This window comes from Toxorhynchites rutilus, chromosome 2, assembly GCF_029784135.1.
Source record: "Toxorhynchites rutilus septentrionalis strain SRP chromosome 2, ASM2978413v1, whole genome shotgun sequence".
Lineage (NCBI taxonomy): Eukaryota > Metazoa > Arthropoda > Insecta > Diptera > Culicidae > Toxorhynchites > Toxorhynchites rutilus.
Window position 1 is genome coordinate 54,568,238 of NC_073745.1, and position 54,664 is coordinate 54,622,901.

Consider the following 54,664-nt stretch of genomic DNA (forward strand, 5'->3'; position numbering starts at 1 on the left):
AGTCTCTATAGTATAAAAAGTAGAAGTTGGAGTTGAAGATTCGCGCAAGCCGGAGGTATTTCTGCATGTTTTTTTGCACTCCGCGGTTCGAGAAGTACGTAAATTTGATAGATGCAACCTCCAGAAGGAAATGTAAAATAAAATAATTGTTTGAAAACTCTTCCGTTCACATATTTTGTCCTAGGCATCATCTTCTTCTTCTTCTTCAATGGCACTAACGTTCCTAGTGGAACTTCGCCGTCTCAACGTAGTATTACTTGCGTCATTTTTATCAGTACTTAGTTGAGATTTCTATGCCAAATAACACGCCTTGAATGCATTCTGAGTGGCAAGCTCTAGAATACGCGTGATCACAGTGCAAGTTGGAGGAAATTACTTTGACGAAAAATTCCCCCGACCAGAACGGGAATCGAACCCGAACACCCGGCATATTAGTTATGACGCTAGCCACTCGGCCAAGGGAGCACAAAGCATCATACCAAACGTAAAAGGACTGTCATTAAATTTACTTGAAACGAAGAACATAATCTATCACAATGCATGAACTGAGACTCCATCACATTTCTTCAATCTTTTTACTCACAAAGCAAATATAATGAATTCAATTGAATCCGGAAATTGTTCCATTCAATCAAAAATTCAATCAATACAAACAAATGATTGCTAAGCTAAGGCAGTCCCATGTCAACTTCGCGGTTATATCATGGATATAACCCTCCCATTTTTTGCCAAATCCATATAATATGGCTTTGGCATAAGTTAATGTTGTCAATTTTTCAAAAAGCTGCAGACATAGCATATCGAAAGCAAATAGTATATTTTTCCGTGTCTAAGGTATTTTTATTTGGTCTTTTTTGGCAATTTGGTTGAAATTGCACATTTTTAGTATTTTTTTTTAATTACCGATATTCAATTATCCTAAAAAAAAAGAAAGGTTCTAAATGGCCTTCGTCAAGGCTAGAGGCGAATGCACTCAAAGCTATGTTACGCAACGCTACGTCAACCCTTGAAACTTAACTTCGAGTCAGACCAATCCTGGAAACTTCAAGAACCACAATTCAAGATTCGTTCCATTATTTACTATAAGTTCAAATGGAATCCGCATGATTACTCGCGGAGAAAATTGTTTAACCCGTTTACGGGCACTGGCAACTATATTGTCACTAACAAAAAATATTCTTCTCGCTACACTTGGAATATTATTTCAATATTTTACATAGCCAAAACCTTCTAAAGGTATTTGGCCATACCTCATTTTTTTGGGCTGCTGCAAAATGTACGATATTAATTTGAGGGTCATTTTTACGAAACAAAGCCACGATTTTAGAACAAAACAATATTTTTAGTGCAGCGTTACCGATTGTTTCAGTGATTCACAATATTTACAGTGTAGCGAAAAACCCTTTTTTTATATAGAGTTTCAAAGGACAAATTAAAAATTTGAATTTTCCATTAAATACAACATTTATTTTATTGGAAAAAACTGCATGATCTTACACAGTAGATCCTAAATACAGGTAAACTTCGATATAACGTACATTTCACTTTCAAAATTGTACGTTGTATCGAATTGTACGTTATATCGAAGCATAATAAAGTACTTACAAACGTAGTCTGTAATACATTATTGTGTTGCTGTTTTAGTCAAGTTAATGAATAATTTCAATTAGAAGACGAAGCCAGCCTTTCTAATGATGTTTCCCTTCGTACTGTTGATTAAAGCTTGATTCATTTAGAATCCGGAATCACAAAACCAGCTGTATTTCGAGATTGATTGTAGGTACAAAACTTGTTTTAGCATCACAATACAGATAATTCATTGTTCTATCAGAAAAAAAATATTGAAAAAAAATCCTTTACACTTTAGAAATGTGTACGTTATATCGAGCGACGTTATAACGAGGGTACGTTATATCGAAGTTTCCCTGTAGTACGTTTACAGTGAAAAACTTTTCAACTTGTTGCAACGAATTTAAACAGAAATTTCTGCCGACGCTTTCGTGGTTTTGTAACATAAAAATGAATCCCAAGCTGAATACATTTTAAGCAGCCCAAAAAAAAAATGGAGTTTCGCCAGATACTTTTAGAAGGTTTTGAATAAGTAAATCTAGAAATTGAAATTCCAAGTGCATCGAAAAGAATAGTTTTTATTGGTGGCAATATAGTTGCCAGTACCCATAAAAGGTTTAATTTTATCAATGAAAATTGTATTCCTCCGGAAAACATCTGATCTATTTTATCCTCTCTCTAGCACAAAACACTCGCTCGCTCGATCTCTCTCTCACAAACGCGCGCGCCCCCAAACAGTCTTCTTCGCATCTTACTTCAGTAACCCCCGCTAACCACCCAAAAACAGCCTCAAGATGTGTGATGATGATGCAGGAGCACTGGTCGTTGACAACGGATCGGGCATGTGCAAGGCCGGCTTCGCTGGTGATGATGCCCCGCGTGCCGTATTCCCGTCGATCGTCGGTCGACCCCGCCACCAGGGTGTGATGGTCGGTATGGGTCAAAAGGATGCTTACGTGGGTGACGAGGCCCAATCGAAGCGAGGTATACTGACGCTCAAGTATCCCATCGAGCACGGTATCATCACAAACTGGGACGACATGGAGAAGATCTGGCATCATACGTTCTACAATGAGTTGCGTGTGGCGCCAGAGGAACATCCGGTGCTGCTGACCGAGGCCCCCCTCAATCCGAAGTCAAATCGCGAGAAGATGACACAGATCATGTTCGAAACGTTCGCTGCCCCGGCGGCTTACGTGGCCATTCAAGCCGTACTGTCACTGTACGCCTCTGGTCGTACCACCGGAATTGTGCTTGACTCCGGAGATGGTGTCTCGCATACCGTTCCGATTTACGAAGGTTATGCCCTGCCACACGCCATTCTTCGTATGGATTTGGCCGGTCGTGATTTGACCGACTATCTGATGAAGATTCTGACGGAGCGCGGCTACTCATTCACCACCACTGCCGAGCGGGAAATTGTGCGCGATATCAAGGAGAAGCTGTGCTATGTTGCACTGGACTTTGAGCAGGAAATGCAAGCCGCTTCGGCTTCATCCTCATCGGAGAAGTCTTACGAACTGCCCGATGGACAGGTCATTACCATTGGTAACGAGCGCTTCCGCGCTCCGGAGGCTCTATTCCAGCCATCCTTTTTGGGCATGGAATCAACCGGTATCCACGAGACCGTGTACAACTCAATCATGCGATGCGATGTCGACATCCGAAAGGATTTGTACGCTAACAGTGTCCTGTCTGGTGGAACCACCATGTATCCAGGTATTCTACCCATGGAACACCAAAATCGATCTCACGTATTAAACCATTCACCCCCCATAAATTAGGTATCGCCGATCGCATGCAGAAGGAAATCACCTCACTGGCTCCGTCCACCATCAAGATCAAGATCATCGCACCGCCCGAGCGTAAGTACTCGGTCTGGATCGGTGGCTCCATCCTGGCCTCGCTGTCCACCTTCCAAACGATGTGGATCTCGAAGCACGAGTACGACGAGGGCGGCCCGGCAATCGTCCACCGCAAGTGCTTCTAAGCTTCCGAGCCCTGAGCACACCATCACACTGCCAGACTGTTGTGTCATCGTGTATCCATTTTTAATTATCACTTTATCTCATGTTCTTTTTTTGGAAATATATTTTGTATGCATCTATCGTTAGGGAGGAGGCGTTCTTTTTTTCTCTTGTGCTGATAGAAAATGGAAGAAAATTCGTTTGTGCCGCTTGTGTAGGAAAGGTTTTCATTTTATTGACATTTGGTTCTGTAAAAGTTTCATGAATTGCAGGCGATTAGAAGTAGATTCATTGCTTTGTAATTGACAGTGTATTTGTATCAGTGCGCAAACGTGGATATCGATCGAAGAGCTAACATTGGTACATAGTTGTGAAGATGTGAATGATAATCATTATGTTGAATATCCTTTTGAACGTTTCCAAATCATTTATTCGTTCAATTTTGATTTGGTTTAATTGATTTTGGGAACTACTTGTGCAGCATAATTAACTGATCCTCAAATGCGAGCAAAATTAAGGCTTATTTTTAACCAACATTTCGTGTTTGCACAATCTACTTTCGTTTTTTTTTTGTTAACGGATATCATGTGATTTTTGCATATTCTTAAACGTTTTAAATAGGATTAAGAATTTAATACAAGGATTCAGTCTGTGGAATTATATACAACTAGCTGACCCGGCAAACTTCGTCCCGCCCACAATAGCTTTTCTGGTTTATATATTTTCGAACACTCACGTTCCCCTAAAATTGTTTCTCTGTGCGCGATCTATATTCGCAGTAGGGTAACACGGGGTGATTTGGTCATATGGGGCGAGTTGGACCACCCCTTTATCTTAAAAATTACGGCTCAACTTGGATTTTTATAATGTCATTTCCTTCTATTGTTGTACCGTATGTATCTAACGTAAAAAAACTTTGGTAAAACTTCACAAGTAGAGGGAAACGGTAGCATGAACACAGCAAGCACTTTGATCGTCAAAAAATGTGAGTTTTCCGAAAGTAGTTTTAAGGTTTTTCCCGCTAATTAAATGAATTTTTCGTGTTTTGTGCAGTAAAGTTCTGTTCGCCACAGAAGAGGAACAATTTGATGTAGCGAAATTGTAAGTTTGATAACAATAAATGAAATTAATTGCATTTTAATTTTTGCGTGTTGTGTGGGGTGACATGGACACGTTTCTGTGGGGTGAATTGGTCCTACAGGCTTGAGACTTTTCTTTGGTCTAATTGATTCCAGATGCCGCTGAATTACAAAAAGAGGATGGACAGACAACGTTGGAAGAAGAAGGAGCTTATGAGCAACGCAGGCCATCGAGAACGGATTTTCTTTGACCAAGCATCAAAAGTGTTTGAAAATGCTCGATAAACAGTGAAAAGATTCATGCAGAATTCGAGATGATGTCAATCCAACATTTCTGGTCTGGAATCTGGCCAAGACACCTGCTATCGATCCCAAAACATTGTTACTGATTGTAACATTATCCCAAAATACTTTACATAAACATAAGTATGTTTTTTTTCGATGAAACACACACTGGACCAAATCACCCGCATCAAATGTTAATGTCCAAAAATCATCTCTTTTATTTTATGATATATTTGGTAGATTGGAGCTTTATATAATGATTAAACATTATTTATTGGGAGAAAACAAGTGTAGCTCAGTATACAATGTGACATTTTACGGTTTTTACTTTCTAAATGTATTGGTTTTGAAATATTAGGCGATTTGCCTAGGTGGTCCAAATTCCCCCTCTTTTCCCCTATATAATTTCTATTTTGACATCTGTCTGACGCAAGCTAAGACAAATCAATCCTGATACTGACTGTTCAAATCCGTTGCTACGTTCTTGAGTAAAATCGTGAGGAACGGACACCAAATAATTTTTTTATATAGATTCATGACGGTGATAAATAAATAAATAAATAAATAAATAAATAAATAAATAAATAAATAAATAAATAAATAAATAAATAAATAAATAAATAAATAAATAAATGTGTTACACAGGTGACCCTACTACTCATATTTTTTTTCTAAATACACTCAAAAATGAAACATCAAAATTTTTATGTGACTCTTGATTCGCTATAGCTTCGTAATAAATCAAGAGAAACAAAACTCCTCAAATAAGACGGCGCCAGTGGTTGTGTGGTTAGCGTAACAGTCGGCGTCGTTGGGATTTTCTGAGGCGAAAAATCTCTGGTTACGTCTTCCTTCGGAAGGGAAGTAAACCTGTTGTGAGTTGTTGCTCATGAGTTGTTGAGTCTGATTGTTTGGAAATAGGTGGTGGAGTCGTCTCCCTGATCTCAGTGACTGGCACTAAGCTATAGCGAGGAAAATAAGTAAAGATAAAAAAAAATCGAGATGTTGTATCCGAGACACAACTGCATAGGACGTAGGACTACTCTTTTTTTTTAAAATTTGTTTGTTTATCATTTCGGATATTATTTGCGAATACGTCGAAATTTCATAAATGACTCTTTAGTAGAAAGTTCCGGGGACCCTGAAAAGGTTTAATGGCTTCAGATACACTTGAAGTACACTTCAAGTGAAATATTCGATAGCGTTCACAGCTCGTGGGGAAACATAAAACACAAAACGAGCAGAATAAGTTACCTTTGTTGTTTCGGGCACAGAATGATTTTGAGAATTTTCCTCAGAGGAGATGCAATACTTATACGCTAGCGACAGCTCACTATGCAAGGGTGGAGTTTACTTCGCAAATATCCTCTCAAATATTCTCTTTCGCCTTCGTTGTTTCTATTCTAGCGGATGCATAAGTTGCGCGTTATTGATAGCTCTGTTCGGGAAAGCACACAAATGGACAGAAAAATGTATGGGGAAATAGGAATGCTTCCAATTTTATCAATTTAAACCATATACAAACTATGAAATTGTAATGTATAGCATATCAAACTAATCATATAAAATTTTCGATTTGATTGGTATGCAAATCGTTAAAATCCGTTCGCCGCAAAAATAGTTATTAACGTTAACTTTATTTCATAAGTTACCTGTTTTCTGATTTGGCACCCTTAATGTAAAACGTAGTCTTACGTCAAAAAATTTCTAAAAACTTATCAAAACTTTGATCGGGAAGAAAACTTCAGAACATATCCGCAATGATCCACAATGAAAACTCACCACTCTTCGCCTCCAAAATGGCTTGTATTATTTTGTATAAAAGGGCAAACAATATTTAGTTGAAACCCTCATACTTATGATTTCACAAATCGCAAACTACACAAAGATTATCAGAAAAATAAATAAAAACGGCATGGATGACGGTATGCTTGCGGTATCCGTTGATCAGAAATAGAAACTTCTCCACACCAAAGATTTAAGGGGGTATTCTTATGTAGAGATACGAACTTTGTAGGTTTCGAGCTCGGAAAAAATAAAACAAAGAATATTTTTACCATCTATTATATTATTATTTGTTTATGTATATTTTAACAGCAAAACAAAAATTGAACGGAACTAAAAAAAAATATTCATAATTGGAATAGATACAAGATTTCACTATTTAAAAAAAAGTGAAATTAAAAAAAAAATATGATTTTTTCTTGGTCATGCGATGGAGAGATGCATGTAGATTGTGTTCATAAAAATTCGACATAAATCGATACAGTAGAACTTCGGATATCGTGTACACTAGTTTAAAAAAAACTAGTTTCGAGAAAAAACGCGTTAGAATATTTATTTTGATTTGTTTGAAGAATACCATCATAAATATCATAGTCATGCTTAGCTCCCTTATTTTTATCGAATTCAGTATAACTTATCTATTCCTCAGATTTTTAACACCATAAATAAATAAAGGTGCAAAGTATGGCATTGATATTCTTAAGTGATGATATTTGTTTCACTGAAACTAGTATCGCTTGTAAATTAACTTTCAGATTATCAATTACATTCGACAGTCAATTTAAGATTCAAGCAATACAGAAATCATATACAATGCCATACTTGTACCACACTGGAAATTTATTGAATGACTAGCTGACCCGGCAAACGTTGTTCTGCCATATAAATTATTTCTAGTGAATATTTTGGATGTTCAATAAAAAATAAATGATGTATTATGACATGACATACAAAGAAATGGAGTGCTTAAGACGATAATCGCTGACAAAAAATTAAAATAAAAACACAAAAAAATCGTGTCGTTGATGAACTCTTTCTGGAAAACGCTTTGTACATTTTCCATTTGCTATGCCAGATGTTAAAAAATTTAGATCACCACGTGGGCAATGAACAATAACAATATCGAACAGTCACTCATATTCCGGAATCCGATTGCTTTGAACCTCGATCGGATCTCACGATTCGTCTTTTGCATTCTGAAATCCGATTGACCTCAATTCATTCGTGCTATGAAATGTGGTAATCTTGGCTTGGCGCAAAATAAACATCGAACTAATTAATCCGTTTTCGTGGAGCAATTTACTCTCTATCAGATTGGCAAACACGAAAGCAATTTTAAATGATCAATATTTGAATGAAAATGAGTACTAAATGTGTTTAAATACTTAGAAGACAGCTGTAACTTAACGTCTTTTTTTTTTCTATAATTCTCTTTGCATTTCCGCCAAAACTTTATCCAGAAATTGAAATCATTATCGGAGGCAATTTTCGTTCAAAATTTTTCCCCACTTGCAGAGAATGAGTTATCGTGTTACACAGAACACATACTAATGACTGTTTTCTTTTTTTTCCGCAGAGCTTTTTTTTCATTTATAATTTTCGTTTTTAAACCGTGTTCATTTCATCAGAAAATTCATTGCCATTTTCGTTTCACAGAAATAGCTCAATGTCGAATTGAATGGTAAGGCTGCCACATTTGCACAACTCGATTCAACTTGAGTTGCGATTCGTTCGGGTAGTTCGGATTCGATCGGATTTCAGAATACAGGAGAATAGCTGATCAGGAAATTACTCTATTTTTTTTTGCTGAGAGCGTATTTCGTTGACTAACCAAACTAAAAATGTACGTATAAGGTAATCCTCGCTTTTGTCATACAACCGAATACATCCAACATGTTGGACGGAATACATGTAATTTTCTAATGGAGCTCTTTCAGGGCTTCATTTTTTTATTCGTATACACGGGCTGTCGAACAAAGGCTGAGTCGGTGTTGTTCATGATAGTGTCTCGCAAGGGAATGTATTCTTCCTCAAACCGCTTCTGTTAATTGTGTCATAGGAATCTTGATTTTTAAGGTACACGCAAACTTGGTTTTGTGCGAGGGATAGGGGCCGCACAAAAAAAAACGTATAAAAAGTAATACTAAACTTCAACAGTAGCTATAGTTTTTGCTACAAAATTTGAAAAAAAAACTTTCACTAAGTAAATAATCCGAATCTTAATAACTCCATTCATGATCAATGTACGATTTCCTTTTGTTTTCATTCTGTCTGTTGAGACATGTAGCCTCTTCGTTATTTTGTGCAAAATAAAATGGTAAAAAACGCACATAAAAAAGCACACAAAACAAGTTTTACTGTACTTTGATTTCCAGAAATTTATCAATTTATGGTTTGACAATATCGTATCTTTAGGAGGTCCTCCTTTAGGAGGTTGTCCGTATCAACTCAGTGTTTAATGTGTATGAAAAACTTTGTTTTTTCATGTGGTGTCTCTTGCCTTTGTCTCTTACGAAAATTGTATATGAAGATAATTTTATATTATAAAACTTATTTGATATAAGTTTTAGTGAAAAATTAATTTCGTATCCAGATGTCGACACCGTACCGTTGTTCACGTCATTTCGTTTTCACCGTGAAGTGTACACGGGAATAAGGCCCATTGACTATACATCATAAAGGTTTCGGTAGCCATCCAGCTAGCAATCAGAAGGCGACGAGGAAGTCCAATGTTTTTTTTTTTCGAGGCCGTGAGTTTTGAATAGTTTTCCTAAAATGGCATTTCTGAGGGCTGGATACGAATGAATGGCAAAAGTTTAAAGAACACTCACTCACTCGCCAAAACATCATTCACCATTTAACATCTAGCAACCAATCGCAGGTAACGAGGACGTCTAAATGGCCTTTCTCAAGGCCGGAAGATGAAGGGTATATTACATATATCTAGAAAACCGCGTTAATTTGAAAATTCGCGTAAAAAAACAAGGTCACCTGAAAATTGTGATGGGTGCGATACAAATTTCCGTCATAAACAGTAAATTTTATTCAAAATGTTTAAATGTTTCAGAAGCTTCAGCTGAGGGAGAGATGTGATATTGCCCAGGTTTTTTACGCGATTCCCCGTATAGAAAAAAACGCGTCAATCTGAAAATCCACGTGAAAAAGTCTCGTAAAAACCGCACAAAAAACCGTTAATCCGAGAATCATCATTGTCACTTTATCATTTATTGTTTTTAAATAGAATTGTTTTTTTCTGAAGTTGAAAAGCAGGACATCTCTGAAGAATACCTAAAATTCCGCATGAGATAAGAAAAGAAAACTTGGCATTATGGATTAGGATTAGATTAAAACATTTTAGTTTGAACGGTGATTTAAATCTTCCATTTTCTCGATCATCAGAAGGTTAAGAAAAACACCAAAATCATTTTGAATGTAGCATATTTGTTATCATTTTTATCGTCGACATTACTATAGTACTAACTGATTTTTTATAAACACATTCACAATCACCGATCTTTCATCCTAAAATCATATGTCGAAAACCAGATTAAAATAAGATATTCGATGATTTCGGAAAGATGTGAAAATAAGAAAAACTTTTTTGTTTTTTTATTTCGACCTCGAAACTTTATATTGTTCATATTTTTTGAATAGAATTGATTTTAATTTTCAGAAAATTTTTGGCGTGATACATGGTTTCACGAAAACGTAGATATTCATTACAACAAATGGATAAAATTCCATTACACACGAGTATAACACTTCCATTCGCAACCTGATAAAATTTCCTTTCGAGCAGAGCCCTCACATTTCCAGTTAGTAAAATAATGTGAGATTTCAGATTTCCATCTATTATTATGCTCAAAATCCATTACTGAAACCTGATTTTTTAATTGTTTCACTTGTTCGTTTCCATTCCATTCCATTGAAACAGAGAGGAGACACTTCGGTTTCAGATTTCCATCCGAACTTCCATGCTTCAATTACTGTACTAGAATAAATATTCTAAATGTCTGAATGTGCTGTAAGAAACCTGTATTTTACTGGGGTTATACTTTAGTATTTATGTATTAAAAGTTTATAGCAAATAGCTTAGTTTTACTAAAACAAATCAATTTCAAAAATTCGACCAGTTGTTCATTCGAACACATGCAAAAAAACAGTTGAAAACGCTGATGAAATGAGAAGTAGAAACATTGTGTAGAAGTGATTACGAAAATGAGAGGAATTTATACACCTTCAACATCTGGAGAAAACCTAGCAATCATGGAAAATGATGAGTAATTCTAAATGAAATCGACAAATGACAAAACATGAGTATTTTTGATTCGAATGAAAGTGTGTATTCCGTTTGGGTTAGAGGAAATATGAGTTTTCAACAGCAATTGGGAAATTTTTGACTCAAGCGTAACTTTTGAAAAGGGCGTATCGATTTGAGTAAGAAAAATCCTTGATAATTTATATCTCAAAAACTATGAGTCGTACTGAAATAGTGTCTTAGAAAGAGTTATAGAGTATTGTTGGCTTAATTTGAAAAAAAAATATATACTGAGAAAAAAATTAGTACTCTTTTTTTATTTACAAAATAAAAATTCAATTTGCAATAACCAAACACATATTTTTTCATACAAAATAGAAGTCATGCAGAAAATTTTAAAAATGGGCCCAAGATGTTAAAACTATTTGTGACGAACTTTGTGGAACACTCGAAACTTCGAGTTTTTGTATGTTAGCAGTCATTTTTAATCACAAATTATGAATCCTGATGTTATTTAAAACAAAAAAGGTTATTATCAATCTCCTTCTAAATTTAGCCATTCTCGAGGTATTTAAAAAAATATTTGTTATTTATTTTCTGTTTAATAGTAAATAGCCTCTTTAAATATGTTTGTCGTGTTATACCATCATGTTCATGAGATTTTATGAATTCGCTTATAATTTCCACCAACTTTTCCAAAAAAAAAAAAAATTTAAAAATGTATATCGCAAATTAAAATTTTATTTTGTAAATAAAAAAAAGAGTACTAATTTTTCTTCTCAGTGTATATTTTTTTCAAATTAAGCCAACAATACTCTATAACTCTTTCTAACACTTTATTTCGGTACGACTCATATTTTTTTAGATATAAATTATCAAAGATTTCTCTTACTCAAATCGGTACGCCCTTTATAAAAGTTATGCTTGAGTCAAAAAATGAACCATGATGATGTATTTGGAAAAGTTGTTGGAAATTATAAGCAAATTCATAAAATTTAATGAACATGACGGTATAACACGACAAACATATCAAAAGGGATTATTTACTATAAAAAAGACAATAAATTAGAAATATTTTTTCAAATATTTCGAGAATGGCTACATTTATAAGGAGATTGATAATAACCTTTTTTGTTTTAAATCACATCAGGACTCATAATTTGTGGCTAAAAATGATTGTTAACATACAAAAATTCGATGTTTCGAAAATTACTAAAAATTGATGCTCCACAAAGTTCGTCAAAAATAGTTTTACCATCTGGGCTCATTTTCAAAATTTTCTGCATGTTTTCTATTTTGTATGAAAAAATACAAAAAAAAAAAAATATGTATTTTGGATATTACAAATTGAATTTGCAATTAATTTTTTTATTTTGTAAATAAAAAAAAGAGTACTATTTTTTTCTCAGTGTATATTTTTTTCATATTCAACCATCAATACTCTATAACTCTTTCTAAGACACTATTTCGGTACGACTCATAGAGATATAACTTATCAAAGATGTTTCTTACTATAATCGATACGCCCTTTTCAAAAGTTACGCTTGAGTCAAAAAATTCCCAATTGCTGTGAAAAACTCATATTTCTTCCATCCCAAACGGAATACATGCTTTCATTGGAATCAAAAATACAAGTTTTTAAAATCTGCATTTTTAGGACGATTTCATTTGGAATTGCTGTAATGAGAACCTTGCTTAATACTAAAATTAAAAATCGTTAAATGTAAATTATATTCTAAAAATACTCAAATTAATAATAATGGAAAATTCAACAACTATTTCATCAACAGCTGAAAGTATCCAATTAGTCAGTGAGCATCATGGAATAATTCAGACTATGAGTAACAGAAGCAGACTGGAAGGTTTCCTACCAGTATTAATGATACTTATTCCGTTTCAAAAATTAGCTGGTGTAAAGTCTGCTTCATTTAATATTGGAACACAAACAATTGCGTGTAGTTCAGTCATTTATTCACGAATTCATAATTTGTTTTTCATACAAATGTAGCATTTTCTTTACTCTTTCATAAAAAAAAAATTTAAAAAATTATTCATTGCTGTTTCGAAGAAATTCTCGTACTTTTCCCGTAATACGGCACATTAGGTGGCGCACACCCTTTTCGTCCACCGTTTTGGCGATTTGATTCCACCAGTTCTTCATTTGAGTCATGTTCCTAACAAGTTTTCCCTTTGCCTTAAGCCTCCGCTTCATGATTGCCCAGTATTTCTCTATCGGCCGGAACTGGGGGCAGTTTGGGAGGTTGAGGTCCTTCGGTATTACGCTGACCCCGTTCGTTGCGTACCATTCCATAACCGTTTTGCTGTAATGGCAGCTTGCGAGGTCCGGCCAAAACATTACTGGACGGTCGTGGGCACGAATAAACGGCAGAATCCGTTTCTGTAGGCACTCGTTTTTGTAGACTTCTGATGTCATTGTCTTGTCAGTGAGAAAGACTTTGGTTTTCTGTCCACAACTGCATATCCCCTGCCAAATCATGTACTTGCGGGCGAATTTATCCGCAAACACGAACTTAAATTTTGCAGATACATCCCCCCGAGCCGTCGTCAAATAAAATTTTTGACCTGGGATTTGCCCAAAGTCCGCCTTCACGTAGGTCTCATCGTCCATCAGAATACATCCGTCGAACTGGGTCAGCACTTGGTCGTACAGCTTTCGAGCACGGATTCTGGCCACATTGTTCTGCTTCAGCGTCCGATTTGGCTGTTTGCTGGCTCGAAATGACCTTATTCCTTCCCGGAGACGAATTCGTCGCACCGTACTGTGAGCGGCCTGGAACTTATTGGCCAAATCGCGGTCTGAAAAATTGGGATTCCTCTTGACGGCCTTGATGACTTTCCCACGCAGTTTCCGGTCGACAGTTCCACTCCGACGCTTCGAATACGGCTTCCGAGCCGTCGTCAATGTTTCCTTGTACTGCTCGATAACACGCCATACGGTATTTCTGGGCATTTTAAGCTGTTTAGCTAGCTTAGATGCCGACAACAATGGATTTTCAAGAAAACTGTGCACAATTTTATCTCTCCGTTCGGCTTCCATGGCGGTTGTTTACAAAATGCTATCGTTTGGTGTTATGACATAAATACATGGTGAAAGGTAATGAATTTCCCGACACGTGGGTGAAAAAAGTTTCCAAATCCGTCCACTAGGAGCGCCACAATGAGCAAAAGAATTTGTTCCAATATTAAATGAAGCAGACTTTATATTGTCGACACCATAAACATAAAAGTGATACAGTTCATGGTTTCAGTTAGCTGTAGCATACCCAATGATTCTAAATTATTATAAAGTGACTTCCCAAGGAAGTTTTTTTTGTGTCGGTTTTACTTACTTTATACATTCTAATAGCAATCTTATACTTTTTTTGTGACGTTGATTTGTTCCTGGATGACACGCTCGATCGTTGAATTCAAACAACTAAATCCAAATACTGTCAAGACTTAGAACAAACTTTTCAAACCGATGGCGAGACTATTGAACATGTTCAAAAATATCGAATAGTAGAATATTATCTTCAAACTCAGCACATTCAAATGTAATACAGTGACATGAATCTAGTCTGGTAGATCATCTCCAGTAACGTTATAGAATTTTAAATGAATTTATGACCCCGGACTTGTTCGTAGAGCGTGAAGGCTACCGATTCGGTATCTGCTAAAAGTAAATGCCTACCGTAACTTCAATATAAATATAAGAAATGGCATAAAATAGTATTATTGTAATATGACTACTAGACCACCCGCGCGATAATAAACAAAATTCTAAATTGTTCAATGCCCCTAAGGCAATAAATCCCCCACGAAGACGCCGAGCAACGCAAGCATAAGTATTATTCGACTACAAGCCTCTTTACTGGGCCAAGGGTCTGTTTATTATTTATGGTTGCGTAACTCGATGCGAACCAAGCGTGATTGTACATTTGCTTTCTTTCCGCTTTGCCGCTAGCCTCGGCAAGGCCACGAATAGTAAACACATGTGCAAGAACCCCGCTGGGTGCCGGTCTTCCTTGTTATTAATTATGGCATACGGAAGAGATGTTCCGCACATGGTTTTCTTTAGAATGCGTCTGACCACGCCTAGAAATTATTATATGTAAAATAGCTAGGTACATAGAAAATAAGACAATTGAATAAAACCAAATGTGCGGCACTTGGGCCGCACAGTCGAGAAAGCTACACCAAACGTAGCAGTTAATTATCTCCATCCGAAAGACTGATGCAGTGACTTGTTTACATGGCGACCTGTGACATCGGACCGCAGTGAGGTCGTGAACGAGTGTGAAAGTGAATTCTAAAATGCATTTTTTAGACCCTAGCGGTTACATTCCGAAGAACGTAACGGTGAAACAGTTAAACTGTTGAAACAATCGAGTGTAGTGTAGCACGAACAAGCAAGCTGCAGAAACAGAGTGAACGTTGAGTGAAAAAAAAATTATCGGTTTTTGTGCCTACACGGAAACACTCCCCCGTCCGAAGCACCTGAGTTGGTGTGGATATGCAACAATTGCTAATTGAGAAGAAATAGAAGAAAAGTTATAGTGAAAAAAAAAACAAGATGGATAACATGACTCCAGCAAATATGACAAATTAGTTATCAAGTGTTACGAAGGATTAATTTTCCAACATCGTGGATTGCACGAGGAATTAGATGCTGGATTATATGTGAGACACATTACATCTAGAAAGCTAAACATGGAGAAACACACAGTTGATGGAAAAATCAATTTGATCACCGTGAAATAGACCCGCCTGTGATTTCGTGGTCATCGTCCATAACACACACATCATACACTACCAACACCGTGTGAAACAATATCACAACGGTAGAACGTTTGTTCGCACATCAGCCTACAAAACCAGGCGCACTACATCTCGTACAATTTGGATGCTGGATTCACCTGCCAGACACCCCCCCCCCCCCCCACGGAGTCGAATGCGAAATCAGCAGCGAAATCAGCAGCGAAATCAGCAGCGAGGACAGCAACGAGGACAGCAACGAGGACAGCAGCGAGGACAGCAGCGAGGACGGCAGTGAAATAAAGTGGAGTAAGTCAGATTCGATTAAATGAAAACAAAACCATGAAAAGCGAAAACTAAATGTAAAGCGAAACAAAGAAAAATAGTCCATATAACCTTTCTTGCAAAAGAAAAGTATTATATAAATATACAAATTCTTTTTTCCTGACATAATTGGATCATTATGGGACTATTTAGTACAAAACCAGTTACAAACACGGGCGATGCCCAAGTTCAGATACTCAACCATCTTGACAACCACAGCACCGTTCACGAGGCTCAAGGAACCATTATTTGTATTATCTTAGCCATAGCTATACTATTATTAGTAGCCAAGGCATACAAAGCCTACAAAGGATGCATGAATGCGCATGCCATGAAAGCCATGAAGGCGGCAAAAACGTTAGCGACAGTAACTGACTCTGTCTAAATTGTTAATTAAAAAAAAAACAAACAAACAGTAACAATTATACATATGTACGAATAACTTTTCACCATTATTTTTTTTCGTTTCCTTAAATAAACCGATTTTGAATGGATGAGGTCCTTCAACAGATATACACAAACCTGCAACAATTAAAAGCAATTCACGATACAATCCAAAAAGAAGTCGTGATGAAGTTAAGAAAGTCCACCTTGTTAATACGTATCAGGGAAGCGGAAGCTCTTGTGAAAAATATAAAAAGATTGTCTTCATTCAAGTTAAATGACAAACCAAAACCAGAACTCTTAATATGCATTGAAAAAGCAAATTCTTTATTAAACGCGATCAAATTAACAATCGAAAAAGGATAACCAAGATCGTTAAAAGAAATAGTTTTAGCAATTATATTCACGTTAAAATTATCAAGACGTTCTAAAATGGCGAATTTACTTGAAATTATTAAAACCACATCCTCAATTGTGCCACAATTCGATGGAAACGTGGATAAAATTAAGGCATTTACAGACGCCGTAAATTTAGTCAAGACAATAGAAACGGCAGAAAACAGAGCAACCATAATTCAAGTAATCTTAACAAAATTGGAGGGTAAGGCGAGAAACGTTTTTGCCGAAGTTCCAGAATCGATTAACGATATATTGAAAACATTGCAAGCAAAAATTTCTGCGTGCCCTCCGGAGCAAGTCATTGCTAAAATGGCAAATCTAAAGCAAATCGGCCCTATAGAACCGTTCTGCCTAGAGCTCGAAAAGCTGGTTTTCAGTCTGGAAACCGCTTATATAGCAATGGGTATTTCGCCTCAGATTGCCAGGTCAATGGCTACCAAAGAAGGCATAAAGTACTTAGCCAGAGGTTTGAAATGCGAGAGAACTTCTTTTGTGGTGAGAGCTGGAACTTTCGGTTCATACTCCGATGCAGTGACAAAAGCATTGGAGGAGAATTTAAATAATCCGAATACGTCCATATTTACGTACTCGCGGGTAAATCAAAGTCGAAACTTCAAAATAATAATCAGGGGTCGAAATCAAAATAATAATCACCAACCATCCAATTTTCGTCAAAACTATGGGCAGAATAGGCCAAATTTCAATCAACCAACACCAAACCACCAATACACCCAACCAAACTATCAGAGAACCCAAAACTTCAGAGGCCAGCGTGGAAATAACAATTCCAACCGAACGACACGATTTGTACGGATTGCGGGAAACGCAGGGACGCCGGCGGACAACCTCCAGTCCGTCCCGGAGCAAGAACAGGAGGAAAGGACATTAAGGGAAAGGCCGTTCCAAAGCGAACAATAAATATATATAACATAAACATAACATGTTCTATGTTTGTTACAATAGGTTTTTTTTAATACAGAATCGAATGAAAACTTATGAACAACCATTTGCGGATCTGATGACATGCCTTTCCGACCCTCAACCCTCGTAATAATATATTCTTCGCCATCAAACCAATCTCGGTTTTTTTACCACCGACCGCTGTAGCACAAAAGAAAACAGAAAATTGAGACTATCATACCATAATCCGCTGTCACAATTAGCAGAAGGTTCCCTTTGTTGGACACCATCATCCAAATACACATACACGTACCCGTAGATATCACACTCGATTCAGCATCCTCCAGCATCCGACGTCATCCGGCTCAGGAGCAAAATTTCAGCTTCTTTGTTGGAAAACAATCAATTGGAAAAATCACTGCATTTTATGGTGTGTCGCCTTCCCCCGCATATAATCGACTTTCTATCTAGTCAAACACACCGATCACCGTTTCGAACACACAAAACACACATACACATTCTTCCTCTCCCTCTCTATATCTCTGCTTTTCACCGATTTATGAATAATGAACAGTGTAAAACTGTGGGCCACTTTTCTTTCTTCCACCCACCAAATCCTCACTTCAACACTTTTTCAACACACGTACATAGCTAAGTCAGTCGTCACAGTCGAGCGATGGTTTCAGCTACAGGTGTACTATTTTCCAGCAGACCGCCGGGCGGCACTTCCTCATCCCCCCTTGGATCAGACTCAGCATATGCTGGGGATGGGGACATGTGTGTGTCTGTCTGCGATACGAACGCGAATGGAATGAGTCCACACTTCTTCCGCTTCTCACAATTCGAACGATACAATAGTTGATTAACTTTAGACTTTTGGTGGATTAACTTTTTTTTGTAATCCTTCCACCATACACACACACACACGTACTTAGGTATTTTCTCCCGTTTAGAGAAGTATATTGCTTTAGAGATACACACACTGAATGGGGTTCGGTTGCTAAGAGTTCACATTGAAACACTGAAAAAACACCACTATCAAACCGTTCAGCATCCGGTCTGACGAGAAACTTTAACCGTAATCTCTCATCACACCAAGAATTCACACATCGAGCAAAGCAAACAAATAAACAAACAAGTGGTACATTGTACGTCAGTATTCCATCCCTTTCGGTCACTACCGTAGACTTTGCTGAGTGAGGTGGGGAAAATCGGAAAACTGTAAACTGTCAATAACGATTCACCACTTTTCACTACCCACCGTCACACTTTCACCGTCGCGAGCCTACTTGCGATGACGGCACAGGTTAATGTTATATGTATGATTGTGATTTTGTTTTTTTTTTGTTTATTTGTTATCAAGCCCAGGGAGCACTGAGAAGGGCACTGCGCTGCGCTGCCGTCCAGCCGATGATGGCTAATTTGACCGCGGGGTCCCCACTCGGGACTGGGATAATGACCACATGCTCGTGTGGTGAAAGTCTGCGACCAACTGTTGACGAGCGAGCGAGCGATCCCGAGCCGTGGAATCCCTGGCAGCGCCAAGCGCGCTGGAATAGGAGGCACTCAGGAGTGCGCTCCGTGTCCATCATGGTAAACAAGACAGTTCGGCAGGCGCATGCGTTTCCTTCGAACCGCCTTCCAGTGACTGGAAAGCGGGGAGAAGGAAAAGTCTTCCACCGAACCAGGGGGCTCTCATCGTTCCAGCGGGAAAATTCGCCGAACGGAGCGGTACCCTGTTGCTTCTGTGTTTTTGTTTTCGTTTTGGTGGGAATGTGCGGAGACGATTCATGACAGGGGAAAGGGTTAGAAAAAAGTTTTATTTTAATAAATCCATATATGAAATTATCACTTGATAATGACATGGATAAACTGTATGTAGACGGGATTAAAATTTTTGTGACTATTTCTTGAAGATGAATTCATATTTTTTAAGGTGGATATCGTTTCCACGATTTTAATATCATACGCTTGGACCGTGATGACAGATACGGAGGGGTGCTATTGGGTATCAATAAGTGCCACTCATTTTTTCGAATTGACCTTCCACCTATTGGAGGGATCGAAGCTGTTGCTTGTCATGCAAACATCAGAGACAAAGACCTCTGTATTGTCAGCTTGTATTGGCCTCCGAGAGCTGCGGTTAGCCGCAAGCAACTTGTTGACATGTGCTCACTCCTTCCCGAGCCACGATTGATCTTGGGAGACTTCAACTCTCACGGAACTGCCTGGGGGGAACAGTACGACGACAATCGTTCATTGTTGATATATGATCTTTGTAACAGCTTCAATATGACCGTTTTGAATACTGGGGAAACAACACGTGTACCTAAACCTCCTGCTAACCCAAGTGCTCTTGACCTCTCGCTTTGCTCGAATTCACTATCGTTAGATTGCAAGTGGAATGTAATCCAGGACCCCAACGGTAGTGATCACTTGCCAATCAAAATTTCCATCACCATTGGGTCGAATTCTTCTGAATTTATAAACATGGCACATGACCTCACAAGACACATTGACTGGAAAAAATATGCGGACGCGATTGCTCTAGCCATCAATTCCAGAGACGGTTTACCTCCATTGGAGGAGTATAACTTCCTTTCTCGTTTGATCTATGACAGCGCGGTTCGCGCTCAAACGAAACCCATCCCAGGCTCCACAATTCGTCGAAGGCCTCCCAATCCATGGTGGGATAGCCAATGTTCCAAGCTTTATCAGGATAAATCGAACGCATTCAAAGCTTTTCGGAAACGTGGAACCATTGAAAATTTTCAATCGTATTTGGACCTTGAAAATCAATTTAAAAACTTGATCAAAGGGAAAAAACGTGCTTATTGGCGAAATTTCGTGGGAGGTTTGTCACGAGAAACGTCAATGAAAAAATTATGGAAAGTGGCTCGAAACATGAGAAATCGCTCTTCAACGAATGAAAGCGAAGAATATTCACATCGATGGATTTTTAATTTTGCACGGAAGGTTTGTCCTGATTCCGCTCCTGTGCAAAAAATAGTTCGAGATATTCCGCAAGATAGGTGCGATTTTGATTCTGAGTTTTCGATGGTAGAATTCTCTCTTGCTCTCCTTTCATGTAACAATTCTGCTCCGGGATCGGATCGAATTAAGTTCAACTTGCTGAAAAACCTCCCTGGTGTGGCGAAACATCGCTTGTTGAATTTATTCAATCGGTTTCTGGAACATAATATTGTTCCAGATGATTGGAGACAAGTACGAGTTATAGCTATTCAAAAACCCGGAAAACCCGCGTCCGACTTCAATTCGTACCGCCCAATAGCAATGCTGTCTTGTATACGGAAATTGTTGGAGAAAATGATCTTGTTTCGCCTTGATCGATGGGTTGAAACGAATGGCCTACTCTCAGATACACAATATGGGTTCCGCAGGGGCAAGGGGACGAATGATTGTCTTGCGTTGCTTTCTTCAGAAATTCAAATGGCTTACGCCGAAAAAAAACAAATGGCTTCAGTATTCTTGGACATAAAGGGGGCCTTTGATTCTGTTTCAATAGAGGTTTTGTCAGACAAATTACACTCTCGGGGTCTGCCGCCTCTGTTGAATAATATGTTATATAACTTGCTTTATGAGAAACAGTTGAATTTTTCTCACGGGGATTCGACAGTAAATCGGGTCTCCTACATGGCCCTCCCCCAGGGCTTATGTTTAAGCCCCGTGTTGTACAACTTCTATGTAAGCGACATCGACAATTGCCTTACACAAAATTGCAGCCTAAAACAACTTGCAGATGATGGAGTAGTGTCTGTCGTAGGATCAAACGAATCCGACCTGCAAGGACCCTTACAAGATACTTTGAACAATTTTTCAACCTGGGCCATTGGGCTAGGGATCGAATTCTCCACGGAGAAAACAGAGATGGTGGTTTTTTCTAGGAAGCATAGACCAGCAAAACCAAAGCTTCAACTTTTGGGTAAACCGATCACTCATGCTATGTCATTCAAGTATTTTGGGGTCTGGTTCGACTCCAAATGTACTTGGGGGTCCTTATTAGGTATCTGAGTAAAAAATGTCAACAAAGAATAAACTTTCTCCGTACAATTACCGATACCTGGTGGGGAGCCCATCCCGACGATCTTATAATGTTGTATCGAACAACTATTCTCTCAGTGATGGAGTATGGCAGTTTCTGTTTTCAATCAGCTGCCAAAACACATCTCATTAAACTCGAGCGAATTCAGTATCTTTGTCTCCGTATTGCATTGGGATGTATGCCCTCAACGCATACCATGAGTCTCGAGGTTTTGGCAGGCCTACTCCCACTAAAAGATCGCTTCAATTTATTATCTCTTCGGTTCCTCATCCGGTGTAAGGTTATGAACCCATTGGTGATCGGAAATTTTGAGCAGCTTATCGAGCTAAATTTTCATTCAGGATTCATGAGCTCATATCATGAATTCATCTCCATGCAGGTTGATCCTTCTTCGTATACTCCCAACCGTGTTTGTTTTCCTGACTACATCAATTCCTCTGTACATTTCGATCTGTTCATGAAGGAGAAAATCCATGAAAATCCAGATTATCTTAGATTGGGGTTCGTTCCTACGATCTTCAATGCAAAGTATGGGCGTATCAATTGTGATAATATATACTTTACTGATGGGTCCTCTATGAATGAGTCCACAGGATTTGGAGTGTTCAACGTATTTTTTAGCACCTCACACAGTCTTCAGAATCCTTGCTCGGTATATATTGCTGAATTGGCAGCGATATACTGGGCGCTGGACAGCGTCGCCTCACGACCTGTTGAACACTATTACATTGTAACGGATAGTCTTAGCTCTGTCGAAGCTATCCGTTCAGTGAGGCCGGAAAAGCACTCGCCGTACTTCCTTGAGAGAATACGAGAAATTTGGAATGCTTTAACCAGACGCTGTTATGTCATTACCTTTGTCTGGGTCCCTTCACATTGCTCAATTCCGGGTAACGAGAGGGCTGACTCATTGGCAAAGGTAGGTGCAATTGAAGGCGATATTTATCAGCGTCAAATTGCTTTCAATGAATTTTATTCTTTAGTCCGTAAAAATACCATCGCTAACTGGCAACGTAAGTGGAACGAAGATGAATTGGGTCGGTGGCTTCACTCGATTATCCCTAAGGTTAGCCTCAAACCATGGTTCAAAAGTCTGGACTTATGTCGGGACTTTATTCGCACCTTCTCTCGACTCATGTCCAATCACTGTTCGTTAGACGCGCTACTCTTTCGTTTTAATCTTGCCGATGGCAATATCTGTGCTTGTGGCCAAGGTTACCACGACATCGAACACGTTGTTTGGTCGTGCGAGGAGTATCTTGTTGCCAGATCGAATTTAGAAAACTCTCTTCGGGCTAGAGGAAGGCAGCCCAATGTGCCGGTGAGAGATGTGTTGTCTCGGTTAGACCTTGATTACATGTCCCAAATATATGTCTTCCTAAAAGCTATCGATCTTCGTGTGTGATTGTCCTTATATCCTTATATTCTCCTTTCCCTTTTCCTTCGCGAGAAATCAAATCCCTTCTTACTAACAATAGAATAAGGTGAAATGTAAATACATGTTAGATATAAGATAGGCTTAAGAATTGAGTATGATGAATGTGAGTGCGAATGTGAGTGTGAACATTGTCAACATATCCTTATATCCCATCCTTTTCCTGAAACAAAATGTCACCCTTCTAAACTCGAGCAAGCCGCGAGTAATCGGTTCTCTACTTCATTAACATTAGAATTAATAAAAAATGTTTATATATATACTTGTATTTATGCAGATAGGAGTTTGGCTCCTTTAAACTTATGTAACTGAGCCTGTAAAAATAAACGATTTAATAAAAAAAAGGTGGATATCGCTTATTAGATGAAATTCAAACGGTAATACTTTCAGGAAACAACAATCCAACAAATTGGCAACTATGAAACTAATCTTGAAGAAATGCGACGAAACAACTGAAACGGTAATGATTTGGAGAAGTGGTGAAATAATATAGCAGATACGGTTGACAGTATTACTGCACAAGAAAGTTCGAAAAATCATCAAAAAAAGCTGATGGTGGCTCTGACCATTGACGGTAAATTGATAGCTGAAGAAATTAGTAATAGTATTATTAATCACAACTGGAGATATATTTTCACGATGCTTAACGTTCAAAAAATGGATTTGGAATGAGAGCTTAGAGTGATGCTTCTGAATCCGGACGCTTTTAAATCCGGACACTTTATCATTGCATTCAATATCATGCCAAAACCATGACATTTTTTGCATGTTGAATTAATGTGACTGATAGTTACTATTGTGTCAATTTAGTTTAGTGTCAAACATAGTACCTAGCTGTTAACAAAACAAAAATCGATGTGAATTTCACAAACCCATGTCCGGAATAAGAAGCATGTTCAGAAAATGATTTTAAATCCGGACGGCTAAAAGTTGACGATTAAATTTCTCATTGAAGGAGTTACATCAGGGTATGTTAGAAGCCTTAGTATGGGGTATGGAGTGTGGAGTAAAGATTTTCGATTCGGGAAACTGCGAAACTCTTCGGTATACAGTACGGGGTCGATTATATGACCCGTTTGTATTTACGTGGATTACTTTGTAGCGCTGCCCCACAATCATTGAAATTTAACCCCCTTCCTGTTGATCGATTGATCTGAAATTTGGAACACACCTTTATCTCTGCAGTCATTATAAAACTGCGTATATCATGATCTTGAAAATCCAAAATGGCTGCCGCTATAAAATGGCGGATTTCATATTTTCTCAAATATTTTCTGTCACATCAAATTGCATCACGGAAAAAACGCTGTAGAAATTTAATTTTTAGGAATTATATCTTCAGCTTTCGCTTATAATCAGATAAGAGTGTATAGATCACGTTGGCCATGCTTCACTGTCAATTTTTCGTAAATTTGGGAAAATGTCGTCGAATGAAAAAGACCGTCGTGAATTAATCCTGTGCACTCATTTCGAGAATCCGGAGTTGTCACATCGGGACATCGGTAAGATGCTGGGAATCGTCCAATCCACGGTCAGCAGAGTACTAAAACGATACTTCGAGAACCTAACCATCGACCGGAAGGTGAAGAACGGCAAAAATGGATGCTCCGTCAGTGAAAAAGATCACAAGCGCGTAGTTAAGCAGTTTAGACGTGATCCGAGAAGTTCGGTCCGGGATGTCGCCAATAAGCTGAATTTGTCAAGTTCATTCGTTCAGCGAACCAAGCAGCGGGAGGGCCTGCGTACATACAAGGTTCAGAAGGCTCCTAACCGCGACGAAAGGCAAAACATGGTGGGGAAGACGCGAGCCCGGAAGCTGTACACCGAAATGCTGACGAAGCCGCATTGCCTGGTAATGGACGACGAAACCTACGTCAAAGCGGACTTTCGTCAGCTGCCGGGCCTGTTGTTCTTCTCCGCATAGGACAAATTCAGCGTTCCGGAGGAGATTCGCAAGCAGAAACTATCCAAGTTTGCCAAAAAGTACATGGTGTGGCAAGCGATCTGCTCTTGCGGAAAGCGGAGCGCCCCCTTCGTGATGACCGGCACGGTAAACGGGCAGGTTTACCTTAAGGAGTGCCTACAGAAGCGCTTACTACCACTATTGAAGCAGCACGAGGGCCCGACCATCTTCTGGCCGGATCTCGCTTCGTGCCACTATTCAAAGGACGTGTTGAAGTGGTACGAAGCCAACGGGGTCACCTTCGTGCCAAAGGAAATGAACCCGCCCAACGCGCCGGAGCTTCGCCCAATAGAGAAATATTGGGCGATTATGAAGCAGGCCCTCCGGAAGAACCCAAAAGTCAAATCGGAGGCGGACTTCAAGAGAAAATGGATTTTTGTTAAAAAAAAAAAACTACAACCTGACGTTGTACAGAACCTTATGGACGGGGTAAAGAGGAAGGTGCGAGCATACGGGCTTGGGCTCGAAGTATGAATAAAAAGAAAATGCCAAAAGTTGTTTAATAGTTTTTATTTTACTGTCTAAAATTTTCAAAAGGATCGGTCTACTGGGCGAATTTCTACAGCGTTTTTTCCGTGATGCAATTTGATGTGACACACCCTTTATTAAACGAAAGGGCTAGTAGAACACAGTTATCCATGAAATAATCATATCTAAAATGGCCGCCAGCACAAAATGGCACCATATATATTTGTTTTTTCCAAACCTTATCAATATGGATATCAAATAAAAGGGCTTGACTAGTAGAATACAATTATTGATGAAAAATATACATTCAAGATAACGGCCGCTAAAAAAACGTGGATCACATATTTTCTCAGAACTCCATCAAAATGAGTATCAAATGAAAGGGGCCGCTACAAAATGGCAGATTTCATATTTTCTCTAAGCCCCATCAATATGGGTATCAAACGAACGGACTTGACTAGTAGAACACAGTTGTTTATGTAGAATGCAAATCCAAAATGGTCGCCACTACAAAATGTCATATTTTTTTCCAAAACTGCATCAATAAAAAATCAAATGAAATGAAAGGGCTTGACTATTAGAACACAGAACACATTAGAATCATCTACAGTTAGTTGTTTCATTACATGCCCCACGATTTTATTTTAGTCTCATCAATGCCCTAGATTAATGAAGAAAGGGGTGTGATCACTACTAACTGCTACTTGCCTAATGATTTTCTAGCTTTTAGTACATCATCTGTATTGTTATTATGTTTAATCATAATGAAACCGTTGAACTTCAAAAGTGTTTTTTACTTATTTTATTTTTTAGTTTTTAGTACATTATCTGTATCATTATTATATTTTTCTACAATAAAACCATTCAGCAATTTCTACTAGTCAATCTCTTTCGTTTGATACCCATACCGATAGTATGGGTATATATATATATATATATATATATATATATATATATATATATATATATATATAATATATAAATATAAACAAATATATAAAAAAAAAAACACAATTCCGTTAGCATTCTGATTACAGTTTATTTAATACCGATTAGGGTGATCCTATGCAAAAAAAAGCTGAATATTTTTTAATTCTAAAAAAAATCTGAATTTTTTGAGCAAAAAGATAGTGTACATTAAACTTCGCGTTAAATTTCTGTGAAGCAAAAATGGTAATGAATTTTGGGTGAATTGCACACGCTTTTCAATTCAAAATTATAAATGAAAAAAGTACTCTATCGAAAAAAGATTAAAATAGTCTCTAATTGGTTTCGTGTAACAGGATAACACATTCTCACAAATGATGAAAATGTTGAACGAAAATTGCCTCTGATAATTATTCATCTGATTTTAATATTTTTGTGTACAGTGTCTGCTGACGGATACAATGGTAAATGGTAAAATTTGCGATATTATCAACAAATTTGCAATGTTTCATAAATCCATTATGACTTCCAACCATCCAAAGAACTCCATCGGTCCTATTCGATACCAATTTTTTTAATGGAAATCCTGTTTCAGGGAGCAAGGACTTGAACGAGTTCACTCTAAAGGGTGTGTCACATCAAATTGCATCACGAAAAAAACGCTGTAGAAATTCGCCTAGTAGACCGATCCTTTTGAAAATTTTAGACAGTAAAATAAAAACTATTAAACAACTTTTGGCATTTTCTTTTTATTCATACTTCGAGCCCAAGGCCGTATGCTCACACCTTCCTCTTTACCCCGTCCATAAGGTTCTGTACAACGTCAGGTTGTAGTTTTTTTTGTACAGAAATCCATTTTCTCTTGAAGTCCGCCTCCGATTTGACAACTTTTGGGTTCTTCCGGAGGGCCTGCTTCATAATCGCCCAATATTTCTCTATTGGGCGAAGCTCCGGCGCGTTGGGCGGGTTCATTTCCTTTGGCACGAAGGTGACCCCGTTGGCTTCGTACCACTTCAACACGTCCTTTGAATAGTGGCACGAAGCGAGATCCGGCCAGAAGATGGTCGGGCCCTCGTGCTGCTTCAATAGTGGTAGTAAGCGCTTCTGTAGGCACTCCTTAAGGTAAACCTGACCGTTTACCGTGCCGGTCATCACGAAGGGGGCGCTCCGCTTTCCGCAAGAGCAGATCGCTTGCCACACCATGTACTTTTTGGCAAACTTGGATAGTTTCTGCTTGCGAATCTCCTCCGGAACGCTGAATTAGTCCTCTGCGGAGAAGAACAACAGGTCCGGCAGCTGACGAAAGTCCGCTTTGACGTAGGTTTCGTTACCAGGCAATGCGGCTTCGTCAGCATTTCGGTGTACAGCTTCCGGGCTCGCGTCTTCCCCACCATGTTTTGCCTTTCGTCGCGGTTAGGAGCCTTCTGAACCTTGTATGTACGCAGGCCCTCCCGCTGCTTGGTCCGCTGGACGAATGAACTTGACAAATTCAGCTTATTGGCGACATCCCGGACCGAACTTCTCGGATCACGTCTAAACTGCTTAACTACGCGCTTGTGATCTTTTTCACTGACTGAGCATCCATTTTTGCCGTTCTTCATCTCCGGTCGATGGTTAGGTTCTCGAAGTATCGTTTTAGTACTCTGCTGAACGTGGATTGGACGATTCCCAGCATCTTACCGATGTCCCGATGTCACAACTCCGGATTCTCGAAATGAGTGCACAGGATTAATTCACGACGCTCTTTTTCGTTCGACGACATTTTTCCAAATTTACGAAAAATTGACAGTGAAGCATGGTCAACGTGATCTATACACTCTTATCTGATTATAAGCGAAAGCTGAAGATATAATTCCTAAAAATTAAATTTCTACAGCGTTTTTTCCGTGATGCAATTTGATGTGACACACCCTTTACATAGATGAAAATTTGTTAATGATTCATCCTTATTAGTCATATACTGCAAACACATCCCTATGGATTCATATAACTGTGCGGTATCAGTTGATTCGTCGAGTTGCTATTCTTACAACTCGACGAATCAACTGATACCGCACAGTTATGTGAATGCATAGGGATGTGTTTGCAGTATATGACTAATAAGGAAGAATTATTAACATTTTTTTATCAATGAAGGGTGTTGTTTCACCAAGCAGTGGACTGTATTTTACTGCGATCATGTTTGTGCGTGTTCGAATCAAACTTTTCCACAGCCGCCCATGCGACTGACACGCAAGGTCAACGAATATGGCAATCTCAACCAAAGTAGCAGTTATGCTACTTAGGAGAGAATGCGTTTCCACGGAATGATTCCGAGCGGCCCAGTGCCGCGTGCGATGCGAAGCAAATGGAAAATTCCATTCGCTTCTTTGGTCCTGTTAAGAACCAATCCAAAACCAAAAACTATACCACGGACCGAATGAGGGATTAATCGGTAGCAAATAAGCCACTTAATCCTTTGTACACATTTTATTTACACCAAATATACAATATTTAACAAGTTCAAACATTCTTTTTAGTTTCTTGCTTCAAATAACTTTAGCACGTGAAATAAACTTCTTTGCTTAGCGGCGGTTGAAACTCAAGTCTTCTCTCTGCACTCAGAGCAGGTTGCTTGCGCTCGCAATACACTCTTCTTTCGCTGTGTGCCGCTCCCACGCGCCCACGGGTGGGACTCATGTTGGTGGTTGAATTTTATTTCCTTTGGTTGTATTCTTGCGCTCGTTGTCCTCTCGTTGCTTTACTTCCTCCGCCGTCCTGTCGATCGTACATTCAGTGCGCTGCGCTGAGCGGTGGACTGAACAAAGGGAGAACCGGGAATCCGCAATACTTTCTATCAGCATTTCTTCCAAGTTTTTACTTTTAGCTTCTGTTCTACGTATAATTGTGTGTCTTGACAGTGCCTTTTAGATTGAAGCAATTATTTCAAATTTATTGTTAAAATTTTCTGACAATACTTCTCCTGATGCAATATTCGAATTCTTATCCGTATAAGAAAGATCATCGTTTGAACCATCATATGAACACATCGTCATTAGTCGTCAAAGTTTAGGAAAACAATTATTCAGTATTGCAGGTGCCCCGTCAAATATTTTGACTTAAACAAGTGCTCCGCAGATAAGAACATCTGAAAACACCTGATCTAGAACAACACTAATTATGGAACGGTTATTATGGCGGAAAATTAACTCTTGTGAGTATATAAGTTCGCAAAACTTCCCGTGTTTGTAGTAACTGATAAAACATGAAACTAATTCTCCTCGCGCTCTTAGTTTTGATTTCAGTCTGGCAAATACCAGCCGAGGTGAGTGCCACATAGGGTTTGGTAGTCATTCTCAACAGCCGGAGACATTTTTTGTCTTTTTCAGGAAACACTCGAACCATTAGAATCGGAACCGATCGAAATAGATCTGATGGTAAGCTCATTGATATGAACACTGTTTGAAAAAGCGGACAATACCTAGCTCGATCCGATAAATAATGCGTTTCGCAAGTGTGCACTGTTTGGTTGACAATTTTAATAAGGAGCGGGTAATGCCGAAGGCTGTTAGAATCTTGAAATTTACGCTATATTCACACAGATTTTCTGGCCGAAACTGTCCAGCAGTGAAATTGCTTAATTTCCTAAATGGATGATATATATATACATATATGTTTTTGTTCCAGCAGAACGTCAAGCGCGCAATCCCATCGAATGTTTATACAAATATGTTCAAACGGTCTCCACAAAAATGCGTTGGGAGTGTATGTTGTGGTGAGATTGGCGAGGATTGTTTTGTGCGAGAGTCGAAAGGGAAACCACATCCATCCAAATGAAAAATGATTGACTTATGCATTATTACATATATTAGAAACAAGCAAAATAAAAAAGCATATGAAAAATATATAAAGTAGCTCACTCTGCTCTCCGTTACTTGTGTTTTTTAATCGGTTGATTTTAGCTTCCCTTGTTTGTGGCATATTTGTAACATGTTTGTAACGTGTTTGTAATGTGTTTGTCTGTAGCGTTGTTTCACAATAATAGAAATTTGACCCCCTTCCTGTTGACAGATCGATCTAAAATTTAAAACACGCCTCTGCAGTCATTATGAAACTGCGTATTCCATGATCTTGAAATTCCAAGATGGCGGCCGCTACAAAATAGTGGATTACAAATTTTCTCAAAATCCTATCAATATGGGTATCGAATGAATGGGCTTGACTAGTAGAACACTGTTATTTATGAAAAATGCTAATCCAATACAGTTTGAGCTCGATTATATGAGATTCGATTGTATACAATTTTGGATTCGATTACAGAGAAATTCCAAATGAAATCGATAAATGACAAAACATACGTATTTTTGATTAGAATGAATGTTTGTATTTCGTTTTGGTTGGAGGAATAGGAGTTTTCCACAGAAATTGGTATTTTTTTTTGACTCGAGTGTAACTTTTAAAAAGGGCGTATCGATTCTAGTAAGAGAAATCTTCGATAATTCATGTCTCAAAAACTATGAGTCGTACCGATATAGTGTCTTAGAAAGAGTTATAGAGTAGTGATGTTAAAACGTGAAAAAAATGTACACACTGAAAAAAAATTATGCTTTTTTTTATTTACAAAAAAAAACTTAAAAACTAATTTAACCTTTATTGCAACAGGTCGGGTTCTGTATATAATCGAGTCCGACATGTTGCAATAAAGGTTAAATTTATTCGATTACATGTGATTCGATTATATACAGTTTTAGACTCGATTGAAGATTGAAAAAAAATTTTTTCGTTTTGTATCTAAAATATGTATTTTTAATTTTTTTGACGTAGGACTACGTCTAACCGGAAGATATAGGGGGTGAAATGGAAATCTAGGCACTGAACAAGTAGGAAAAAATGCAAGATTTGGAACGCTTATAACTCGAGCATTTCTCAATAGATCGCAAAGGTTTTTGCATCAATTGATAGGAAATATATCTACGCATCTATCATAACGAATAACATTTCATTTTTCTTGAGATAAATAATTGAATAATTGTGAAATATCAAGCATTGTCAAAATGCACTATGTGCCCATTTTTGATTGGTCCATTTTGTGCTCCTCAAATCGTACCGACCAAAACGGTCAACCAGAGCAGCAGCGAAATAGAATGAAGCACGATTGGAAAGGAAAAAGAAAAAAATGAACGAAACGTTGGTCGCAGTCTCACACATGCGTAATTCTCGAGCCAGCCAGTCAGCTTAAAAATCCCCGCTCCGCTGCCGTAACGATCATTCTCATTCAAACCGTACACCACATCGGTTCGCATCACAACACATCAACAAACCAACCCAAGCAGCCATGTCTGGACATGGTAAAGGAGGAAAAGTGAAGGGAAAGGCAAAATCCCGCTCGAACCGTGTTGATCTGGAGTTCCCCGCAAGGGTAGCTAGGCCGAGCGCGTTAGTACCAGTGCACCAGTCCACCTAGCCGGCGTTATATAGTTTCGGCCGCCGAAGTGATCGAGTTGGCTGGTAGAGCTGCTCGCGACGATAAGAAAAACCGCATTCAGAACAGAACACATCAAGACAACAACAGGCAGTTGCAGCGAGTGGCGAGTGGCAAACGCAATCGCAAAACGGCATCAGGTAGCAGAAGAAAAAAGTTTGTTCTTTATACAAACTGCTTTGGTGGCAAATCCAGAACAAGGCGGCACCGAGGGCGTTCGAAATGGTTTTTTCAAAACCACGAGTACTAAGTTTTCTAAATTGGAACCATTCCATAAAACAAGGCGCTTTTCAGGGCCATTAAACCTTCCAAAAAAGAGTTTAGGAGATACAGTTCAATGCTTTCTAAAACATTATCCAAAATAATAATAAAACACAAATTGATTTTTTCATAATTTGGTTGCCAGGATCTGATGAGTATGTGAAATTGGCAGTTGTTCTGAGCTTATTGATAGTTGGGGACTGTCCTGATTATTCAATTTTCACCAATTCTTAAATTGTTTCCAGGTTGAAAGTACAGTAATTTACAATTAGTTCGACATTTAGCTAATTGGACGGACATGTAATGCGACTTATTTAGTTGGACATTTTTGTAAACATAGAGATCCAAATTATGACCCCAAATTGAAAGTCGACACTGTACCACTGTCATCGTAAATATTCAATTACAGGTTGAAATCGCCTCCAATGCGACACTGAGTGGCGCTTCGGCACGTCGCATTGAATGTAATTTACTGTAAAATATGTCACAAGCTGGATGGGAAGAAATTTTCCAACTGTGAAAGCTGTGGCGAGTGGCAAATGCAATCGCTAAACAGAAAGGCTTAGCCGAACGAGATGGGGATATCGAGTGATAACAAAACAATAAACTCTTTGGATTGAAGATAATTATGTGATCCTGAAAAGGACCCTTTTTAGCCTGCATGTGAATCCAACAAGCGAACAAATCGTAATGAATGTATTTTTTGCCATCGCTCCCTTTTAACGCTCATTCGTTCGTCTCGTTGGACTCGCCCCTCTGGCAGAGTCTGCCGATTTGTCTCTATCCTGTGAGTGTGTACCGCTAGAGTATAAAACCCGCGGACCCCAAAAAAATATCTTATTTTCTTTCAAACCGTAAACCCGTGTGGTTGTACGGCATCGGCATCGTGGACGTAACAAAGGAGGACAAGTTAAGGGAAAGGCAAAGTCTCACTCGAACCGTGCAGGTCTCCAGTTCCCTGTTGGTCGCATTCACTGATTGCTCCGCAAGGGTAACTAGGCCGAACGGATTGGTGCCGGAGCACCAGTATACCTAACAGCGATTATAGAGTTTCGGCCGTCGGAGTGCTCGAGTTGGCTTGCAAAGCTGCTCACGACAATCAGAAAACCCGCATCAAGAACAGAGCAACTTCGGTTCGGCGCTCATCAAGGCAACAATTAGTTTCAGTGAGTGGCAAAGTGTTTCTCCGGCACGTCGCATTAAATGTAATTTACTGAACCACTTGTCCCAAGCTGGATGGGAAGAAATTTTCCAACTGTGAAAGCTGTGGCGAGTGGCAAACGCAATAGCTAAGCAGGAAGGTATAACCAAACAAGATGGGAAATCGAGTGATAACAAAAACACAACACCAAAGGTTCTTTTCAGAACCATCAACATATTCGTAAAGAGTAAACAGTAAACTAATCCATTTTTCAGGTAGATAGGTAGGTATTCACGTATTCAAAATAAAATAATATATTTAAAATATATATTTAACAAAAGCTGTCCCCTTTGTATTGTCCTACGTCACTCCGGTTATGTCCCCGACATTACCCACCCGTCTTTTTATATTTCCATATAAAATAGAAGTCATGTAGAAAATTCGAAGAATAAGTCCAAGATGGTAAAACTATTTTTAACGCACTTTGTGGAGCATCGATTTTTTTTTATGAATTTGCGGAACTTCCAATTTTTATACGTTAACAATCATTTTTAGCCACAAATTATGAATCCTTATGTGATTTAAAATAAAAAAAAATCGTCGTCAATCTCTTTCTAAATGCAGCCATTCTCGAGAGATTTGAAAAAAACTTTCTAATTTATTTTTTGTGTCTAATTAATTGAGGCTAAAACTGATTGTTAACATACAAAAATTCGAAGCTTCGAAAATTCATAAAAAATCGATGTTCCACAAAGTTCGTCAAAAATAGTTTAACCATCTTGGACTAATTTTTTTAAATTTTCTTCATGACTTCTATTTTATATGAATTTTTTGTTAAATCTAAAAAATACATGTTTTAGATATTGCAAATTGAAGTTTTTCTTTGTAAATAAAAAACAGTACTAATTTTTTTTCTCAGTGTATATTTGTATGGTATTGGTCTACAACAGATTGACGACAATAAATAAAAATGGGTGGGTTGTACCTATGATATAACCGCAAGGTTGACGTGGGCCTACCGTTGTCTTAGTAAGTATTTGTATTGTATTGATAAAATTATGGATTGAATGAAACAGTTTTCGCATTCAATAGAATTCAACATATTTGCTTTGTAAGTGAAACGTTTGAACAGTTGCCATGTAAGATCAGTTCATGCATGGTAATAGATTGTGTTCTTCGTTACAAGTAAATTTGACCAAAATTTGTGAACGGAAGAATTGTCAAACGAAATTGTTGCATCTCTCATGTTTACGTAGTACTCGAACCGCGAAAGTTCATTCATCTCTAGTAATTGAAATAACGATTTTCCCAGGCTTCTTAATTTAGAAGCACATTTTAGAGAAACATATTACATACTATTCCATCTAAGGGAAACACATTTTGGTGTGTACAATGATGATGATGATGGTGTTGAATTAAAGAGGCTTTAAACTTTTCAGTTCATTCGCCTCTAAACGTGTGAATAAAAATACCCCCTACCTACATATATTTGCAAAGCGGATTCCCCCAGGCACATTGATTTTGAAATCCGTGTTAGAGAAACACATTTTGGAGTGAATAAAAATACCTCTTGTATCTTTACAAAGTGGATTTTGAAGTCTTGTTGGGGGAACCGTAAATAGGGCCAATAAAAACTTGGCAGATAAGGCGTTTAGATAACGCTTGACATTTTACAGTTATTCAATTGTTTATCTCATGAAAAATGACATTTTATTAATTGTAATATTTCCTGTCACTTGATGCAAACATCTTACCGATCTATTAAGAAATGTTTGAGTTATCCGCGTTCGAAAACTTTCATTTTTTCCTGCATGTTCTGTGTTTAGGTTTTCATTTCACCCCATATACTCCGGTTAGACGTAATCCCACATTAATAAATAAATAAAAACTTCAGCTTTCAAGAAAAAATATTTCAAAAAATATAGCGTCCTCTATCTTTAACCATGTTAACTATAAAAAATAATACAACCAATAACTACAAGAAAGAAAAACATTTTGACGTGGGACTACGTCTAACCAGATATATATGGGGGTGAAATTGAAACCTAAACACAGAACATGCAGGAAAAAATGAAAGATTTCGAATGCCTCGAACATTTCTTAATAGATCGGGAAGATGTTTGCATCAATTGATAGAAAATATTTCTAACACAATTAAAAGCATGTTATTTTTCATGAGATAAACAATTGAATAACTGTAAAATGTCAATTGTTATCTAAACGCCCTGATTGCCTCGTTTTGATTGGTTCGATTAACGGTTTCCCCAACATAGCCGTCAAAATCAATGTGCTTGGGGGAATCCGCTTTGGAAACAGACATGCAAGTAGGGGGTATTTTTGTTCCCACCGAGCTGTGTTTCCCTAACACGGACTTCAAAAATGATGTGCCTGGGGGAATCCGCTTTGCAAATATATGCACGCTACGAATACTTTTGTACTCGCTTGTCTTTGTGCAGACCGGAAGATGTTTCCCTAAAACGTACTTCTAAACTGAGAAGTCTGGCAAAATCGTCATTTCAGATACTAGAGGTGAATGAACTTTCGCGGTTCGAGAACTACGTAAACATGAGAGATGCAATAATACAATGATCATTTGACAGTTGTTCCGTTCACATATTTTGCTGGTCCACGGCTCCATATCAAATGTGAAAGGATGGTCACCAAATTTACTTGTAACGAAGAACAACATTGTGCTTCGTGTGTTCGTAACGGCTTCGTGCATCCGATGGGGCGTCCACATTACATAACGAACCGAATGTACCGCCTGGTACAGACCGATCGGCATCATTCGGCATAATGTGGATTGATGGATTGGATTGATCTTACATAGTGACTTTTTGGAACTTTTTACTTACTAAGCAAATATGTTGAATTCAATTGGATTCGAAAATTGTTTCATTCAATCGATAATTAAATCAATACAATACAAATGCCCACTAAGACAACGGTAGTCCCACGTCAACCTTGCGGTTGTATCATAGATATAACCCACTCATTTTTTTTTATTCTTTTTGTTTATTTTAGACTCATTAGCATTTTATCTGTAACAGATTCGAGTTTTCATCGGGTACATGTCACATGTTTATCATATCTATAATTAACACATTACACAGTTGCCATTTTTTCTGCGTTAGACTCTTCCCTTCTATACCATTGCATATGATACACATTTAGGGGTAAGAGTTTTCGTTCTGTTCTTCCATTATTCAGTTAAGACCGGACAGCGGAGACAGTTGATTGATCATTGTTGAGTTATCTATAAGAACAGCAGCCCGATGTGTCTTCCAGAGCAAAGCAGTTGCATGGATGAATCGATCTTATATCGATCTTATAGTTATTCTGTAACAACACAAAGATGGTCCCTGAGTTTTGAACTCACGATCGATCGCTTACTAAGAGAACGCGCAACCAATGTGGCTACGGAGCCCCCGAAAAACATTTTTCGCGAATGTAATATTTTTCGAAGAAGACTAACTCATTGGCGCTCTCGTGGTCAAGTGGTTAGCGCCAAACCTAGCATGCCGGGAGTCCGGGTTCGATTCCCGTTCTAGTCGGGAGAATTTTTTGTCAAAGAAATTTCCTCCGTCTTGCATTGTGGTCACGTGTATTCTAGAGCTTACCACTCAGAATGCATTCAAAGTGTGTAATTTGGCATAGAAATCTCAACTAAGTACTAATGACGAAATGTAATACTACTAAAATGACACAAATAATACTACGTTGAAACGGCGAAGTTTCTCTGAGAACGTTAGTGCCATTTAAGAAGAAAAAGAAGAAGAATCTCATTGGATTCAATATAATATATAGATCTTTCGAATCGGTTCAGTAATTCAAAAGTGATGAATTTTTGACAGAAGTTATTTTTGGAAAAAATAAGAGGAGAAATTTATTTTTTTCGAATCACACTAGATGGTAATGGGCACCCTAATGAAAAATTAAAAAAATATGGGTCTAATATTTTGCAATAGGAACAAAACTATCAAATTTCACGAAAATTTAAGAACCACTATTTCGAATAGCATGGAATGCTGTTTAATGATTTTTTTTTAATTTCAGCTTCTAATAAATCGCTTGAAATACAGTCTCTAGAAAGAATGCAGTGTTTCGAGAATCCGTTCCGTAACCGCCGGAACCCTGTGGCACTAACGTCCCAGGGGAAACTTACAATAGTGTCAGCATGGGTTATCCAGATTAACACGCCTCAACTGTGTTCTGAATGACAGATTCAAAAATTATGCGTGCGTCTGTACATATCGGAAGCAAACCAAAAACTCCCTACTCTGAACGGGATCGCTGGCTCTGCTAACCAGCAAACCATGGGATCACCCCATTTAAAAATAAAATCCAATTTGTTTCATTTATAAACACATCACCCTACGAAACTAATCAATAACCATACCAATGCTGTAAATTGAACCGTGTTAGATTAGTATATAACCTGCACCACTTCCCACTGTTAGTTATCGCTAGTGAAAATGAAACTACTTCTTCTCGTGTTCCTAGTTTTGGTAACGGCCTGGCAAATAATGGCCAAGGTATGTACAATAAATATTCCGGAAATCTTTTTCAATAGCTTAAAATTCCGTTTCCTCTTTTTCAGGCCATTGATAATCGTCCAAGAGTCCAAGAAGAATCGGTAAGCTAATTGGTGTAAGCATATTTCATTATTTCATTTCAAAATTGAGTGCCGAACTGCCAAACTCATTTCCAAACACATCCAATAAATGCGTTTGGGAAAATGTTGTCTTAACAACGTTGTCATGATAATGTGATTTGTATTGTGTGCTGTCCTTAATTTACAGATCATTGTGAAACGGAAAATTTGAATGATTGCAACCAGTGTTGCAACATGTACAGGTTATCTGGAAAGGTACAGATTTTTTCGTTATTTTTGGTACAGATTCTGTGCGGTACAGATCTCCGTCAAAAAGTACAGACTGGTACGGATTTTCTCCGCCTTTGAAATTTCATACATTTAAACAAAACAATATTGAGGTACATGACGACTTTTACGTCGCAGTATTGCCTGGTTTTCAGAAAAAATATGTATAAGCATTATCAAACTCACGAGTGATTTGCAATTGTGAATGTAGTATTTGTAGTAAATAAATGAGTATTTTTTTCATGCTGATAAAATAGATTTTTCTCCACAACGAAGCTCTTCGATGGTACAGATTTTTGGAAGAAAAAGTACAGATGAGAAAGATTTTTAACCCCTCTGGTACAGATAATAATGTGGCAACACTGATTGCAATGATATTTACTCAGAGACAGATCAACAGATTTTTTTTTCAACAGAAGTGCTTCCAGCAATTTTCAATTCATGTTGTTTCTAATTCGAAATATTTATCCATTTCAGCAAATCGTCCATGCGAAAATCTGCCCCGGTTGGATTCAATGTTGGCGAATCAAGAAAAATAAAAATTGATGTAATTCAGTCCAAAATTTTCAAAGAAAAACATTATACTTAATATAAAAAAATTCATCTCACCTCAGCACAATGAAGTACAAATATTTGAAATGTAAGTAAATTTGAAAAAAGTTATAATTTGAGGGTGCTAGAACCGAGGAATATGGTGTGTGCGAGAAAACTTTCCGACAGACCCAATATATATATATAGAACTTTTGAGCTAGCATCAGTTGAAACAAACTCTCTACAGTGTGCACCCTCTGGAAAATAATGAATACCGAGTTGTTATTTTGGTATCGAACAATAGTTTTTGCATGTTGTTGACACAGAATTGATACTCAGTTATGAATAACCGAGGAAAAATAAAAAAAAACTTCGAAACTCATCATTAGCACTAGTATGTTAATACGAGCTTTTCTCTCCAGTTTTCAGATATGATAACATTCAAGTTTACTAATGTTATCGAGTAAAATATACTAACGTCTGGTAGGGATACGGGTTTGTTGACAACGTGTACCAAAAATTTGTACATTCTACTAATGTTTGGATTATCAAATGTATTTGGTGGTTTTCGACCGAGGATTTTGACGTAGAACTATGTCTTTCAGGAAGGGTGCCAAATCAGAAAACAGGTCACGTTTTTATGAAATAAAGTTAACGTTAATAACTATTTTCACTGTGAACGAATTCTCATGGTTTGCATACCAATCGAATCGGAAATTCTCTAAGATTTGTTTGATATGCTATACATTACAATTCGTTCATCTCTAAACGGTTTAAATTCATGAAAACTGGAAGAACTTTCCCATACATTTGTTCTGCCGATTTGTGTGCTAACCCTTCCCGTATTCCGAATGCTTATAACTCGAACATTTCAGATCGGAAAGATTTTTGCATCAATTGATAGGAAATATTTCTACGCGTCTATCACAATTAATAAAATATTACTTTTTCATGAGATGAACAATTGAATAACTGTCCTCTGAGACGAACCAGCCCAGGAGGCTGAAAGTCTCAAAAATAAAGAAAAGAAAAAAAATTGAATAACTGTATAATGTCAAGCGTTATTTAAACGCCCGTTATTTAAACTCCCAAGTTTTGATTGGCCCGATTTACGGTTTCCCCAACACAGACTTCAAAATCGAAGTACCTGTGGAAATCCGCTCTGCAAATATACATGCAAGTCGGAGATATTTTTGTTCCCACCGAGCTATGTTTCCCTAACACGGACTTCGAAATCAATGTGCCTGTGGAATCCGCTTTGTCAAGACATACAAGTCGGGGATATTTTTTCCCACTGAGCTGTGTTTCCCTAACACGGACTTAAAAATTAATGTGCCTGGGGGAATCCGCTTTGCAAATACATGTAAGTCGGGGGTATTTTTTGGTGTTGAGTACTTTTGTACTCGCTTGTCGTTGTGGAGATCGGAATATGTTTCCCTAAAACGTACTTTTAAACTGAGAAGCCTGGGAAAATCGTCATTCCAGATACTAGAGGCGAATGAACTTTCGTGGTTCGAGAATTACGTAAACATGAGATGTGCAATATTTTCAGAGGGAAATGTAAAATACAATGATCGTTTGTCAATTATTTCGTTAACATATTTTGGTACTCCTAGGCATCATATCAATCGTAAGGACGTTCATCAAATTCATTTGTAACGAAGAACATAATCTATTACCAAAATTTCGATGCATTCTAAAATAATATTCGAAGCGGTAAACAAGTGGATTGCATGACATAATTGCGTAGTTCTACGTCGAAAATATGCGGTCGTGTCCTAGATACAACGCCTTATAATTTTTTTAAGTGTAGGAAGATATCAGGCATACCAGCCAGCTACTGAAATGGAACAAAATTTAATGTGTCAACAAATAACATTGGAAGAGAATATACAGAAGCTAAGTAGATATTTGCAAAAAAAATATTTTTCGTGTTACATTCATCATTTGAAAACAAAACAGAACACGTCACGAACTTAAATGTTTTATTTTTTCTTTGATTTCTTATAGTAGAATTAGTATTGCAATATCTATTATTCTTGGATTTTAGATGAGCTTTGTGGAAGTTTCTCTATTGTCCGCAATTGTAAAAAAGTTAACACAATTAGGGTGCTAAACACTTCGTTCTCCTACAACAAAAGGAAAACTTTTCGTCTCAATATAGGTCATACAGAGTCAATCAAATTCATATTTCAAGTGTAGTTTACATGAATTTGTACTTTTGGTTTTTGAAAAGAAGTAAAATTGACTTGTAATTAAGTTTAGAACACCTCAACACCACCCCAATCTCAGATTCATTATCATCATTATTTTTGATAACATATATTTCGTTCATTTTTATCCGATTAGTTTTACCTTCGATTAAAATACTTTTTTTATATCCACTACATGATTCTTATAGGAAAAGTAACATAACAAAATCGAAATCTGTGACGTCACAGATTTTGTTTATGTTTAAAATCTTCCCACCTTACATTTTTCATCTCGACGCAAACCCATCGGTTTTTTTTTCCAGGGTCACCAAGAAGTTCAGAAGAATTGAATTTTGTGTGTAATCCTACAGAAATAATTTCATACGTATACTCATTCACCCACACTTTCAAAATACTCATTCATTCATTGAGAATTGATTCGAATGCAACTTCAAACAGATGATTGCCAAGCCAGCGGCAGTCCTACGTCTACCTTGCGGTTGCATCAAAGATATAACTCACTTCTAGTTTTATTTCCGTGCAATTTTTGTTTTACTGTTAAGAGATAGATTAACATATGATGATATAGTGGGTAGTTAAAATGCAATTCCAAATGAAATCGAACTAAAAATGAAGATTTTCAAATTTATTGTCTTTTTCAATTATATATATATATATATATTATTTTTTTTAAATTAATATATGTATGTTTTAATTTTTTTTAATTTTTTCATATGAAATAGAAGTCATGTAGAACATTTCAAAAATGCTACGTTTTGTATTAACCCACATGTCTTTGAATGTCTTTCAACGTAACTCCTTAACAAATAGTTTTACCATAATGATGTATTTGGAAAAGTTGAAAATAATAAGCAAATTCTTGAGATTTCATAAACATGGCGGTATGTGACACGACAAAGATATTGAAAGAGCCTATGTACTATAGAAAAGACAATAAATTAGAAATATTTTTTTTTAAATATCTCGAGAATGGTTCCATTTAGAAGAAGATTGATGAAGAGCTTTTTTATTTCAAATCACATCAGGATTCATAATTTGTGGCTAAAAATGATTGTCAACACACAAAAATTCAATGTTTCGAAAATTCATAAAAATTCGATGTTCCACAAAGTTCGTCAAAAATAGTTTTACCATCTTGGACTCATTTTTTATATTCTATATAAAAACTTTAAAAAGATAAAAAATACATAATTAAATTAAAACAAAAATTAAAATTGAAAAAGACAATGGAAATTAAAATGTTTTTTTCAAAAATCTAGAGAATGGCTACATTTAGAAGGAGATTGATAGAAAGCTTTTTTTTTAAATCATATCATAATTCATAATTTGTGACTAAAAATGATTGTTAACATACAAAAATTTGAAGTTTAGATAATTCATAAAAATTCCACGAAGTTTGTCAAACATAGTTTTACTATCTTGTACCCATTTTTGAAATTGTGACTTCTACACTCGACAAAAAAACAGGAACAGAATGCGAAGTCGGAAATTTGAAGATGCGGAGATGCGCATCATTTTGAAGCTACAACTTTCAGGTATTAGAATATTTTACGTACATATTTTTATCTTGGTGTGTGTAGATGTAGTAGGCAACAATGTCGGGAAGAAACGAAAAATCGATATTTCTTTGTTTTATCAAGAATATTCTGGACTAACACAATTTTTTGCCAACCAACTCTACAGCAAATCCAATTAACCTCATAAATCAACTTTTTTTTGTTCCAAGAACGTTCCTGTCCTACACAAAGATATTTTAGTTTGAATGAAAAATTACCCCTTCGTCTTTGATGATGAATAATTCAATAAACAACCTTCGCACCGCAAATCGAAAGGCAGTTTTGAAAACTCCAATAAATTCAGCACAAGGATTATTTGTTGCTTTGACGAAAAAAAAAATATTAAATTTTTTTGTATCGATTTCAAAAAAGTGCCAAAAACAGAGTTTTCATTGTGCTTTACAAAATCTACTGTATTTCTGCAAATATTGCGATAAGTTCTAATGTTTGCAGGCAAATTTTTAGCCTAGTGTATTTCCTAAACATCTGTGAACGTTTCATATTGATACGTTCAGCCGTTTTTTCTAGCCGATTTTTCAAAGTTTGGAGTAAATTAGAGGAACATTTATTCGCAGATTGTATCAGATATATATATATATATATATATATATATATATATATATATATATATATATATATATATATATATATATATATATATATATATATATATATATATATATATATATATATATATATATATAAATTAAAGTTTTATTTACAAATAAAAAAAGAATTGATTTTTTTTCACAGTGTATATTTTTCTCATGTTTGGTCATCAATACTCTATAAATCTTTCTAAGACACTATTTCGGTAGGACTCATAGTTTTTGAGATATTAATTATCAAAGATTTCTCTTGCTAAAATCAATACGCCTTTTTGAAAAGTTACGCTTGAGTCAAACAATTCCGAACAATACAAACTTTCATCCGAATCAAAAATACTCATATGTTGTCATTTGTCGATTTCATTTGGAATTGCTCAAAACTATTCGAAAAAACCTTCGAAATTCGTGCCTCTACACTATAATACTCCCTTAAGTAAAAGCTTTTTTTTCAAGAATTTTACAAGACAAATATGTGGGTTATATTTATGATATAACCGCAAGGTTGACGTGGCACTAACGTTGTCTTAGTAAGTATTTGTATTTTATTGATTCAATTATCGATTGAATGAAACTATTTTCGAATTCAATTGAATTCAACATATTTACGTTGCAAGTAAAAAGTTTGAAAAGTTGCCATGTAAGATCAATTCATTCTTTGTAATATATTATAATCATCGTTACAAGTAAATTTGATGACCATCCTTTTACGTTTGATAGGATGCCTAGGACTACCAAAGTATGTGAACGGAAGAATTGTCAAACGATCATTGTATTTTACATTTCCCTCTGAAATGATTGCATCTCTCATGTTTACGTAGTTCTCGAACCACGAAAGTACATTCACCTCTGATATCTGAAATAGCGATTTTCCTAGGCTTCTCAGTTTAACAGTATGTTTTAGGGAAACATTCCGGTCTGCACAAAGACAAGCGAGTGCAAAAGTACTCGCAGCTTGCATATATTTTCAAGGCGGATTCCCCCCGGCAAATTGATTTTTAAGTCCGTGTTAAGGGAAACAGAAAAATACGCCCTACTTGCATGTATATTTTCAAAGCCGATTCCCACAGATGCATTGATTTTGAAGTCTGTGTTGGGGAAACCGTAAATCGGGCCAATCAAAACTTGGCAGTTAGGGCGTTATAATAACGCCTGACATTTTACAGTTATTCAATTGTTTATCTCATGGAAAATAACATTTTATAAATTGTATAAATTGTACGCGTAGAAATATTTCAAATCAATTGATGCAAACACCTTTCCGATCTATTAAGAAATGTTCGAGTTATAAGTATCCGAAATCTTTCATTTTTTCATACCCTTCTACTTTTATTTATAAATATATCCACATTTACTACTAATCGATAACCATACAGATTCTGTACGGTGATTATGGTGGAAAATTGAACCTTGTTAGATTAGTATTTAACCTGAATCACTTTCCGCTGTTAGCTAGCACCGGTGAAAATGAAACTAATCCTAATCGCGCTCATAGTTTATGTAACTGCCTGGCAAATACGAGCCAGGGTATGTGTCTATGAATATTCGGAAGGTCTTTTCAATAGCTTAAAATCTCATTTTCCGTTTTTCAGACCATCAATGATCGTCCAATAGGGGCAGAAATGCTGGTAAGCTGGTAAGTTGATATATTTCAGGAGACAATGTTCAGGGTGAACAAAAACGAAACAAAAAGGCAACGGACTTTGGCAAACGTCATTTTGTGTGTAATTGATCCTTCATTACAGACTCTGGTGAAACGATCGCCCCAAATGGAGGCATGCATGATGAACCCATTCTGCAGACAACAACATTGGGAAGTAAATATCGCACCGTATTTAGAGTAATAATTTCATATTTTAATAATTTAATCTTATTCAGCTTCATTCATGGATGCGATTGAAAAATTTATGTTATTTTTAATTCGAAATATTTATTCATTTCAGCAAATCAGCAAGCGTTCAATTCAGTTTAATACAGTGTTTTTCAATATACCATGCGAAGCTGTTACATGTGGTGATGATAAATGCGAATGTGTTGAAATTTTGGAATAAAAACTTAATATTATAAAGAACCTTTTGTCGCTTGCTTAAATTAGTACAGTAGCATACACACATTTGATGTGTAAGTTAATTTTGAACGCAAAAAGGAATATGGTGTGTGCGAGAAAACTTTCCGATAGACCCTATATTAGAATTGGACTTTTGAGCAGCCATCAGTGGATACTAAACTTCTACAGTGTTCACCCTCTGGATCAACATGAGTACGGAGTTGTTATTTTGGTATCGCACAACAGTTTAGCACGAAATTTACACAGAATAGACATCCAGTCATGAATAACCGAGAAAGAAAAAAAAAACTCGTAGCAAAATCAGAATTGTAATGACGAATGAGGATACTGAAAGTAAATGATCGAGATCAAAAGTAGAGTGGCAAATGCGACAAACGCAAGTTTCAAAACATTACTAAAATTTGTTTTGACATTGGAGATTGTGTCAGTTATCTATCTTAGAACAAATCTTAGAAGGGTATTCTAGTTTAGGAATTTGAAAGAATTTAATTTTTTCGTATATTTGAGAAGTTTGAACATACAAGGATATGTCCTTGAAAGGTATTTTTTAGATCATTTTTATTTACCGAGTTACATCAATTTTAGAGACGCGGTATCGAATCTGGTACGACCTTGACTCAAAATTGTAAACGCGTTCTTCTCGAAACTACACGAATCTGGCGTACGCGATACGGAAGCGATTTATATCAAATATCATATGAATCAAACTTTATACATCTCTCTTTCGCTTTAATAAACAAAAGTTTAATTTTTTTTTTCAAATTTAGCAATTTAAAAAAATGGAACCGCCATTAAACGTACTGAAAACAAGTTGTTGTGCTATCGATCGGACGGACAGAAAAGACGATTTCCGAATTCATAACTCGTAAATTTTGCAGAAAAAGAGAGTTATAAAATCCCTTTAGGGAGACGTTCATGAAGCAATTTTTGTTTAATTTTCAATTAATGTCTAGCATTGGGAGATGAATTTTCGTTTGAAAGAACATGTGATATTATGGTTGTATTCTGCGGCTTCTGACTATCAAATACTTACAGGTTATAGTTTGAAACTCATTCTGTCAAATATTTACCGAAAGATTGGTTTGAAAGGATACAATCATCAGTCGTCAATCTCGCTTGGTCAATCAAGGAGCAGCTAGCTCGAATTTGAGAGATCAAATCATGCCACGCTACCAGTACCTCCTCACTGGAGGTAGCTGCATGTGAAGAACATTTCGTCAGGACAACTTTCCGAGGTCCTAACGGCCATTTCGTAGTCGCCTTCCCGAAACGAGAAGCAACTTTTACCAAATTCGGGAGTTTCTTATGTTTAGAACGAAAATATCTCGCTAACCCTGCCCCGAAGGATAATTACTAAGCATTCATTCGAGAGCATGCGAAGCTCGGACACATGGAGATGATACTATCAACCTGCTATCTTTCTCATCATTGTGTTGTCTGACCACACAGCATTACCACAAAATTAAAGGCGGTATTCGATGCATCATGTCCAACGGATACAGGAGTGTCTCTTAATTATGCTTTCATGGTTGGACCGCAAGTACTGGACGATCTGATTGTCACTCTTCTTCGATTTCGATTTCCTCAGTGCGCTATCATCTCTAACATCGAGAAAATGTACAGACAAATTAAGATGTCTCTCCTCGATCAGCAACTTCTACTGATTCCTTGGAGAGAGTCACCGTTGGAAACTATAAAGACATACAGTAACTAACTAACCGCAGTATAGCGACCAAATATTTAAAACATCTCTTGGAAATTGTACCCGAGCGCCATCCTGTAGCTGCGGCTGTAATGGACAAGGGTTTTCATATGGACTTACTTATTCGCATGGATAACTTACTCACATGTACCAACACTATCGAAGAAGGTCAAGCACTCATCTAACAACTTCTCCGGCTGACGCAATCAGCAGAATTTCAGCTTCGTAAGTGGGCTTTCAACAGCCCAGACATTCTTCAATCTGTTCCCGAAAATCTAAAGGATGAGCACACAATGCTAGATATCGAGCCCTCTTCGCTGGTAGAGACCCTCGGAGTACAATGGTATACCGAGGTACCGCAGCAGAGCAACGGCCGAAACGAATCGTCCTCTCCAATATCGCACGGCTTTTTTACCCCCAGGGTTCAGTGGTTGTGCGAGCAAAGCTGTTCATTCAGGAACTTTAGAGAGAAGAGAAAACCTGGGATGAAAAACTCAGAGATTCTGCTCAACGCCAATAGATAGAATTTCGTGGGAACTTCGAAGACCTCGAAGATCTGCTTTGACGCCTCTTGGCATGCATATGGCGCATGCATCTATGTGTGGGTAGTTTCCACGAATGGAGACATATTTACCAACCGTCTCGATTTTGGCCATCAATAAGTGCTCCAGAAGTATTTTTTATTGTATTCATCGTTTACGAAGTTCTTCCGTATCTTTGCACTGATTCACAGATTCACCCACAACTTAAAACTAAGAAACCGAGAAAGGCGACGTCTTGGTCACATAACTACGGCTGAACTCCGTGAGACAACAGGAAACCTCATCCGAATTGCATAGGAAGAACGGTTTACTCAAAATTTTACAGATATAGCTAACGATTGGCAGGTCAAGAAGAATTCGAATTCAAGGCACTTTTTCCGCTGATATACAATGGCATATTGCGCGTCTGGTCGCAATATCAAATGTTTCCGTTGCAAGCCAAAGGTCAAGGAACAGCTTATGGAGAAATGGCCATCAGAACGTGTAACAACAACGTTGCCGTTTCTACAAACGGGAGTCGATCACTGCGGACCGTTTTACTTCCGTCCAATACTACGTGGAGTTACCATTAAATGCTATATTCCCATTTCCGTATGCTCTGTAACGAAGACTGCCCACGATGGATGTGTTGCAGGTCTATCAAACCAGACATTTATTGCCACAATGCGACGCTTCGTTGCTCGACGGGGGAAGTCAGAACTGATCGAGTGCGATAATACCCTAAACCTCACACGAGCTAAGCGAGAGCTAGATGAGCCCACTCGGTTGTTCGAAACTCAACAACAAGCACCTCGTAACCACCCAGGTAACCAATAAGCATTAAGAGCTGCATTTGAATAGCAATATATGCGCTTCAAATGCAGGTACAGTAATGCTAATAAGCATTTAATGCGTCCCCAGTGCTATTTCAAAACAGCTTTTGGAAAAATATACGGCCGCTTTACTGCTAGGTGACCTTAACGAGACGCTGCCAATGTCAATAAGTTGGCGAGAATTGGTAGCAAAGATTGGTAACGTTAGCATTGAAACGGTTGTATCATTGCTGATTTAATGCTTTTTTTAATTGAATAAAAAAAAGATTTTGGTTTTGTTTATTTTTTTAACTCATCTCACCAGGTATCAGATCAGAGAGGTTATTATTATGTGCATATCTTATCCCCATTAGCTGATATATTTCCGATTTGTTGCTATATGATATGTATAATTTGAATATCATTTTTATCCATTCCCAATGTTGAACGCCATTATTTCCTAACAATTTTATATATTACCTGAACGGGATTCGAACCTTGAACTACTCTGATTAGTCGGTAAAACCACTCTCCTATGCGTTGCCCCTATCCAATGACCTGTGGATGACATGAAAGAAGGAGTTATATTTACCCTTCATAAACTCCTTCTCCTTGCGGCATTATATTTCTCTCATTTCCTCTCTGAGCGAGCGACACTTCGTTACCACATACACCGCTTTGGCTAGAGCGATTTGTGATGAGATGTTTCGTTTTCTTCTATTCTCCCACACACCGTACACAAAAACGATTTTGATGTATATGTAGCGATGTAGCGCGTTAGTGAAGGACACAATAATGTTATTTCCATATCCCTGTCTCAATCACAGTACACGGAATGTCAAACATATTTCTGATAACAGTGAATCGATATGGTGGATCATTTAATTTCTGCGTGTTTATTTTGCAGTGCAAATAACTTTCAGCCGGTAAGTTTCTATTATATTTCTCTTGCATGTAAATTTAAATAAATAATATGTCTGCAGGCGTAATGGCGAAACGAAATGCCACGAAGAAGCACTCTGCAGCAGCGTTGTTCGAGGCTCTAGAAAATGAAAACGAGAAAATGTTCTCTGATGCAACTACACAGACTAATCAGGAAATGCTCATTTCGGAATCAAAACTGAATAAATGTTTGGAATTATTGGCACATGCAAATGCTATATGAGAAGCTTTGGGTACCACCGCATCTTCACAGTGCAACCACGTAGCACAACCAGTGGTTATTAGTAAGATTAACCTGGAGCAAGTGAAGAATGTTAAAGATATAAAAGATTTGGAGGAAAATGCAAGGGCGACAAATTTGTGGAATCGGTTTTTGCTTCAATCGGTCAGTTTTGCGGCCGTATACGATATACAGGAAAAGGTGTCAGTGTTTGTCTCCAAATCGTGGATAATTCTTTTGAACGTAATTTTCTCCTTCAATGCTATTGGACTGGAACAGGACGCAAATCTGATGACCATGAGCAAATTCCGCGGAAGATCCCGTTTTGCAAATTTGAGAAAGTGATCGATTTGTTCTTTCCATATTCCATGTTTGTTCTCCATTTGGATTCTGATTTTTCATTTGCTGAATGTAAGGAGTATTTGCACCGAGGTTTGAGAAATCTGTGGTACAAGGAAGCCAACAGCAGCTTAGCGCAAACCTCAGGATTCAGGATCACGAAATACAAAATCTAATATTGAGGAAAAAGAAACTAAAAAGAATCGAAATTCAATTATTATTGAATGATTCTCAGCTTTGATTCAGTTTATTGTTTGAATTAATGTAATAAAAGATTGACATGAATCGATGGAATAATAGATCTCGAAATGTTATATTCATATGAATTAAAATAAAATGTAATGTGTTTATGTATGCTTATTTATTTATTTATTATTATCTCAGTTATTTGTTGTTGGGAGCGTGTGATGAAGGGGTATAAATACAGTTTTTTTTTCATTAACAGGGATGGCTATTTAGAGTTTACGAAAGATTTCCAATAGTGCATATATTTTCGAACTTGGTTTACAGATATTTTAAAGTATGTTGTTTTAGGTATGGAGTTTAAACTAATTTCTAATGAAAATGATACGTCGATCTATAGGTGTAATTTGACAAAGGTGATATATCTACCTTATTATTGCTTATGTGCTATTAGTGATGTAACTACTAATGCATATACACTAGTATCGCGTTGGTTTTCGAACATAGAAAGATATATATAATGGATGGTGGAGACCATTTCAGTTTCCATTCTCCCCACACTTGATTTTGAACACTTCAAATTTTTAAGTCATACAATAGCATTTCCGTGGCATTTAAGAAGCACTATTCTCGGTATACTTGAGAGCATTCACAATGCTTATTCACGGCCATTGTGCAGTCAGAATGCTGTTTAATGACAAGGAGTATTAAAACAGTATTGTATATGCTGATTTGCAACAGCTATGCTTAAAAAATGTTCATTCACAGCAGCAAGCAGTTCGAATGCTTATAAAGAATTGATTTACTGCTAATACTAATGCTTGGTGGTTACCTGGACAGTAACTGTGCCAACAACGGCATTTTTTCCAAGTTTATACCACCGAAGTCTCCAAAGTTTGGGTAGCTTATTTTTTTTTATCAAACACTTCACTTGGAAGACTTTGCTCTTGGAAGAGCCGTTGATGTTCTATTGCAGAGAACGACCAGCCATCCAGGATATGGAGGAGTACAACGAAGTAGCAAAAGAAAGACGAAGTGACAATGACGATCCACCTATTCAACCCAACGCAAACTGTCGATCAAGGTCACGACGGGAGGTCGAAAATGCTCATGGTCAAGGCTGGAATAGACCGACTTGGAGTATTCGGCCGGAGACGATATCAGACGCAATATAATCATGTTGTACATCGAAGGAGGAGTAGAGCATTCCAGCAGTGACGTCAGAAGGACAACAAAATGCACTCAAGTGAATTCCAATCGCTAATTATTATTTGATGTTAGTTTAACCAGTCGATTTTTAAAACCGGACAAACCGTGATAATTTTTCAGACGAACTATGGTCTGAGGTGGACAAACAATGATCACAATATCTCTTGAAAGAAAAGTCGTAAAAAAATATAATTTGAGTAATTTGAACGCCTTATGCTATTATTAGCAACTAGAGACTAGGGACTTTTCAACAAACCCTAACACGTCTTGATTACATGTGATTTGCATGAAAAAAAAATTCTATTGTATTTACTAGTTGCGTGAAAACACCCAAAATCGGACAAGCCAACATCATTTACCCTATATTAATTTAACTGGCACTATATATAATTCATTACAGCGTTCAAATTAGAAACATTCAGTTCTACACCTAGTATAGCCATAACTTCAGTCAATCGTTTGTGAATTCATAATTCGACCACAAATTGAGATAGAATGCTAAAATGTTTACTGAAGGTACTAGCGACAAAGGTTGCTCTGACATATAGATTATTTCTAGTGAATATATTAGTTGTTGAATAAAGAATAACGAATGTACGAATGAATGTTTTAACGATCATTAAAATTAACCGAATGTGATCGAGGAAGGATATATATTCCAAGTGGATATCGAACAAATACGTAAAGGTTCGATCGTGTATGACACCGTAGAAAAATGGTCTTCCCGAACCCGAGTGTGATGACGTTCCTTCCATGACGTGACGGAGATGATCAAACAGATATGAGGGAATGGAATCCATGACATACAGGGAAATGAAGTGCTCTAGATGATGACTGCCTCAAAAGTCTCTTGAATGTTCAATGTAAAGTGAAAAAAGTAATATATTTTTGTCGTAAAATACAAAAATTAAATAGAGAAAATCAATATTAATTTGGTTAAATTGCTGTCCCGTTGGTGAAAAATACGCGCTTGTCGTTATCAACATGGACGGCTATATTTATAACTGCTGGCCCGATCGAATTTCAGAATACTTAAGAATAGTTGATCAGTAGATGGATCTAGAATTTACGAGGAAATTGCATTCCTCTGAATTATGTGACTCCTCTGACTCGAATGAGAGTTTGTATTCCGTTTAGGTTGGAGGAAATATGAGTTTGACACAGCATTTGGGATTTTTTTTATTCAAGTATAGCTTTTGAAAAGGGCGTATCGATTTTAGTAAGAGAAATCTTCGATAATTTATATCTTAAAAATTGTGACTCATACCGAAATAGTGTCTTAAAAAGAGTTATAGTGTATTGATGTCCAAAAGTGAAAAAATATACACTGAGAAAACAAATTAGTACTTTTTTTATTCACAAAAAAAACCTAATCAATATCTAAAATATATATTTTTTAATTTTTTTTTACTTTTTCATATAAAATTGAAGTCATGTACAAAATTTAAAAAATGGGTACAAGATGGTAAAACTATTTTTGGCGAACTTTGTGGACATTGAATTTTTATCAATTTTCGAAACTTCGAATTTTTGTATGTTAACAATCATTTCTAGCCACAAATTATAAATACTGATGTGATTCAAAATAAAAAAATCTCTTTATCAATTTCTTTCTAAATGCTGCCATTCTCGAGATATTTTAAAAAAACATTTCTAATTTATTGTCTTTTTCATTTTTTTTTCATTTTATGTGTATTTTTTAATATTTTCTTCATATAAAATAGAAGTCATGTAGAAAATTAAAAAAAAATAGTCCAAGATGGCAAAATCATTTTTGGCGAACTTTGGGGAACATCGAATTTTTATGAATTTTCGAAACTTCGAATTTTTGTATGTTAACAATCATTTTCGGGCACAAATTAGGAATCCTGATTTGTCTTAAAATAAAAAGGCTCTTTATCAATCTCCTTCTAAATACAGCCATTCTCGAGACATTTAAAAAAATTCTAATTTATTGTCTTTCTATAGAAAATAGGCTCTTTTAATATGTTTGTCGTATTATACCGCCATGTTCATGAAATTTTATGAATTTGCTTATAATTTTCAACAACTTTTCCAAATACATCATTATGGTAAAACTATATGTTTAGGAGTTACGTTGGAAAACATTATCGCTATGTTTTGTATTAACCCACGTGTCTTCAGATGAAAAACAGGTTTTACTGTATTATAAACTAGCTGGCCCGGCAAACGTTGTTCTGCCATATATTTCTAGAGAATATTTTGGTTGGTAAAAATAACGAATGTACTTCAAAAGAGTTTGTATGTTATCGTTCAGATCTGTAAATTTGATCTAAATGATGATTTTCACAGCGAAACATACATATGCGTATTTTCGAATTTTGCCTCTTTATTTGAAATATGCTTCTTATGTGTAAAGATAGTCAATTTTTTCCAATTTTTCCAATCATCTCAAATATTTTTGCAAAGTACTCTGTCATTCTAATTTTGGTGAAGACAAACTCACAAAATATATGGACGAAGTAGATCTGATCAGCCGTTCTCCCGTGATGATGAGTTATACGTACGTGGTACGTTTTATATTTTTTCTGAAAAGCTGAGGATTTTTCACATAACATTTGTCCAAACCAAAGAGGCGTTTTTTTTTTGTTTTTGAGTTATGATCTCTCAAAGTTAACCGATGGTTCGAAAAATAAATTTGTTCCTCTTTTTCCCAACACGAAAATTCATAACTTTTGATCTACTGGACCGATTCAAATGATCGACACATAAAATAAAAATCAATTAGCTAGTTTTTTTTCGAAAAATATTAGACTAGCGAAAAAAAATTGATTTTGATTTCTTAATTATTTATTGTGTTGGTTTTTTATAGTTTACATGGTTTCGGGACCAAGGATGCTGTATTTTTTTATATTTTTTCTTGAAAGCTGAGTTTTTTTTACATAAAATATCCAAAAATCAGAGATGTGTTATTTTTCGTTTTTATGTTGTTATTTTTCAAAGTTAAAATATTTTCAGTCTTCGTTCAATATTTCTATGCGACTAGAAATCAATTAATTGGCAAATGTGTATTTTTTTCAAAAAGACTGGCGAATTGGTTTTAATTTGATATATCGATCATCTGAATCGGTCCAGTAGTTAAAAAGCAATACATTTTTGAAAAAAAGTCAATTTTGGAAAAAAGTGAAAAATGAATTTTTGGACCATCGGTTAACTTTGAAAAATCAAAACTTAAAAACGGAAAACGCCTCTTTGGTTTCGACATATGTTATGTGAAAAAGCTTTTCAGCTTTTCAGAAAAAATATTTAAAAAAATATAGCGCTCTTGGTTCCGAGACTATGAAAACAATCAAAATCAAATACAATCAATAATAACGAGAACAAAACTCGAATTTTCTGCAAGTTTAGTATTTTTTCAAAAAAGACATTGACTGATTGGCTTTGATTTGATATGTTGAACATCTGAATCGGTCTAGTAGTTCAAAAGTTATGAAT

At 36.9% G+C, this 54,664-nt stretch overlaps 1 protein-coding gene and 2 long non-coding RNA genes across 4 annotated transcripts in view; all 3 read left to right on the top strand.

The window, feature by feature from the left end:
• The window catches only part of LOC129764212 (actin, muscle-type A2-like), a 12,328-nt gene extending 8,646 nt beyond the window's left edge, over positions 1–3,682 (top strand). For both annotated transcript variants that reach the window (XM_055763075.1, XM_055763076.1), the window contains exons 2-3: positions 2,252–3,288; positions 3,354–3,682. In XM_055763075.1, coding sequence (XP_055619050.1) covers positions 2,364–3,288; positions 3,354–3,559 — 1,131 coding nt within the window. In that variant the 5' untranslated portion in view covers positions 2,252–2,363 and the 3' untranslated portion in view covers positions 3,560–3,682. The remainder of the gene's footprint in view (positions 1–2,251; positions 3,289–3,353) is intronic.
• An 11,319-nt stretch (positions 3,683–15,001) lies between these two features.
• On the top strand, positions 15,002–45,283 carry LOC129764214 (uncharacterized). The gene is made up of 7 exons (XR_008741082.1): positions 15,002–16,007; positions 37,481–37,959; positions 38,025–38,060; positions 38,784–38,946; positions 44,805–44,848; positions 44,958–45,052; positions 45,156–45,283. It is a non-coding gene; the product is annotated as an uncharacterized LOC129764214 (long non-coding RNA).
• Positions 29,778–30,474, top strand: LOC129764215 (uncharacterized). Its single transcript, XR_008741083.1, has 3 exons — positions 29,778–29,865; positions 29,930–29,977; positions 30,231–30,474. It is a non-coding gene; the product is annotated as an uncharacterized LOC129764215 (long non-coding RNA).
• Positions 45,284–54,664: the final 9,381 nt, after the last annotated feature.